This window comes from Rutidosis leptorrhynchoides, chromosome 3 (assembly GCF_046630445.1).
Source record: "Rutidosis leptorrhynchoides isolate AG116_Rl617_1_P2 chromosome 3, CSIRO_AGI_Rlap_v1, whole genome shotgun sequence".
Classification (NCBI taxonomy): domain Eukaryota; kingdom Viridiplantae; phylum Streptophyta; class Magnoliopsida; order Asterales; family Asteraceae; genus Rutidosis; species Rutidosis leptorrhynchoides.
In genome coordinates this window covers 677,739,580-677,811,668 of record NC_092335.1, presented here as the reverse complement: position 1 = coordinate 677,811,668, position 72,089 = coordinate 677,739,580, and the positions used below count along the sequence as shown (strand labels likewise).

The 72,089-nt window shown below is 33.0% G+C and overlaps 1 pseudogene; it reads right to left on the bottom strand.

Moving 5' to 3' along the window:
- Window positions 1-55,233: 55,233 nt before the first annotated feature.
- On the bottom strand, window positions 55,234-61,985 carry LOC139899419 (DUF724 domain-containing protein 6-like; annotated as a pseudogene).
- Window positions 61,986-72,089: the final 10,104 nt, after the last annotated feature.

The window sequence follows — 72,089 nt, the reverse complement described above, 5'->3', positions numbered from 1 at the left end:
CTAAAGCAGCTAGAGCCGATTCTAGCCATGACTTAGATTCCATTTCTGCAAAGATAGATGCTGTGGAGAGACGAATGGAAAAGATGACTAAGGATATTCACTCAATACGAATTAGTTGTGAGCAGTGTGGAGGACCACATTTGACAAAAGATTGTCTCAGTATTGAATTAACAATGGAACAAAGAGAGAATATTTCATACATAAACCAAAGGCCTGGAAATAATTATCAGAATAATTATCAACCGCCAAGACCGATTTACAATCAAAACCAAAATTATAACCGAAATATTCCATACAACAACCAACAAGGTCCTAGCAATCAACAAGTATCCAATAATACTTATAATCAACAAAGACCTAATTTTCAAAACAAACCACCACAACAAACCGATGATAAAAAGCCGAATTTAGAAGATATGATGACGAAGCTAGTTGAAACTCAAACGCAGTTTTTCACATCTCAGAAACAAACTAATGAACAAAATGCTCAAGCATTTAGAAATCAACAAGCTTCTATTCAAAATCTGGAACAAGAAGTAAGTAACCTAGCAAGGTTAATAGGTGAAAGAAAACCGGGAAGTCTACCTAGTGATACAAATGCTAACCCCCGGAATGAAACAGGTAAAGCCATTACCACAAGAAGTGGTACAACACTTAAACCACCTGAAATACCTGTAACTTCTGATGAAGCTATTCCTACTCCACAAGAACCACAACCTGATCAAGATAAGGAAAAAGAATCGGTAGTTGAAAAGGTTAATGAAGATAACACAGTTAAGGCTAAACCTTATGTTAAACCATACCAACCACCACTTCCTTACCCGAGTAAAATGAAGAAAGAGAAACTTGAAGTCGAGCAATCCAAATTCTTGGATATGTTTAAACAGATAAATGTAAATCTTCCTTTCATTGATGTGATTTCAGGAATGCCTAGATATGCTAAATTCTTGAAAGATCTAATCTCAAATAGAAAGAAAATGGAAGAACTCTCGGCTGTTACTATGAATGCTAATTGTTCAGCAGTGCTGTTGAATAAGATGCCAGAAAAATTATCTGATCCAGGAAGTTTCACAATTCCATGTTTTCTGGGTAGTCTTAGTTCAATAGAAGCATTGGCAGACTTAGGTGCTAGTATAAATCTAATGCCGTATTCACTATACGCTAAACTAGACCTTGGAGAATTGAAACCAACCAGAATAAGCATACAACTAGCCGATAGATCAATAAAATATCCTAGAGGGATAATGGAGAACATGCTAGTTAAAGTTGGTACTTTAGTATTTCCAGTAGATTTTGTTGTTTTAGACATGGAAGAAGATTCTCAAGTTCCTCTCATATTAGGAAGACCATTCTTAAACACGGCTAAAGCAATGATAGACGTGTTCGGTAAGAAATTGACCTAAGTATAGAGGATGAGAGTGTTACCTTTTCAGTTGATAGAGCAATGCAACAACCGCAATCTGCAGATGATACATGTTATTATATTCAAACTATAGATGCACATGCAGAATTATTAGAAGAATTTCCAGAATTACAAGGAACAGGAGAATGTTCTTTAGGAGAAGGTAATGAACCAATTGATGAAGCTGAAATGTTAGCTACACTTATAGCTAATGGATATGAACCCACAACAGAAGAAATTCAAATGCTAAAAGAAGAAGACAAATATCGATATAAATCATCGATAGAAGAACCTCCGAAATTAGAGTTAAAGCCACTTCCAAACCATTTGGAATACGCTTATTTACATGGTGAATCTGAATTACCTGTAATAATATCGTCTTCTCTTACTGAAAATGAGAAATCACAACTCATTTCTGTGTTGAAAGCTCATAAACCAGCCATTGCATGGAAGATTCATCTTAAACGTTTTAGTTCACTTATCTAAATACCAATCGAATTAACAAATGAATGTTACTATCGTTTACTAAATAACTTGAAATTATATATATATATATATATATATATATATATATATATATATATATATATATATATATATATATATATATATATATATATATATATATATATATATATATATATATGTATATATCTTTATTTGATATACATAAATCAGTTTTTAAATACACATTGGAAGTTATTTATAATTAATTTTAATAATAAATATTTCAACTTATCATATATATTCAAATAGATATTTAAACCAATAAGTTTAATGTACGGTATCAAACAATTAATACATTGTTACTTTTTCAAGTTATAGTATATATGTATCTATTTACATATAATTGTTCGCGAATCGTCGAAAACAACTGAAGGATATTTAAATATATAAAAGTAGTTCAAAAAAATTTTGAGATTCAGTTTTACAGACTTTGCTTATCGTGTCGGAAATGTTAATCATACAAAGATTAAGTTTAAATTTGGTCAGAAATTTCCGGGTCATCACAGGTTATAAAATATTCAAAGGGGTTTAAATCAGAAAAGTAACAGCAGTGTGATGGTTAGTGTGGGTGTCGGGTGAGCGAGTGGTCACGGGTTCGAGTCCCGTCTTAGGCATTTTTTTAAGAAAGCTTCCTAAGGTAGTTTCATTCTTATTATTATTATTATTATTATTATTATTATTATTATTATTATTATTATTATTATTATTATTATTATTATTATTATTATTATTATTATTATTATTATTATTATTATTATTAGTATTATTATTATTATTATTATTATTATTATTATAATTATTATTATTATTATTATTATTATTATTATTATTATTATTATTATTATTATTATTATTATTATTATTATTATTATTATTATTATTATTATTATTATTTTTATTTTTATTATTGTTATTATAATTATTGTTACTAGTATTTAAAAAGTATTACTAGTATTATTATTATAATTATTAGTATTATGATTATTAATATTATTATTGACAAAATTGCTGAAATGGTCCCTGTGGTTTGTACCAAAATGCTGGTTTCGTCCCTGTGCTTTTTTTGATGGATTTGGTCCCGGTGGTTTGTAAAAGTTGCTGATTTAGTCCCTCTGATCGACGGTCATCAAAAAAGGCCGTTAAGTCCAGTCATGTGCCAGACATGTGAGGGTATTTTCGTCAGTTTCTTTCATTTATTAGCAAAATTGCTGAAATGGTCCCTGTAGTTTGTACCAAAATTGCTGGAATAGTCCCTTTGGTTTGTAAAAAAATTGCTGAAATCAATTTACCTTATCTCCTTCCTCACCTTCATCTTTATCCTAAAAAAAAGATGAACAAACCCTAATTTATTAATTTTCTTCAAACACTCCAAACTATTAAAATTAATCTCAAAACTAAATCCAACCTCAAACTAAAACTAAATCCAATTTACAAAATCAAATTTACAAAATCAAATTACAAAACCTAACTTCATCCTACAAAATTAATTTCACAATGAACATTAGCATTATTTTTCTTTTTAAAATCCTTTTATTTCATCTTATGCAGAACCATCTTCCATCTTCAACCCTTTTATTCAACCACCCATTTTATTCAACCACCTAAACATATGAGCACATCATCTTCCATCTTCAACCCTTTTCTTTCATCTCCTCTAAATCCACCACCACCAAACTCAATCTTCAATTAAAATAATCGATTGAAAACTCTTCACCTACCAAATCCAAATCTAAATTTATCTCACCATGATACCTAAATCAAATCAAACTTTAGAATCTCAAACCAAATCTAAATTAAAATTCTAGATTTAATTCATCATCATACCTGATGAATAAGTGCACCTTCAAATCGAAGAATAGCAGAAGAAAATGGTGCAACCAGATCTAAAAATTGGATTTAAAAATAGTATGGTGATGATGATAATATAACAATTGGAATTAGCAGTACCTTCAGATCTCACCTCTTCAGATCGATGAACAGCAGCAAGTTAAGATCGATGAAAAACTTGGACCACGATAAACAACAACAAACAACGAAGGGTATCTGATTCCGGTTGATTCTGATAGTTTCACTTCACCGGTTTTAGTACAGGTAACTCATCGCCAGAACTAATGTAAATCCATTGCTGCTGCTATTTTGTGACTCCCCGTACAAAACCATCGTGTACGGATCACCAACAACAGGATCATTACAAGGTCAAACACTATATGCTATTTGAAAATCGATTTGCATTCATAGAAGATAACGTTTTACAAAAGATAAATAGGAAACATTAACATGAGTACATTATACTAAGGTCATTACAAAGCTATCGTTTTGAAAATAACATAAGTTGCGAATGCAAAGTAAAGTTCCATGCTTGAGACATCTCTAAGTAATGCAGCGGAAGTCTAACACAGCAGGTCTGTAACAGCAAGTCTAACACCAAGACTAGAACAGCAAGTTTAACACCAAGACTAGAACAGCAAGTTTAACAGCAAGACTAGAACAGCAAGTTTAACAGCGGAAGCAACATCGTCTAAGCACCTGAGAAATACATGCTTAAAAAGTCAACACGGATGTTGGTGAGCTATAGTTTGTTTGTATCAGTAATGTAACGTAGGCCACGAGATTTCAGTGCTGCAAACAGTGTATCAAATAGTATGTTCAAATCAGTATGAATAAGTATATGTATAACCGTGGGCACCCGGTAACTAGACTTAACGTTTATAACCCCCTGAAAGTGCACTTGGCAAGTGCGTATGACTTACGAAGTATTAAACACCCGTTAAATGCTAGCGCGACTAGCCCAAGTGGGGATGTAAAACCCTATGGATCCATATCTAAGATTCGCGTTCACCGGTTCAAAAACCAATGACTAAACGTTACCGTGCTAAAGGGAATGTTTATGCCGTTATATAACCCACACACATATAAAGTTTAAGTACTCGTGCCTAACATGTAAAATGTAAAAAAGCGCATGTATTCTCAGTCCCAAAATAGTTAAAGTAAAAAGGGATGCTATAACTCACAGTGATAAAAGTGGTAAAGTCGGTAATGAAAGTACGCAAGTAGTAAGTCGGTCCGAAAGGTCGTCAACCTAAATCAAAGGTTACTAGGTCAGTAGGTTGTCTTAATAAGTTCTAATAGTGCATAAAATAAGTTTAAGTGTCATCATCATCATCATTCATCATCATAAAAGCTAAGTGAGTTTGACAAGAATAGAGATCGAAACAATAGGCTGACTTTGGTCAGCTGCTACGACCTCTACGTAAATCGAAAAGACGCATGGTCAGTGGCTATGGCTCCATATATGAGTCCCCTAACAGCTGACCAATTTTCAGGACCTAACTCGTCTTTGTTTGACTGTGGCGACGGTTTAAGTGCGAGTAGGTCAGAAATTTCAGCACAACGTTAATAGGGTGTAGTGACTCTCGGAGGGCCATAAATCCTAAACCGTAACTCGGATTAAGACGAGGCCTAAACGGAAAATCATCTTCTCGAACCGAACTAACTGAAAATAAAATTTCCAGTAGCCCAGGTGGTCTGATCAGATACGAAAATCAGTGGACAAGTGCTCCGGTGGGGTTCTTGGTGCTCGATGCTCATCACGGTTCTCATCCTTGATGCTTGTAGCTTCAAGTGTACAATTCGTTGATGGTTTAGCATCACTTTTGACCAAGATTCACCATCAATACACAATATGTTAAGACCAAGTAAGAATACATCTCATTCATGAGTCTTAAATGGATGATGAACCAAGGTTACATCATATCCTTAGTCTTAACACTAATACAAGTCACAATAACAACTAAAGTTACAAACTTTACATCAATTTAACAAGTATGAACACAATATAAGTCAAAAGAGGTGATGGAACCCTAAGCTAGAGAGCTTGGATCCATTTCACACAAGTTACAAGGTTACAAAGCTAGAAAGCTTGAACCTTTAAGTGTTCTTGAAGATCTTGAAGCATAAAGCTTGGATCTTTAAGATATATGAAGATAACAAACACAAGTTTGAATCTTTTTCACAAAACAACATGATCAAAGCAAAAAGAACTTAGATCTAACAAAAAGATATGAAGATTCGAGCTAGAAAGCTTGCATCTTGATTGTTCTTGAAGATCTTGAAGCATAAAGCTTGGATCTTGAAGATGCATGAAGATTACAAACAAAAGTTTGAATCTTTATCATAAAATAGAAAGATTAAAGTATAAAAGAAGTAGATCTACAAAAGTTATGAAGATTCAAGCTAAAAGCTTGAATCTTCCATGTTCTTGAAAGATTCATGCTTGAATTAACAAGATATAAGTAAGATCAAAGCTAAAAGGAACTTTGATCTCCATAAAATGATGATGATGATCATGAATTTGAAAAGGAAAAGAAGAAGGAAAAGAAGACTTACAAGTAATGCTAGAAAGGAAAGAAAGAGAGAAAGAACAAGTGTGTGAAAAACCAAAATGATCAAGTGTGGAAATGAGAGGTTAAAGGCTAGTATTTATAAGCAAAGAGTGATCACATGGATTGATGACATGGCAAGATCTAGGGTGGTGGTGGTGGAAGGTTTATGGAGGGGGAGGGGAAGGACAAAAAGTTTACTTTTTTGGCTAATGGTGTCTAAAGTGTGTCCTTTTGCTAGAATCTTATGTAACAAAGTTAATTATCCTTATCCATAATGCTAGCATGACTCACTAATTATTTATTTATTTATTTATTTATTATTATGGGCCATTAGTAAATATATTTGGGCTAATTAATTGGGTCACTAGCTAGAGTAGGGTGGGCTTGAGCCCAACAAGGTAAAAAGTCCAAAAAGGCTAACTATTGGGCTTTAGCAATTAAATAAATAAAATTAAGCATCCAAAGGCCCAAGTAATTATTATTATAAAATAATAATTAATATTTCGCTGTCCAAAAGTTCCGGTTCCGACAAAAGTCAAACGTACGCGCAGTTCGCGTTTTAATCGTAACGGCAAGTAACGCTAACGGTTATAAAGCATCCAATGGACAAGTTAAGCATTTTAATCATACCAAGGCACATTTTAAAGTATATATGAATATAAAACACGTGTGCCAAGGTTCCAGAGTAATAAAGTAACGCAGTACGCACAAATACGCAGTTTCGCAAAAATACAAGGCACAAAAGCAAGTCGAAAAAGCCGGGTCGTTACATTACCCACCTGTTAATGGAAATTTCGTCCCGAAATTTGAGGAGTGACCAAAAATGGTACAGTATTTAAATAAGAAGTAGCGTATCAAAGTTCCGTGAGACTCGTGGGCTCAGAAGTGAGTTATTTGCCTCGAAGGGTACTTGGGCGTATAAAAGTAAGGATAGGTATATGCCATTAATTAAGTCTCTTATCCTAAGAGATCAATAAATTGATTTCGTCTCTGGTTAACATGAGTATGTCATTCGAATATATGTATCCACAGAGGGAAATATGATGTTTTTAGCCTTACAGGCATCTTCAGTAAGCTGGATGCGTAAAATGCATCATGAATGTTACTAAACTCATCTAAAACATTGAGCGCTTATGTCGCAATACAAGGCTGACAGGTAGAACGGAAAACATGGTGATCACAACCATGTGATTTGATGTCTGGATAGTGTTAGCCATGGATTTTACTAACCCCTTGATTTCGGAAGGAGACCATAGGCATAATGAACCCGATATTTAAGAACGTTTCATTTGACTAAATGAATTGAAATGTTAGCTGGAAGTGACTAATCGGACTTATATACAATGCAAGCCATAATTATTTATAGTGTCTCCAGGGCGGTCTGAACGAACAATGAAGGATATCACCCAGTTTACCATACTGCAGGTGAACTTATCCTTAGATGAAATGAAAACACAGTTCTATAACGTAACTTTATCCTTTCAGTTACATGTTGAAGTTAGGGTTAACATTAACTAGAACAACATATAGTTGCAACCAACAAAGGAAGGAATGTGTAGAGTAACCATATCCGTGTTACAGACATTTTAAGCAGTCCCTTCCAAGAGGATAACAAGATTCATAGATTCTTAAAGTATTTTATACTATATTTCCGAAAGAAATCGCACGAAGGGTGTAATCTTGGAACGTGAGTGAACTCTTCGAGCGGGTTGTTATGAATTTATCCTTATACTTAAAGGGGATGCGCAGATGAGAAGATACGGGAACTCTTGGTCATAAAGAATGGTTTTCTCTTAGTGAAAAGAATCTCAAAAAAATGATTCTTGTACCTCAACATACTGATTGATAGAGATGATGTTTACGAGGGTGTTGCGATTAGTCGTGAAACATTGAGAGTAGAAACCCGCCTAATGCCTTTCCTACGATAGGGTGACCACTGGGTGGGTCCCAGAGAACTGATTTATCGACCCGCGTTTGCCAAGTCTAACCTTAAGAGGAACATTTTACGAGCACAAAGACTTACTAATAAATTTATAAATATGCCATCCAAAGTGGCTCAAGAGTTTTTAATAAAGATCTTAATAGTAAGCTTTTATCCCTAACGGGGGGCGAGAAGAAGTGTGATCCATACATGGTGTAGTTTAATACGAAAACCTTTAATAAAATCAACCGAGAAAGTTTTGAAAAGCTTTTAAACGTTTGATGCGACAACATAAATGGAACGAAGTTCTTGGTAAATTTAGAAGTATGTACAACGTGTATCATTTGCTCAAAACCATTTGACTTCAACTTAATAAAGGAGCGATTTTTAAATAATTTGGAGGTATAGCTTGGAATGTACTAACCAAAATAAGTAAGGGTAAGTTTATACATATATGCTTTTATAAATTGCATAAGTGACAGAAAAGTTTTTAGTACTTTCATTTGTCCATAAATCTCGTGAGGACCGCACAAATAAACAATGTGTAAAAATCAACGTGTGAAAATTTTTGATAAACATAGTTTTTCGCATTTCAAAGGTTACGAGTTGAAAAAGATTGAGTGGAAAATCTTTGAATAATCGGTTGACATGTTACTAGGTAACGAAAACTAATGAATTAAATGTAGTTTTGATAACATAAGTCTTTGGGGCAAAAATGTTTACGTGTGAAGCCGTTAAAAAGTGAGGTACGAAGGGTAAAGCGTGAGGATGAGAAGTTAATCGTTTCTTGACTTTGCAGAAAGCCAAACAGGTTATGACTAATATTAAAGTCGGAATACTGACGGTGTTAATATCGCTAGATGGGAATCTCTTGAAATAAGTCAGGACTTCGAGTTATGTAAGAAAGAGCATCGTTCCAACAGGCGTGGCAAATAAGATCCTTGGGGTAACGCAATAGCTTTGAATGGTTTAAGTGTTAGTGGATGCCCTAAGGCTCTGTATGGCATGGTAGTAAGTGCCTTCATCACTTACACACACATAAATCACTCAATTTCGACGGTTGTAAAGTCTTCATAATGACTTGGATACGAATAAGCAACGAAAAATTTTGTATAATAAGCAACGAAAGTTTTATAGAAATCGTTTTAGGTGACAATGTAAGAAAAGAAATGAAGTTCTTTGTAATCTAGGGTTATGTACAACTTGTACCATTCAAGGTAAAATATCTTTTGAACAAAAGATTTGATTTGTAAAAGTAAAATTTCATATGTATCTGTCAAAATAAGTAATTATTTACTCTATTGTATATAACGTATATGATTTCAAAAATTCGCACGAACGACAAATAAAATAAATTTACTTTCATAAAACTTTGAGAGGATCGCACAGTAAAATAGTGTAAGTAAAAATTTTTAGCAAACTAAATTTTCATATTTCGGAGGTTACAAGTTGGAAAAAGATCGAGTAAAAGATTTTTTTGAAAATTTCGGATGACATTTGAGCAAAAATGTTACGAGGTAATGAAAACTGTTGGATCTAAATGTGGTTGATGACTATTAGTAGTGCATAAGTCCTTCGACCAAAAATATTTAAGTGTAAAGTTGTTGCTTATAAGTGTGATACGAAAGGGAGAGTATGAGGATGGGAATTAACTACCCATTGATTTTGGAAATCTCGAACTGATATGACTAATATCGAGGTAAGAATGATGTTGGTGTGATTACCATCGAATAAGAATTCTTTCAGGATAAGTTAGGATTCAGAGTCGCGTAAGAATGAGCATCGAATAAGATTCTTGGGTAGTCCTTAAGATAGAATTTGAATTGCCGAAGTGACGGAATACAATTTCCTTTATGTATCGTTGTCCATAGTATCGGTTTCTTTCGTAGTTAGAAAGTGAGCAGATTTGGTGAGACGATCACCAATAACCCAGGTAGTGTCATAACTGCCTATTATTTTCTACAGCTTCGGGATGAAATCCATTGTCATCCCTTCCCATTTCCATTGTGGGATCTCGGGTTGTTGAAGTAACCCAGATGGATTTTGGCTCACTATCCTCTCGAGGTACGCGAATAATCTTGTCACTATCAATATCTTTCGCTTTCATCCTTGAAAGCCAGTCCATTTCAACTATTTCATCAAAGCTTCCCAACTCGATGAGTATTAGGTTAATCCTAAAGTCCATTCCAACTTTTATATCAAGCTTCCTGACTTGATGAGTATTAGGTTAATCTTAAAGTCCATTCCAACTAAATCTTATTATACTACCGCGAAAAATTCTATCAACCTTCTCAAATAACATCTGATTGTGCGTAGATGACTAATCCTTTAAAACTTCTAACTACTACTTTAAAACTTTCCAAGTTTTGTTGACATGAGGTCATTTCCAATGACCCACCTGTTAATTTCAAGGTACTACCTTAAATTATTCCTCTATCTCTGTCAGATTACCATTAACTTGTCTTAGAGAATACTTAACCCTCATGGTTGTTAATGGCTTACTAGTCATAACACTAAGGTTCTTAGATGTAAGGTTTCTATCACTCTAGTATTAAACAACTTCGAGACAATAAACGTTGTGAAGAAATGTACCCTAACTAAAATTAGGATCCATACGAGTCTCCATAACTGAGGTAACGATTGCTCTACCGCAAGTAAGTCCAATTTTTTTCCTGTTTAAGAACTTTTTCCTTAAGTATTCAGGGTGTCTATATCTATAACAAATTTTTGGGTTACAGTATCTAGGCTACGTGGTTATTCTTTCCCTACCTCTAACGGACCATAATGCGTATACTCAAGCGGTTCCTACCAAAATTTCCTTTGAATCACTTCATATTCCTCATGTAGTAACGTTGGGACTTCGGTATGATTTACTTCAATATAATCACGCTGGCCTGACGTCATTATATTGTACTAAATCGCACGTTCATTCCAATATCGCTCCATATGGTCAATGTAACATGATCACTTCAAGTTCTACTCAGTTTCATATAACGTTGCTTTATCTATGCTATCTCAAAACATAATCTACATAGTTAATCTCACGGTTCCTCGGTGTGGGTGCGTATGTCCCGCAGATCATGCATCAATGCCTAAATGTCCCGAAATTTCTTCAAAATGTTCGGGTTCAGGTAGTGTCGTTAGGTTCCTTTCTAGAAATTCCATTGGGGTCTCGTGTCGAGTTGTACGTGTAGCAAGTAGTAATACGATACGTCTTGAGGCGACTCCCAAGTCTTTGGGTATGGCTGAGCATCAGTAAAAGGCACTCTGACCTTGTGAAAGGAGATGTCCTCCCGACTTCTCCACTGCCTAAGAGTGTTAGGGACCTAAGTCCGGAAGTGTCATTAGATCGTCGAGTAGTGGTGAAGAATGAAAGAGAAAAGTGACGGTCATGAAATCGTACGGGATACGGGTCAACTTGCGGGTACTGAACAACCTTATGTTGTTCATACGTTGTACGTGGCTAATTAGGGTGAGTTCGAGGTGCGGTTACTCCGACAAATCCTCCTAGATTGCGTGAAGTAATGTTCCGATTTCTGGAATGGTGGAACGGTAGTAACAGGTGGATTACATTACTAGTACTTAGAGTTAGAAGAGTGGGGAAAAGGGTTCAGAAAACATCTGAATTAGGAAAGATAAGTTCTCCAAGTCGGTATAGCGAAAAGCAGACTGGTAGCAAGCACGTAATCAGGCATAATAACTACAGCAGCCTAGATCGTCTACAACAGTACATAGCATGGCAATGAAAACAGTACTAAACAGAAGTAACAAGCGAAAGCAGATAGTAGCATGCAGCAGCGTAAAATAAGCATACAGTAAGTTCGCATGGCAGTAAAGGTAAGTAGTAGCATGCAGTAAGATTATACAGCAGTAGAAATAAGCAGTGGCATGAAGTAGTAGTAAGCAGTAACATGCAGTAATATAACATAGTAGCATGCAGTGGTCCGCAGAAACAAGTAAACTAGAAAGTTGTAGATTAGTCCTATTAGTGAATCCTACTTGGTCCGGTCTAGACTCACTAATGCAACCTAATTCCCTACAACCAATGCTCTGATACCAAATGTGACGCCCCGTACAAAACCATCATGTACGGATCACCAACAACAGGATCATTACAAGGTCAAACACTATATGCTATTTGAAAATCGATTTGCATTCATAGAAGATAATGTTTTACAAAAGATAAATAGGAAACATTAACATGAGTACATGATACTAAGGTCATTACAAAGCTATCGTTTTGAAAATAACATAAGTTGCGAATGCAAAGTAAAGTTCCATGCTTGAGACATCTCTAAGTAATGCAGCGGAAGTCTAACACAGCAGGTCTGTAACAGCAAGTCTAACACCAAGACTAGAACAGCAAGTTTAACACCAAGACTAGAACAGCAAGTTTAACAGCAAGACTAGAACAGCAAGTTTAACAGTGGAAGTGATAATGCTAAAAACGAACATATATTTCATAGCATTATTCCTCAAGAAAGACAAGCTTTTAGTTGCAATTGTTCTATTTACAAGTGATATTCGTTTAAATAATAAAAGGTGAAGACAGAAGACAGATTCGACGATTTGAAGACGCAAACGACCAAAAAGCTCAAAAGAACAAAAGACAATCAAAAAGGTTCCAATTATTGATAAGAAACGTCTCGAAATTACAAGAGTACAAGATTCAAAACGCAAAGTACAAGATATTAAATTGTACGCGAGGACGTTCGAAAATCCGGAACCGGGACCAGAGTCAACTCTTAACGCTCGACGCAACGGACTAAAAATTACAAGTTAACTATGTATATAAATATAATATAATATATAATTAATTATATTAATTATATATATATTATATATATATATTAAAAACCGTCGGCAGCAAGAAACTTCAAGGGTGTGAGCTGTAAATACATCTCCGCGACTCGCGGAGTTTTAAGGGCATTTTGCCGCGAGTCGCGGAGCCCCAATTTTCAACTCTGGCTATAAAGCCAACCGAATTCTGATCAAATTTCATATCTTATTTTCATCTCTCTCTCAATATATACGTAATATATATATATAATTTATAATTTAATTTTAATTTTAATTTTAAATCCTAATAATAAGGGTATGTTAGCGAATGTTGTAAGGGTGTAAGTCGAAATTCTGTCCGTGTAACGCTACGCTATTTTTAATCATTGTAAGTTATGTTCAACCTTTTTATATTAATGTCTCGTAGCTAAGTTATTATTATGCTTATTTAAAACGAAGTAATCATGATGTTGGGCTAATTACTAAAATTGGGTAATTGGGCTTTGTACCATAATTGGGGTTTGGACAAAAGAACGACACTTGTGGAAATTAGACTATGGGCTATTAATGGGCTTTATATTTGTTTAACTAAATGAAAGTTTGTTAATGTTAATATAAAGATTTACAATTGGGCGTCCCTATAAATTACCATATACACTCGATCGGACACGATGGGCGGGGTATTTATATGTACGAATAATCGTTCATTTAACCGGACACGGGAATGGATTAATAGCCACTAGAATAATTAAAACAGGGGTGAAATTACATTCAAGGGTAATTGGTGTAATTGTTAACAAAGTAGTAAAACCTTGGTTTACACGCAGTCGATAACCTGGTGTATTCATTAAACAAAGTATTAAAACCTTGTTACAATTCGAATCCCCAATTAGTTGGAATATTTATCTTCGGGTATAATAATAATTTGACAAGGACACTTGCAATTTATATTTATGACTGATGGACTGTTATGGACAAAAACCAGACGGACATATTAAATAATCCAGGACAAAGGACAATTAACCCATGGGCATAAAACTAAAATCAACACGTCAAACATCATGATTACGGAAGTTTAAATAAGCATAATTCTTTTATTTCATATTTAATTTCCTTTATTTTATATTTAATTGCACTTCTAATTATCGCACTTTTATTTATTTTATTTTATCGCACTTTTAATTATCGTACTTTTTAATTATCGCAAGTTTATTTTATCGCACTTTTATTATTCGCAATTTCATTATCATTATTTACTTTACGCTTTAATTTAAGTCTTGTATTTATTTTATATTTTACATTAGGTTTTAACTGCGACTAAAGTCTTAAAATCGACAAACCGGTCATTAAACGGTAAAAACCCCCCTTTATAATAATAATATTACTTATATATATATTTGTATTTTTATAAAAGTAAACTAATATAGCGTTGAGCTTTGTTTAAAGATTTCCCTGTGGAACGAACCGGACTTACTAAAAACTACACTACTATACGATTAGGTACACTGCCTATAAGTGTTGTAGCAAGGTTTAAGTATATCCATTCTATAAATAAATAAATATCTTGTGTAAAATTGTATCGTATTTAATAGTGTTTTCCTAGTAAAATAATAACTATTTTATATACACCTCGCTTTGACATCAAGTTATTTTTGGCGCCGCTGCCGGGGAATTATCTTAAACGCCGGAAGCGCAACGCTAATATAAAAAAAAAAAGATTTTTAGTTACTTTTATTAAAAGTCGTTTTTTTTAAAAATACGTTTTAATTATTCGAAAAATAAAAAAAGAAAAAAAACAAAAATATAAACATTTTTAAGATTTTGTTAAATATTTAAGTTTTATAAGTTTCTTTATTTCTATTTTAGTTTATAAAAATATAAGTTTTATTTTAAAATCTTTTATTTATTTAAGAAAACAGAAAACATAAAATAAAAAAAAAAAATAAATAAAGAAAAACGCGTAAAAAGTGAAACCTGTCAACAGAATTTCTGAACCCCGCGACTCGCGGGGTTTTCTTCTTTATTTGCCGCGACTCGCGGAGGGCATCTGACACACGGACAAAAACCCTAATCAAGCATTGATTACGGGTTATTTTTAATTATTATTATTAAAACCTAATTATTATTATTATTATTATTAGTTTTAATTTTACTTTTACTTTTTATTTATATATTTTAGTTAAATTAGTTTTATTAAAATTGTAAAATTAGTAGTTTTATTAAATAAATAATATAAAAATAATATTTTTATAAAAATTGTACTTTTTACAACTTTTTGTATATTTTTATATTTTGTACCTTTTTAATCGTTGTAGCGTAATATTTGTATTTTTTTAGCTCATATTTAATTTTAAACTTAGTTTTTGCTATAGTTATTTTTACTCCTATATTTTTAGGCTTTGCCGTAGAATTCCTTAAGTGCTTTTTCTTTAGACTAAGATTTAGGTGCTTTAGAATTTTGCGACGCCTTTTTAAGTTTTAGTTTCTTTTTAAGTTATTTCCATTTGGGATTTAGTTTTTCTTGTAAGCTTTAATATTTTTAGACACCTTTTACTATGTACCAATTATCATTCCAATTAGTAATTTCAATTTGCGATTATAATTTTAAGTTAGTTGTAGTAATAAGGTTAAATTAGTTAAGTATTTTTAAGTTTTTATAAGTTTTTTTATTTTTCCGTCACCTTTTATTTTTCAACCATTTTTTTTCTTTTTCGACCTTTTGCGACGAACTCTTTTTCTTTCTTATTTCTCGACATTCTAGTTTTTAGGACTTAGAATTTTTTCTACTTCTTATCTAAATTTCTTAAAATTACGAAAATTTATTTTAAGTGGTTAAATTGATAGACATCAAAATTTTCTGGTTCGTAGTAATAGTTGGATTTGTACGTGGACCGGGTTATTGGAGCCAAACAGTCCTCAATTATATTGAGACCAAACGAATCCTGCCCCTCTGCTGCATCTTTTGGCTATTCGAAACGTGGGCAAAATCAGAAAAGTCTATTGATTGGATAACTTATTATAATTTTTCTTTCCTTTTTAAAACTAATAGGATATTCAGTGAATGCACCGAGCAAGACGTTCGCCACCTTTTGTACGTTCACCACCTGTAACTAGATCAAGACATCGTTTAACAAATATAACCGCCGTTGATTTTTCTTTAGAATCGTCATCTAGTCAACCAAGTACTTCAGTTCAAATTTCCGATAATCCATTTTTTGAACCCAACCTCACAATTGAGAATCCGGAAAATATTCAGGAACGGTTCGTAGATCCTGAACCATTAAACTTTCCTCCGGAACCACCAATCATTCAAACAGAGATTGTTGAGGATCGAACCATTAAATCAGAATCATCTAGTGATTCCGATTCAACAAATTCAATTATGGAGAATCTGGAACCTTTAAGTATGGAAGACCGAATGAGAGCTAAACGCACTGGCCAAGGTCACGCAATTACTCATCCAGACATTAATGCGCCAGATTATGAAATCAAAGGACAAATTCTACACATGGTGACTAATCAATGCCAATTTAGTGGTGCGCCGAAGGAAGATCCAAATGAACATCTACGTACCTTTAATAGGATCTGCACACTATTTAAAATCCGAGAAGTGGAGGATGAACAGATATATCTCATGTTATTTCCCTGGACTTTAAAGGGAGAAGCCAAAGATTGGTTGGAATTGTTACCTGAAGGGGCGATCGATACATGGGACGTTTTAATTGACAAATTTCTTAAACAATTCTTTCCTGCATCTAAAGCCGTAAGACTTCAAGCAGAAATTGTTACGTTCACACAGAAGCCAAATGAAACTCTATATGAGGCGTGGACAAGATATGGAAAGTTATTAAGAGGATGTCCGCAACATGGTTTAGACACCTGTCAAATAGTACAAATATTCTACCAAGGATGCGACATCACTACAAGGAAAGATATAGATATAGCAGCTGGTGGTTCTATTATGAAGAAAACCGAAACTGATGCTTACAAAATTATTGATAACACTGCTTCCCACTCACATGAGTGGCACCAAGAAAAAGACATCATTAGATCATCTAAAGCAGCTAGAGCCGATTCTAGCCATGACTTAGATTCCATTTCCGCAAAGATAGATGCTGTGGAGAGACGAATGGAAAAGATGACTAAGGATATTCACTCAATACGAATTAGTTGTGAGCAGTGTGGAGGACCACATTTGACAAAAGATTGTCTCAGTATTGAATTAACAATGGAACAAAGAGAGAATATTTCATACATAAACCAAAGGCCTGGAAATAATTATCAGAATAATTATCAACCGCCAAGACCGATTTACAATCAAAACCAGAATTATAACCGAAATATTCCATACAACAACCAACAAGGTCCTAGCAATCAACAAGTATCCAATAATACTTACAATCAGCAAAGACCAAATTTTCAAAACAAACCACCACAACAAACCGATGATAAAAAGCCGAATTTAGAAGATATGATGACGAAGCTAGTTGAAACTCAAACGCAGTTTTTCACATCTCAAAAACAAACTAATGAACAAAATGCTCAAGCATTTAGAAATCAACAAGCTTCTATTCAAAATCTGGAACAAGAAGTAAGTAACCTAGCAAGGTTAATAGGTGAAAGAAAACCGGGAAGTCTACCGAGTGATACAAATGCTAACCCCCGGAATGAAACAGCTAAAGCTATTACCACAAGAAGTGGTACAACACTTAAATCACCTGAAATACCTGTAACTTCTGATGAAACTATTCCTACTCCACAAGAACCACAACCTGATCAAGATAAGGAAAAAGAACCGGTAGTTGAAAAGGTTAATGAAGATAACACAGTTAAGGATAAACCTTATGTTAAACCATACCAACCACCACTTCCTTACCCGAGTAAAATGAAGAAAGAAAAACTTGAAGCCGAGCAATCCAAATTCTTGGATATGTTTAAACAGATAAATGTAAATCTTCCTTTCATTGATGTGATTTCAGGAATGCCTAGATATGCTAAATTCTTGAAAGATCTAATCACAAATAGAAAGAAAATGGAAGAACTCTCGGCTGTTACTATGAATGCTAATTGTTCAGCAGTGCTGTTGAATAAGATACCAGAAAAACTATCTGATCCAGGAAGTTTCACAATTCCATGTTTTCTGGGTAGTCTTAGTTCAATAGAAGCATTGGCAGACTTAGGTGCTAGTATAAATCTAATGCCGTATTCATTATACGCTAAACTAGACCTTGGAGAATTGAAACCAACCAGAATAAGCATACAACTAGCCGATAGATCAATAAAATATCCTAGAGGGATAATGGAGAACATGCTAGTTAAAGTTGGTACTTTAGTATTTCCAGTAGATTTTGTTGTTTTGGACATGGAAGAAGATTCTCAAGTTCCTCTCATATTAGGAAGACCATTCTTAAACACGGCTAAAGCAATGATAGACGTGTTCGGTAAGAAACTGACCCTAAGTATAGAGGATGAGAGTGTTACCTTTTCAGTTGATAGAGCAATGCAACAACCGCAATCTGCAGATGATACATGTTATTATATTCAAACTATAGATGCACATGCAGAATTGTTAGAAGAATTTCCAGAATTACAAGGAACAGGAGAATGTTCTTTAGGAGAAGGTAATGAACCAATTGATGAAGCTGAAATGTTAGCTACACTTATAGCTAATGGATATGAACCAACAACAGAAGAAATTCAAATGCTAAAAGAAGAAGACAGATATCGATATAAATCATCGATAGAAGAACCTCCGAAATTAGAGTTAAAGCCACTTCCAAACCATTTGGAATACGCTTATTTACATGGTGAATCTGAATTACCTGTAATAATATCGTCTTCTCTTACTGAAAATGAGAAATCACAACTCATTTCTGTGTTGAAAGCTCATAAACCAGCCATTGCATGGAAGATTCATGATATTAAAGGAATAAGTCCTTCGTATTGCACACATAAAATCCTTATGGAAGAAGGTCATAAAACGTATGTGCAACGCCAACGAAGACTAAATCCTAATATGCAAGATGTAGTTAAGAAAGAGATTATTAAACTGCTAGATGCAGGTTTAATTTATCCAATTTCTGATAGTCCATGGGTAAGCCCAGTTCAATGCGTACCTAAGAAGGGTGGCATGACTGTCATCACAAATGAGAAAAATGAGCTTATTCCTACTAGGACTGTAACAGGATGGCGTGTATGTATTGATTATAGAAAATTAAATGACGCCACCAGAAAAGATCACTTTCCCTTACCTTTCATTGATCAAATGTTGGAAAGATTAGCCGGAAATAGTTACTATTGTTTTCTAGATGGATTTTCCGGATATTTTCAAATTCCAATAGCACCCGAGGACCAAGAGAAAACCACATTCACGTGCCCTTATGGTACTTTTGCTTACAAAAGAATGCCATTTGGACTTTGTAACGCCCCTGCAACCTTTCAAAGGTGTATGATGGCGATTTTTCATGACATGATAGAAGAATGCATGGAAGTATTCATGGATGACTTTTCAGTCTTCGGTGATACATTTAAATCATGTCTAGTAAATCTGGAACGAATGCTAATTAGATGCGAAAAATCAAATCTAGTACTTAATTGGGAGAAATGCCATTTCATGGTTAAAGAAGGCATCGTTCTTGGACATAAAATTTCAAAAGAAGGAATTGAAGTGGATAGAGCTAAAGTAGATGTAATTGCTAAACTTCCACATCCCACCAATGTTAGAGGAGTTAGGAGTTTTCTAGGGCATGCCGGTTTTTACCGACGTTTCATAAAAGATTTTTCTAAAATTGCCACTCCTATGAATAAACTCCTAGAAAAGGATGCGCCATTCATCTTTTCAGATGAGTGTATCAAATCTTTTAATATTCTTAAAGAAAAACTCACTAATGCGCCGATCATGATAACACCAAATTGGAATCTACCATTTGAACTAATGTGCGATTCAAGTGATTTTGCAATGGGAGCCGTTTTAGGACAAAGGATTGAAAAACGATTTCAACCTATATATTATGCTAGTAAGACATTACAAGGAGCACAAACGAACTATACAACTACTGAAAAAGAACTCCTTGCTATTGTCTTTGCTTTTGACAAATTTCGATCATATCTCGTTCTAGCAAAAACGGTGGTCTATACTGACCATTCTGCTCTTAGATACCTATTTTCAAAACAAGATGCTAAACCAAGATTAATCCGTTGGATCTTACTCTTACAAGAGTTTGATATTGAAATCCGAGATAAAAGAGGAGCAGAAAATCTCGCCGCTGATCATCTTTCTCGTCTTGAAAATCCCGAATTAGAAGTTCTAAATGAATCAGCCATACAAGACAACTTTCCTGATGAATATCTATTGAAGATAGATTATAAAGAAATCCCATGGTTTGCAGACTATGCAAACTACTTAGTTTGTGGATTCCTTGAAAAAGGATTATCGTACCAAAGACGAAAGAAATTCTTCAGTGATATAAAACACTATTTCTGGGAAGATCCACATCTGTTTAAAAGTTGTCCCGATGGAATAATACGCCGATGTGTATTTGGAGATGAAGCTAGTAAAATTTTAAACCATTGTCACACAGGACCAACAGGAGGGCATTATGGGCCTCAACTAACAGCAAGAAAAATTTATGAAGCTGGATTCTATTGGCCTACAATTTACAAAGACGCACACCTTCTTTGCAAATCCTGTGATGCATGTCAAAGGGCCGGAAGAATAAGTCAACGTGATGAAATGCCACAAAATGTCATCCAAGTATGTGAAGTATTTGACATTTGGGGTATTGACTTTATGGGTCCATTTCCAAAATCTCATAATAATCTATATATACTCGTAGCCATTGATTATGTATCTAAATGGGCGGAAGCACAAGCTCTCCCAACTAACGATGCACGAGTTGTAGTCAACTTTTTAAAACGTCTTTTTGCAAGGTTTGGAACACCGAAAGCTTTAATAAGTGATCGGGGTACTCATTTCTGTAATAATCAACTTGAGAAAGTTCTTAAAAGATATGGAGTAACTCATAAAATCTCCACCGCATATCATCCACAAACAAGTGGACAAGTTGAAAATACCAACCGAGCTTTAAAACGTATTCTAGAGAAAACCGTAGGATCAAATTCGAAGGAATGGTCCATTAAATTGGAGGATGCACTCTGGGCTTTTAGAACAGCCTACAAAACTCCAATTGGAACCACACCTTTTAGACTTGTTTATGGAAAAGCATGTCATCTTCCAGTATAAATTGAACACAAAGCATTTTGGGCTTTGAAAACATGTAATCTTGATTTACATGAAGCCGGACGTCTACGATTAAGTCAACTAAACGAATTAGAAGAATTAAGACATGAAGCATACGAAAATTCGTTAATCTATAAAGAAAGAACGAAGAAATGGCATGATAAAAGAATCAGAAGTTCAAAAGAATTCAAAGAAGGAGACAGAGTTCTTCTTTTCAATTCACGATTCAAGCTATTTCCTGGAAAATTGAAATCAAGATGGTCTGGACCATTCATAGTCAAAAGAGTTTTCCCATACGGAACGATAGAATTGATAAATTCAAATGGGATTGAATTTAAAGTTAATGGTCACAGAGTTAAACATTACATACATGGTCCGATGGAAGTCGACAACGAAGTTAATCACAATTTCGACACCACAGCTAACTAAGTGTGGGGAGAATCAAGTCTTTAAAGGATAATATATATTTCTGTTAGAGTTAAATTGTCTGTTTTCGTGTAGTTCTCGAAAATGGAACACGTATGGTCTTTCCCTAGCAGACCCTAAAGAACTAGTCTTCTCCCCCCATTCTGAATTTTTATTTTTTTTAGGTTTTTACGAAATGAAGACTGCCTGTGAACTAAACCATGGTCTAATGCTACACGCTTTGATCACTAAACGTAATAATGACATACTACCGAGTGAATTAGTATCAGTAATCAGAGAAAGAATGGACGGAGTTAGAAAAGGATCCAGATGCGAAGATAATAAGTTACAATTTGGTAAAGGAAAATCAAAATCCGCAGCGAAAAGAAGAGCACGACACCTAGAACGATGTCACAAATGCGGAAAATGGTCACATGGAGGTAAATGTTCAAATAATCAAACCTATTCAAATACCGAATTTGTTACTTTATGCAGAGACGGACCGTTCATATGTTTAGAAGAAAAGACAATGAATGCTCGAGGTTACGCCTATGCAGCCATGGAAAACCAATTAAACCGACTATCTTATGAATATAATAGATCATATAACTAAGAAATCTATTTCACAGGTATGTCTGTACAGTTTTTATTTTTATTTTTATTTTTAACCTTTTGATAATAAACGCTAATTTGTTCGCTAAAAAGTATTAAATTGGTATTAAATAAAATTAGGTTTGGCGACCGAAATTATTGATATCATTCAAAAATTTATTACATCACTGCGAAATTTAACGTTTATTCTTAAGGTATAAATATCTTTAATCAATCAACCCAAAATATTTCAAAAATTCGTCATGAGTTAAATTAGGTCTTGGAACCGAAATTACTTTACCGAAAAGAGGGGCGCATATTTTTGATAATATTTGATTGATTAAAGTGGGATAAAAAGACAAAAAGATTTTTAATTTTATTTTTACCATGTTTTTAAAATTAATATTTAAATCTTAAATTAATATTGTAAACTTTGTAAAAACAATATATTTAAAATTGTAAATATTTGAAAGATTAATATAAGTTTGATATGAATTTATAAATTTTTAAATTAAGTTTGGTGTGAATTTTTAATTTTAAAAAAAAAAAATATATGAAATTTTAATTTTATGCATTTCAATTTTTGAGTTTGGTGTGAATTTTTAATATTAATTTTGAATTTTATATTTAAGTTGTGTGAATTTAAAAACAAAAAAATTTACTTTATCTCATTAAGTTAAAAAATATGATTTTTAAAATTCGTCGTAAGTTGAAGACTAGGTCTTTGAACCGAAATTGCTTTACCCGAGGAAGGGACGAGAACTTTTATTATCATTATTTTTAATCTTACTGAATTAGAGTATGCCAAAAACATTGAAAAAACCCAAAAATCTTAGCTTTTAAAACAATCGCTACAAAAAGACAAATTTTAAAATTTTGTCGAGGGATGGACTAGGACATCGATCCGAAACGACCTCGTCCTAAATAACAAGGGAAACAAAATTTTAAAATTAATTTCTTAATTGTTTTATAAGTTAAAGATTATAAAAAAAAAAAAAAAAAAAAAAAAAAAAAAAGTAAACTCCGCGACTCGCGGAGTTTGAAGTGCAAACCTCCGCGACTCGCGGAGGGACCAAAACCCAGAAAAAAAAATAAAAATAGCTGAACGATCAGTATACTCCCACACACAAAAACAACTCGAATTCTGCTGCGAAAACCCACGAAAATACACCCAAAAACACCCCAAAAATCTCAATTTTTAACCGTTAATCACCAAATTTTTTGCTAAAATCATGTTAAGAAGGATGCTATCTAAGAATTTCTCAAGAAAAACGGTAAATTTCTACACCTAAACACCATTTAATTCGAATTTTAGTGTTCTTGAGCTATTTTTTCCCCAATTTGATTTTGATGCTTTTTAGTGTAATTAGACTTAAATTGATTATGTATTATGCTTGTATAACCTAGATTGATGCTGTTTAACATGATTAGAAGCCTTAAACTTCAAATTTTGAATAATCTAGGGTTTGTGTTCTTGAGCAATTTGGGGCTTTTTGATATAAACAGGTTATGGCCGATTTTTGTCATGAATTGTTGCTAAATTGAGTAGTGTAACATGTCTAGGTAGTTAAATGATCCAAACTTTGAGCCTAAACATGATTTTGAGAATTAAAGTGGACTTTTTCAAGTCTAAAATTCATGAACTTGATTTTTGAAAGATAATGCCATTTGAGACTTGTTTATTTGCTAGTAATGATTATTTTGACATGTTATTTGAGTTGAATGCTTATGAACTTGGCGAAAATTTTCGTATATGCTTATTTGAAAAAGTGTAGATTTGATAAAAATATGAAAATAAGCTTAAGTTTGATATAAATTGATAATGTCATTGTAATTATTTTGATTGATGATTTTGCTGACACTAATGCATATTTGGATGCACAAAATTTGTGTTTGATGTGTTTTGCAGAATGAAAGGGGTGAATCTTCATCCCAAGCCCGCCATGCTCCTGCTGAGAACTTGGAACAACAGGAGGTAGATAACTACTACAAGCAGGATGTACCTCATCCAGTCATGACCTTTTCCGATATGCATTTGGAAGAGTTGCACCCGAACCTGAGATTTGACAGACTTTGGATAGATTATCCAAAATATCAACGGGGTTTGCATACTCTTCATTCCAAGGTTGTTGAGGTACCGAGGGTCATAGAATGGGGACCCTTAGAAGCTGTAGAATTGGCCGGGCCAATTAGGGAATTACTTGTACAGAGGTATGGTAATTCTTCTTTTAATGACTGGATATGTTTATTCACCATACGCAGACCTGTATATAAAGTATGGTGTGAAGAGTTGTTATGTAGTATAGAGTTGAATGATCGGGTAGCTAGTTTAACCGATCGTTCTTTTATTAGATTTTTGTTAGGCGGTTCGATGCGCCACATGTCTTTACTGGACATGGCTCAGGCTTTACGTATATATACGCCTGAGGAGTTAGCGTCTGCCGATTGTAGAGGATTGATACTAAACGGTAGAAGGATAGATGAGAATTTTGATACACACGGTGTGTGGAGTCAAATGACAAGCCATCACCGTTTCAAAGGGGGAAACTACTCTTATTTGGATATAGATAGAGCCGAATTAAGAGTAATACATAGGTTTTTAGCTAATTCGATTACACAAAGGGGTAAAAACAAAGAAAAGGTAAATGAACAAGATTTGTTTTACCATATGTGTATTCGAGACCCACAGAGCGCTGTAAGTATACCATATTGTGTGGGTTATTATTTATCAGCTATGGTTCGGGGGATGCGACCACATAGCATAATAGGAGGTGGTATTTTTATTACTTTGATTGGTGAATATCTCGGTGTGGATATAAGTCGGGGGGGATTATTACTAGAAGAGCCGGAACCCCGCGACACTATAGGTTTAAATGTATACCATGGTGCGAAAGTTTTGAAGCGGCGAAATAACGCCGCAGTACGATACCATGGTAGACATCCACAGGTGGAGAGAAACCAGGAACAAGGTAATGTAGGAGGGGGGAATGAGATGCAAGAAATGCATAGGTTTATAGCTTCTCAGGAATACGAAAATGCTAGACAGAGAGCATTTGAAGATTGGCAAGTTCATCAGAACCAGATCATAGCGCATTGCCAACATATAGGTAGAAACTATATTCCTACACCGAAACCCGTCTTCCCTCCTTGGTCGATAGAGATGCAGCCACCATATCCTACGTATGACCCTGCCGAAGCATTCTATAGCACTTATGGTTATGCGTGGAACCCCTATTGGTACCAATATCATCCTTAGTTTACTTTTTATTTTTTTTTATTTTGTAATTTGTAATTATTGATACGTTTAATACTTTTGTTAATATTGTAATCATTTTTATAATTATCTAACTTTTATTCTTAGATTTTAATAATTTTTGAATGTGGGGTAATAAACCAAACTTCAAAAATATGTATATATGTTTGCAGTTTATCTTATGTACAAAACAGGGTAAAACAACGCATTTTCAAAGACTGGCATTAAGTTCAGCAAAAGCAACTAATTTTGACGACAAGATGCAAAATACATGTGAAATAACAACAAGACGGAATGAACAAATGATGTGCACCATTTATCATTCAGCAAACAAACGCCAATATATTTGGAAACTTTGGTAAAAATTTAATCATTTTCACACAAATCACCCTCAATAATTTAAATTGTTACTGATTTCTTGCAAATGAGGGCATTGCAAGATCTTAAGTGTGGGAAGGGGTTAAATTCTTTCGGATTTTAAAATTTTTATATTAAACACTTGGTTACCATTAAAAATACTAGTAAAGCAGTAGTTGTATTAGAATCTAGTGCTCTCTGATAAAAAAGAACAGCCCTAGTCTTATATACTGACTACCCAATTCTAGTAAAATTTTTCAAAATTTTCAATTAAATGAATTCAAAATCATGTTTATACATATTTATGAACGATAAAACTAGGTTTTAACACCGAAATTATTGTTACCTCGGAAAGGACATAAATTGAGAAACAAACTAAAATGTTAAAATTCATTTAAAATGGAATAGAGGACGATAAAAAGAAAAATAAAAAGCCAAGTGTGGGAAAATTTACCAAGTATTTTAAACATATGTCACATATATTTGTAACAAATAACTGAAAATACTTTTGCTTTGGACTAAACTAAACTGTTTTACCCAATGAAAGAAAAGAAGAGATGGATCTACACGATGAATCAATTCCATCATTAAAAGGAAGTAAAGTCTTCCGAAAAAGAAACGCGCTTCTTGATTTAGGTCATGAAGTTGTCATTCAGACCAGCTGTAGGTTGACGAAAAATCTAGAAAAGTCATCACTAAAATCAGCAGGAAATCCACGGACCTCAGCATTAAACAGGGTCGCCAAGTGGTCAGATTTATCCTAACCATGAGAAGGATTTATCTCGTACAATGGGGGGCACCATGCAAATTAGCTGGATAAGACTAATGAATCAGATCCCCAGAAAGGATAATCTCCTTAAAGATCAAAAATCAGCTTTTAAGACTGATAATACTCAATCCTAGAGATTGACCTTAAAGATTGAGAATTCAAACTCATGGAATTCAATGATATCTAAACTCGAGCTTGAACGAGAAAATATTTTGATCAAAAATACAAACCGATTTGTTTTCTGAAAACCCATTTTCAATGCGTTCATTACCATTGAACGTAAAATCCTGAGAATTCATCAGAATTCATTAGGTCACCTGAACTAAATCGGGTGTCAACCGTAAGAACGGTGGTTGCATAGCATGGTCAAAGACAGGACCTTGTGCCAGACCGAAAAAAATTATAAGGGTGAGCTTTACTATTGCTCCTACCAAGGATAGTAATTGCGTCCGACACGTTATAGATCATAATCAAAAGCATGTCACGGGACATTGCCTTAACAGTTGCTTGTTCAACGCTTTCCTTTACAACCGGACGGTAGTTTGCCGAAAGGTAATATACGGAACAAGTAAACTGGACGTGTTGCTTTCCTAATACAAGGTTAGCAAGTGGGTGACACAAAACCGCAAGTTTTGAGCTAAAATTTTCAAATCTGAAACCCACCAAACCCACAAAAATATTTTGCAAACACCGGTAAAGGGTTATTCCGGAAAACTTATCTAGGGTAAAAACTAGATTTCAAAAGATCAAATGTTTTCATAAAGATCCAATTTCCTTAATGGATCTAAATTTTTATAGTCATGTGGGACTGTAAACCATATCGTTACTACCATTGTTTATACCGCCGTATAGAAATCACTGATGTACAAAGTGTGAAGAATAAAGAAGTGATTCTAGTATTTCAAGACGATATTGCTTGAGGACAAGCAACACTCAAGTGTGGGAATATTTGATAATGCTAAAAACGAACATATATTTCATAGCATTATTCCTCAAGAAAGACAAGCTTTTAGTTGCAATTGTTCTATTTACAAGTGATATTCGTTTAAATAATAAAAGGTGAAGACAGAAGACAGATTCGACGATTTGAAGACGCAAACGACCAAAAAGCTCAAAAGAACAAAAGACAATCAAAAAGGTTCCAATTATTGATAAGAAACGTCTCGAAATTACAAGAGTACAAGATTCAAAACGCAAAGTACAAGATATTAAATTGTACGCGAGGACGTTCGAAAATCCGGAACCGGGACCAGAGTCAACTCTTAACGCTCGACGCAACGGACTAAAAATTACAAGTTAACTATGTATATAAATATAATATAATATATAATTAATTATATTAATTATATATATATTATATATATATATTAAAAACCGTCGGCAGCAAGAAACTTCAAGGGTGTGAGCTGTAAATACATCTCCGCGACTCGCGGAGTTTTAAGGGCATTTTGCCGCGAGTCGCGGAGCCCCAATTTTCAACTCTGGCTATAAAGCCAACCGAATTCTGATCAAATTTCATATCTTATTTTCATCTCTCTCTCAATATATACGTAATATATATATATATAATTTATAATTTAATTTTAATTTTAATTTTAAATCCTAATAATAAGGGTATGTTAGCGAATGTTGTAAGGGTGTAAGTCGAAATTCTGTCCGTGTAATGCTACGCTATTTTTAATCATTGTAAGTTATGTTCAACCTTTTTATATTAATGTCTCGTAGCTAAGTTATTATTATGCTTATTTAAAACGAAGTAATCATGATGTTGGGCTAATTACTAAAATTGGGTAATTGGGCTTTGTACCATAATTGGGGTTTGGACAAAAGAACGACACTTGTGGAAATTAGACTATGGGCTATTAATGGGCTTTATATTTGTTTAACTAAATGAAAGTTTGTTAATGTTAATATAAAGATTTACAATTGGGCGTCCCTATAAATTACCATATACACTCGATCGGACACGATGGGCGGGGTATTTATATGTACGAATAATCGTTCATTTAACCGGACACGGGAATGGATTAATAGCCACTAGAATAATTAAAACAGGGGTGAAATTACATTCAAGGGTAATTGGTGTAATTGTTAACAAAGTAGTAAAACCTTGGTTTACACGCAGTCGATAACCTGGTGTATTCATTAAACAAAGTATTAAAACCTTGTTACAATTCGAATCCCCAATTAGTTGGAATATTTATCTTCGGGTATAATAATAATTTGACAAGGACACTTGCAATTTATATTTATGACTGATGGACTGTTATGGACAAAAACCAGACGGACATATTAAATAATCCAGGACAAAGGACAATTAACCCATGGGCATAAAACTAAAATCAACACGTCAAACATCATGATTACGGAAGTTTAAATAAGCATAATTCTTTTATTTCATATTTAATTTCCTTTATTTTATATTTAATTGCACTTCTAATTATCGCACTTTTATTTATTTTATTTTATCGCACTTTTAATTATCGTACTTTTTAATTATCGCAAGTTTATTTTATTGCACTTTTATTATTCGCAATTTCATTATCATTATTTACTTTACGCTTTAATTTAAGTCTTGTATTTATTTTATATTTTACATTAGGTTTTAACTGCGACTAAAGTCTTAAAATCGACAAACCGGTCATTAAACGGTAAAAACCCCCCTTTATAATAATAATATTACTTATATATATATTTGTATTTTTATAAAAGTAAACTAATATAGCGTTGAGCTTTGTTTAAAGATTTCCCTGTGGAACGAACCGGACTTACTAAAAACTACACTACTATACGATTAGGTACACTGCCTATAAGTGTTGTAGCAAGGTTTAAGTATATCCATTCTATAAATAAATAAATATCTTGTGTAAAATTGTATCGTATTTAATAGTGTTTTCCTAGTAAAATAATAACTATTTTATATACACCTCGCTTTGACATTAAGTTATTTTTGGGAAAATTTACCAAGTATTTTAAACATATGTCACATATATTTGTAACAAATAACTGAAAATACTTTTGCTTTGGACTAAACTAAACTGTTTTACCCAATGAAAGAAAAGAAGAGATGGATCTACACGATGAATCAATTCCATCATTAAAAGGAAGTAAAGTCTTCCGAAAAAGAAACGCGCTTCTTGATTTAGGTCATGAAGTTGTCGTTCAGACCAGCTGTAGGTTGACGAAAAATCTAGAAAAGTCATCACTAAAATCAGCAGGAAATCCACGGACCTCAGCATTAAACAGGGTCGCCAAGTGGTCAGATTTATCCTAACCATGAGAAGGATTTATCTCGTACAATGGGGGGCACCATGCAAATTAGCTGGATAAGACTAATGAATCAGATCCCCAGAAAGGATAATCTCCTTAAAGATCAAAAATCAGCTTTTAAGACTGATAATACTCAATCCTAGAGATTGACCTTAAAGATTGAGAATTCAAACTCATGGAATTCAATGATATCTAAACTCGAGCTTGAACGAGAAAATATTTTGATCAAAAATACAAACCGATTTGTTTTCTGAAAACCCATTTTCAATGCGTTCATTACCATTGAACGTAAAATCCTGAGAATTCATCAGAATTCATTAGGTCACCTGAACTAAATCGGGTGTCAACCGTAAGAACGGTGGTTGCATAGCATGGTCAAAGACAGGACCTTGTGCCAGACCGAAAAAAATTATAAGGGTGAGCTTTACTATTGCTCCTACCAAGGATAGTAATTGCGTCCGACACGTTATAGATCATAATCAAAAGCATGTCACGGGACATTGCCTTAACAGTTGCTTGTTCAACGCTTTCCTTTACAACCGGACGGTAGTTTGCCGAAAGGTAATATACGGAACAAGTAAACTGGACGTGTTGCTTTCCTAATACAAGGTTAGCAAGTGGGTGACACAAAACCGCAAGTTTTGAGCTAAAATTTTCAAATCTGAAACCCACCAAACCCACAAAAATATTTTGCAAACACCGGTAAAGGGTTATTCCGGAAAACTTATCTAGGGTAAAAACTAGATTTCAAAAGATCAAATGTTTTCATAAAGATCCAATTTCCTTAATGGATCTAAATTTTTATAGTCATGTGGGACTGTAAACCATATCGTTACTACCATTGTTTATACCGCCGTATAGAAATCACTGATGTACAAAGTGTGAAGAATAAAGAAGTGATTCTAGTATTTCAAGACGATATTGCTTGAGGACAAGCAACACTCAAGTGTGGGAATATTTGATAATGCTAAAAACGAACATATATTTCATAGCATTATTCCTCAAGAAAGACAAGCTTTTAGTTGCAATTGTTCTATTTACAAGTGATATTCGTTTAAATAATAAAAGGTGAAGACAGAAGACAGATTCGACGATTTGAAGACGCAAACGACCAAAAAGCTCAAAAGAACAAAAGACAATCAAAAAGGTTCCAATTATTGATAAGAAACGTCTCGAAATTACAAGAGTACAAGATTCAAAACGCAAAGTACAAGATATTAAATTGTACGCGAGGACGTTCGAAAATCCGGAACCGGGACCAGAGTCAACTCTTAACGCTCGACGCAACGGACTAAAAATTACAAGTTAACTATGTATATAAATATAATATAATATATAATTAATTATATTAATTATATATATATTATATATATATATTAAAAACCGTCGGCAGCAAGAAACTTCAAGGGTGTGAGCTGTAAATACATCTCCGCGACTCGCGGAGTTTTAAGGGCATTTTGCCGCGAGTCGCGGAGCCCCAATTTTCAACTCTGGCTATAAAGCCAACCGAATTCTGATCAAATTTCATATCTTATTTTCATCTCTCTCTCAATATATACGTAATATATATATATAATTTATAATTTAATTTTAATTTTAATTTTAAATCCTAATAATAAGGGTATGTTAGCGAATGTTGTAAGGGTGTAAGTCGAAATTCTGTCCGTGTAACGCTACGCTATTTTTAATCATTGTAAGTTATGTTCAACCTTTTTATATTAATGTCTCGTAGCTAAGTTATTATTATGCTTATTTAAAATGAAGTAATCATGATGTTGGGCTAATTACTAAAATTGGGTAATTGGGCTTTGTACCATAATTGGGGTTTGGACAAAAGAACGACACTTGTGGAAATTAGACTATGGGCTATTAATGGGCTTTATATTTGTTTAACTAAATGAAAGTTTGTTAATGTTAATATAAAGATTTACAATTGGGCGTCCCTATAAATTACCATATACACTCGATCGGACACGATGGGCGGGGTATTTATATGTACGAATAATCGTTCATTTAACCGGACACGGGAATGGATTAATAGCCACTAGAATAATTAAAACAGGGGTGAAATTACATTCAAGGGTAATTGGTGTAATTGTTAACAAAGTAGTAAAACCTTGGTTTACACGCAGTCGATAACCTGGTGTATTCATTAAACAAAGTATTAAAACCTTGTTACAATTCGAATCCCCAATTAGTTGGAATATTTATCTTCGGGTATAATAATAATTTGACAAGGACACTTGCAATTTATATTTATGACTGATGGACTGTTATGGACAAAAACCAGACGGACATATTAAATAATCCAGGACAAAGGACAATTAACCCATGGGCATAAAACTAAAATCAACACGTCAAACATCATGATTACGGAAGTTTAAATAAGCATAATTCTTTTATTTCATATTTAATTTCCTTTATTTTATATTTAATTGCACTTCTAATTATCGCACTTTTATTTATTTTATTTTATCGCACTTTTAATTATCGTACTTTTTAATTATCGCAAGTTTATTTTATCGCACTTTTATTATTCGCAATTTCATTATCATTATTTACTTTACGCTTTAATTTAAGTCTTGTATTTATTTTATATTTTACATTAGGTTTTAACTGCGACTAAAGTTTTAAAATCGACAAACCGGTCATTAAACGGTAAAAACCCCCCTTTATAATAATAATATTACTTATATATATATTTGTATTTTTATAAAAGTAAACTAATATAGCGTTGAGCTTTGTTTAAAGATTTCCCTGTGGAACGAACCGGACTTACTAAAAACTACACTACTGTACGATTAGGTACACTGCCTATAAGTGTTGTAGCAAGGTTTAAGTATATCCATTCTATAAATAAATAAATATCTTGTGTAAAATTGTATCGTATTTAATAGTGTTTTCCTAGTAAAATAATAACTATTTTATATACACCTCGCTTTGACATCAGGAAGCAACATCGTCTAAGCACCTGAGAAATACATGCTTAAAAAGTCAACACGGATGTTGGTGAGCTATAGTTTGTTTGTATCAGTAATGTAACGTAGGCCACGAGATTTCAGTGCTGCAAACAGTGTATCAAACAGTATGTTCAAATTAGTATGAATAAGTATATGTATAACCGTGGGCACCCGGTAACTAGACTTAACGTTTATAACCCCCTGAAAGTGCACTTGGCAAGTGCGTATGACTTACGAATTATTAAACACCCATTAAATGCTAGCGTGACTAGCCCAAGTGGGGATGTCAAACCCTATGGATCCATATCTAAAATTCGCGTTCACCGGTTCAAAAACCAATGACTAAACATTACCGTGCTAAAGGGAATGTTTATGCCGTTATATAACCCACACACATATAAAGTTTAAGTACTCGTGCCTAACATGTAGAATGTAAAAAAGCGCATGTATTCTCAGTCCCAAAATAGTTAAAGTAAAAAGGGATGCTATAACTCACAGTGATAAAAGTGGTAAAGTCGGTAATGAAAGTACGCAAGTAGTAAGTCGGTCCGAAAGGTCGTCAACATAAATCAAAGGTTATTAGGTCAGTAGGTTGTCTTAATAAGTTCTAATAGTGCATAAAATAAGTTTAAGTGTCATCATCATCATCATTCATCATCATAAAAGCTAAGTGAGTTTGACAAGAATAGAGATCGAAACAATAGGCTGACTTCGGTCAGCAGCTACGACCTCTACGTAAATCGAAAAGACGCATGGTCAGTGGATATGGCTCCATATATGAGTCCCCTAACAGCTGACCAATTTTCAGGACCTAACTCGTCTTCGTTTGACTGTGGCGACGGTTTAAGTGCGAGTAGGTCAGAAATTTCAGCACAACGTTAATAGGGTGTAGTGACTCTCGGAGGGCCATAAATCCTAAACCGTAACTCGGATTAAGACGAGGCCTAAACGGAAAATCATCTACTCGAACCGAACTGAAAATCAAATTTCCAGTAGCCCAGGTGGTCTGATCAGATACGAAAATCAGTGGACAAGTGCTCCGGTGGGGTTCTTGGTGCTCGATGCTCATCACGGTTCTCATCCTTGATGCTTGTAGCTTTAAGTGTACAATTCGTTGATGGTTTAGCATCACTTTTGACCAAGATTCACCATCAATACACAATATGTTAAGACCAAGTAAGAATACATCTCATTCATGAGTCTTAAATGGATGATGAACCAAGGTTACATCATATCCTTAGTCTTAACACTAATACAAGTCACAATAACAACTAAAGTTACAAACTTTACATCAATTTAACAAGTATGAACACAATATAAGTCAAAAGAGGTGATGGAACCCTAAGCTAGAGAGCTTGGATCTATTTCACACAAGTTACAAGGTTATAAAGCTAGAAAGCTTGAACCTTTAAGTGTTCTTGAAGATCTTGAAGCATAAAGCTTGGATCTTTAAGATATATGAAGATAACAAACACAAGTTTGAATCTTTTTCACAAAACAACATGATCAAAGCAAAAAGAACTTAGATCTAACAAAAAGATATGAAGATTCGAGCTAGAAAGCTTGCATCTTGATTGTTCTTGAAGATCTTGAAGCATAAAGCTTGGATCTTGAAGATGCATGAAGATTACAAACAAAAGTTTGAATCTTTATCATAAAATAGAAAGATTAAAGTATAAAAGAAGTAGATCTACAAAAGTTATGAAGATTCAAGCTAAAAGCTTGAATCTTCCATGTTCTTGAAAGATTCATGCTTGAATTAACAAGATATAAGTAAGATCAAAGCTAAAAGGAACTTTGATCTCCATAAAATGATGATGATGATCATGAATTTGAAAAGGAAAAGAAGAAGGAAAAGAATACTTACAAGTAATGCTAGAAAGGAAAGAAAGAGAGAAAGAACAAGTGTGTGAAAAACCAAAATGATCAAGTGTGGAAATGAGAGGTTAAAGGCTAGTATTTATAAGCAAAGAGTGATCACATGGATTGATGACATGGCAAGATCTAAGGTGGTGGTGGTGGAAGGTTTATGGAGGGGGAGGGGAAGGACAAAAAGTTTACTTTTTTGGCTAATGGTGTCTAAAGTGTGTCCTTTTGCTAGAATCTTATGTAAGAAAGTTAATTATCCTTATCCATAATGCTAGCATGACTCACTAATTATTTATTTATTTATTTATTTATTATTATGGGCAATTAGTAAATATATTTGGGCTAATTAATTGGGTCACTAGCTAGAGTAGGGTGGGCTTGAGCCCAACAAGGTAAAAAGTCCAAAAAGGCTAACTATTGGGCTTTAGCAATTAAATAAATAAAATTAAGCATCCAAAGGCCCAAGTAATTATTATTATAAAATAATAATTAATATTTCGCTGTCCAAAAGTTCCGGTTCCGACAAAAGTCAAACGTACGCGCAGTCCGCGTTTTAATCGTAACGGCAAGTGACGCTAACGGTTATAAAGCATCCAATGGACAAGTTAAGCATTTTAATCATACCAAGGCACGTTTTAAAGTATATATGAATATAAAACACGTGTTCCAAGGTTCCAGAGTAATAAAGTAACGCAGTACGCACAAATACGCAGTTTCGCAAAAATACAAGGCACAAAAGCAAGTCGAAAAAGCCGGGTCGTTACATATTTTTTTTTAGTTCTAGTATGATATAGGCTTTAATTTTGTGTGGTTATGGTTGAAGAAGATGTGGGAACAGATTATGTAATCGACGGATCTTGTTTCTCAATTTCGTAGTGTGTTTTTTTTTCTTTAAATGTACGTAATTGATGAATCTGTTTACCTTAATATTTGATTTTAATATTGGATTATTTTTCAAATGTGTTAATGAATGTGTATTTTTTTAAAAAAAATTTTGATTAGATATAGATATGATGTGGTGTAATCTGGGTTTAATTATGTTTTGTGATGAATTTGGGTGGAGACTTTCATGGTTGATTTCAGCAATTTTTTTACAAACCAAAGGGACTATTCCAGCAATTTTGGTATAAACCACAGGGACCATTTCAGCAATTTTGCTAAAAAATGAAAGAAACTGACGAAAATACCCTCACATGTCTGGCACATGACTGGACTTAACGGCCTTTTTTAACGGCCGTCGGTCAGAGGGACTAAATCAGTAACTTTTACAAACCACCGGGACCAAATCCATCAAAAAATGCACAGGGATGAAACCAGCATTTTGGTATAAACCACAGGGACCATTTCAGCGATTTAGTCTTATTATTGTATTACTAGTATTATTACTAGTAAAAGTATTAGTTACCACTTTAGAATTACTATTATTATTATTTTGAAAACAAAACAACTTATTATTATAAATATTAGTATTAGTATCACTTCCTAAATATTAAGATTATTTTTATCATAAATACTATTATTAATATTATCACTATTATTATTATTAAAAAGTATTATCATTATTATCATTTTTACAAAAGTTATCATTTTTGCTATCATTGAAACTATAGTATTATTTTTACTACTAGTATTGTTATTATTAAAATTATTATCGTTTTTACAAAAATTAACATTTTTGCTATCATCAAAACTATATTATTATTATTATTATTTTCTTTAAAACCTTATTATAATTATTATCATTTTTACTACTAGTATTATTATTGTTATTACAAAATAATACAACCCTTTATTCATTATCATTATTAAAATCATTTTATCAAACAAATACTTATATATAGAATATATATATATATATATATATATATATATATATATATATATATATATATATATATATATATATATAACAAGTGAAATAATATATAAAAACTTATTCGATTACAAGTATATGTGTTAATATATATACTTGATATAGGTTCGTGAATCCGAGGACAACTCTACACTTGTCCAGTGCCATCAAACACATATTTACTACAAACTATCGTATCGTATCGTGAGTTTTCATAGCTCCCTTTTTATATATATTTTTGGGCTGAGAATACATGCGCAACTTTTATAACTGTTTTACGTTTAGACACAAGTACTCAAACTTTTATGCTATATACATGCTTTGTCATGCTAAATCCCTGCCATAATATCGTTAATTGCTGAGGTATAAGATGCAAGCTTAGTTATTGTGAGTAGCGCTACTGAGAGTGACGTCTCTAGTCAGTTGACCGTTGGTCTTTGACTACATAATAATGATTCAACGACATGAATAACAAGTGTCACGGGGTAACTTTTGTTTAGTCGCGATATTACAAACTCAGCAATACTTTTATATTGATATTTCTATATCAATCAACTCTTATTAAATCTTGTGGTCTAACACTATTATTGAAATCATTATTTATGATAAACCTATGAACTCACCAACCTTTTCGTTGACACTATTTAGCATGTTTATTCTCAGGTCCTACATAATGCTTCCACTGTGTATTTGCTAATTGAAAGCAACATTTCAACAAGTCATTCATGGATAATTTGAAGGACTTGCATTTGCTAATTTAATGATGATTGCTTGCTATGCTTGGAGTCTTCATTACATATCATATCAATTAAAGATATTTAATGCGTTGTTTATTAAATACAATGTAATCTATTTATCTTCCGCTGCAAAACTCAATAAAACGTCTCATATAGAGTCGTTCTCGTTTATACAACTGTGATTTGATATAATTAGTCACAAATACCCCAGGCCCTATTTGGGGGTGTGACAGATTGGTATCAGAGCAGTGTTGTTGTAGAAAACCAGGATTGCATTTTATGTGTGCCTTATACAATTAGGTACCTTAGCAATGCAGGACTACAACATTCATTGACCATAGTGCATTTAATTGTTGCCTTTAATTGTTAAATGTTACACTATACTTTAGAAACTTTACTTATCTTAGAATGCCAAGCCAATCTAAGAACTCTGTTCACTTTCCTAAGTACTATCCAATTTCACCACCGCATTTAAATGCAACACCATGATTTCAGAAATTCTTGACATTCCTATGTCATTTATCATGGTTTTGTGTATTACATATGTATTACATGAAATATTATTCATGATTTTTGAAACTCCTATAATTGTTACTATTCATTCTCAAACGTATATAACTCCCTGTTATATCACGTACCTATATGCCTTATGCCTATATGCATCAGTTTGCGAACCGAAAAATGTCATTGGGTTATCACAGTATATGAATTGAAAGTCTTTAATCGAAAGATTATTAGATTACATACTTATCATTTTATGATCTTGACACGTCATACAGCCATTATTGGAGTATAGACAAATCATATATTATCATATCTTATCATATCTATCCCAATAGACTTGTCTAAACACTCTTCCTAAATTTCCTCCGTAAATTACGAAAATCTTTTGCTATATATACATATTCAAGGAGACAAATATATCATTCAATATTCAACACTCATCTTATATCGAAACCCTTATCCGATCACATAATATGGATTCTTCGAACTCCTCGAGCTCCAATGGCAGCGTAACCGGAACAAATGAACCAATCAGCCATCATCTATTCTGGATGATTTGGGGATGGGTTCGTAGTCGACTTAATCAATGGAGAAGTGAAGAAGGAGATCCTTTCCACTCATCAAATTGCCCTATTGGCGAAGAACCTGAAGCACTTACCGGCGAACCAATCCGAAACACCATTTTCACCCTCATTTCCAGGATATCCCATCACGAATATATAATATCTAGAATTCTAGATCTTATTCATCCTCTAGTCCGAACCGCCAATCATCCCGGAGTAAGAGAAGAAGTCAACGAACTTCGCGCTCGAGTGGTGGCTCTGGAGAATATGGTGCGAATTCTATAAGCATCAGCAGCACCAGCAGCATAACCAGCACCGACAGCACCACCAGTATCACCAACAACACCAGCTTCATCAACAACAACATCCGCATCCCACGCCTCAACATCACACTCAGTACCTCGGATATCAACATCGTACGCCCCATAGATGCCAAGGAATATTAGTAATAATGAGTTAAAATGTATTGACTCATTCTTCCTGAAGAATTATATATGTATACTTTATATATATATATATATATATATATATATATATATATATATGGTTTAATAAATCATTTCGTACTAAGCTATTACGTGCGAATCTTAACTAGTATGTACTACTTGGTTAATTCATATCACTAATATGCTATGATGTACATCCTTCGTTAATGACTTACCAATCGTTAATCACTGCTTCAACACAATAAACTCCATTTCATAATAAACCAAGTGTATTATTCAAATACATGTTTGATTTTACACTTTCATTTTCGATGTACTCGAAACTTTCTGGAAAACATTATTCGTGCCTTGCAAAGATCACAAGGATTCCACGAGCACCAACATTATATACTGAGGTATATCAATAACAATGAACGATGAAGTATTGATTCATAACTTCATTAGCACGACAATTATGAAATCTCTAAAGTTTTGGAGATTAATTAATCTCGTTTCAACCGTAAATCAAATGAGTTTAATATTATATTAACTCATTAAATCTATATTATATCTGAAGAATACATATATGAACGTATATCTTCATAAAGATTGTAATTAAAAATTCTTTTGTACAAACTGTTAACTGTGAAAATATTTTAACGGGTAGGTAATACCCGAGAAATATTTATAGCTCACATTAATATGTTACATTGTACATTCTTCAAATTCTGATTCAATAATCAGTAACTATACTACTTACATCCACATATGTATCCGTTCACTAAAGAATAACCATTCGCATACAAATTCAATTATATATTCTGATTTTGACATATCAGAATCCAAGTAAAAGCTTTAGCAAGTGTTATCTTCCTAAAGATCACTACATTCATGAATTATACTCATTCGTATTCTATGATGAATTATCACATCAAACCACTGAAATTATCATTCATTACTTTTGAAATCAACAACGCCTATTCGTCAACCATTAGATCCGTTGACGATCACAATCAGGGTTTAATCATTTAAAATGAAATTTCTTGAAAACACCTCGGATTGGTAATCAATGATTCAGATTCGTTAACCTTGAGAATGCTGACGAAGCAGCTAAAGCTATAGATGGTCTTAATGGCCAAAAGTTTGATGATAAAGAATGACGTATTGAAAAAGCTCAGATTTGGAACTGAAAAACGGATTGAGCTAACCATGGAGGAGACCAAGGACAAATACAATGACCAAATCCTATATTCAAAGAATCCAGGTAATTCTGGATCCGATGAAATCTTTAGAGAATATCTTGCTCCGAAGTCATGTTAAAAGCTTGCGGAAAACTTTTCTTCATCAACTTTCGAACTTAGAAATTCCAAAATATCATCATAAATATCTTCGATATTTCTGAAGATATTTTCATAAATATTCTCGTCCGAAATTATATACCTCTTCGTGCTATCTGTATTACATTATATTGAAAACTTCTGTAAAACCTAAGTATAAATTATGAATGGATTCTGGAGAAGTGTTGGGAATTGAAGCATGAGTTAGTATAATATAATGACGTCAGGCCAACGTGGTTATATTACAGTAAGTCATGCTAAATTTTAATGGAAGATGATAATTCATAGACTTTATAATCATCATTTGTCATGTTACACGACTCTTACATTCTACCTAATCTCTAAACATATCAAGAACATATATTTTTGATAGTTCTATCCTTAGTAATTCTGGTAATTTAACAAGTCAAATCATGCTATTACATCTCTTTATGCTTAGTATATTTTGATCATTCGAAACTTCATGCCTACAAATTCTGGACCATTATTCGCTTTACTTAGAGTCGAGAAGAGAATAAAAAGGCAAAGAGCTCCGACATATAAGGGAAAATATAAAGCCCGATAACGACACCAAAATTACAAACCGTATATATCAATACGTATTGCAACGTAAAGACACGGGAGAATTAAAAACACTATAACCCCAAGGTAATAGTAGAAGTAAATAAATTCCTCCGGTGGTAAATAAAAAAGAAGAATGACAGAAACGATAGTCAGAAAAATATCCAGGATAAGAACTGGATGGAGTATTTTCACAATATTTGGAAGTATGAATTAGAAAGTATAGAAGTGGTGAAGATAATAAAACGGAAGAAGCTAATTTATAGCGAAATTCCAGACACAGCAATCGAGGCAATTCACCGCATTTAATCCCAAAATTCCTTAATTACCGGAGAATCAAATCTTATGAAGATTATAAAGATTTTCTTTAAATCCTTGAATTCTGAAAATCAATCATGACTACGTCAAAAGTTAAGGCGAACATTTAATTTCCTCATTTCAATCTTTTACGATAGCTTCGTTTATACTTATCCTATAATCGAATTATTTTATCCAATAGTGATAAAACTCTATTTTTCAACTCATATTTATCATTAAAACGTTCTTGTTGTCAACAATGACGATCTCTATCAAATTTCATAACCGTGATTTTCACGAACTCCTCTCTATTTTGTCCACCCTAATATTGTGGCATAAACGCTCAAGGTTTTGAATGAGCTCAATACTATTCATAACACATTTCATGTGTTCAATTTACTGAAATGCTTGTATAGCACCATCATCCCTTTTGAGGATAACCTAGTCAAATGACACTCTTGTAAATCCTTTAGATAACCTCCACATTAATGATAAAATGCACTTCATAGAAGAACCTGTAGAAATTATGGTTCGTATGATTTAAACTCTTGAAACAAAACAATATTCTATCCGTTGGAATTCACGTAAGGCCCCGAGTATACCTGGGAAAGTGAAGACCAAATAAAACGAAAATATCCTCACCTGTTTACAAACAACACTGACTGATGGCAACAACTAAATTTCAGGACGAAATTTCTTTTAACGGGTGGGTACTATGACAACCCAGAAATTTTCGACTAAATTTAAACTTAATCCTTATGTGATTCTGACACGATAATCAAAGTCAGTTAAACTGAGCCTCAAAATTTTGAACTATTCAATTACCTTTTGACTAATTCCGATGATTCACGAACCATTAATTGTAAATAATTATGTATTAATATTAATTATTATATTAATATTATCATTTATCATCATTCACAAGTATTATTGCTCTCAATATTATTAATAATATTATTATTAATAATTATTATTATCATTATTAGTATTATCATTTTTACTAAAAGTGATAAGATTGTTATAAATATCATCATTATTAATACAACTTATTATTAATAAAATTATTATTATTATTAATAGTATTATTAACATTATATAATGAGTATTATCATTATTATCATTGTATTAAAATTATTATTATAATTATTATTATTATCTGTATTATCATTATTATCAATTATAATTAAAGTTATCATTTTTATTATTAATATTATCATATTAATATTATTATCATTATTTTTATTATTATCATTAATAATATTATTATTTGTTATTATTATTAGGATTATTATTAGTAATATAATTATTATTATTAATAAAATTGTTTAATCAGTAATAAAAAAAAATTCAATACGACATATACCTAATTAGGTTTAAGCTGCTTTTAATATTATTTTTTTAGTAATTGAGATTTCCAAATCTGCTTTGTATATTTAATTCCAGTGTGATTTCTACTTTTAATTTTTTATTTATAGTGATATATTTTTTTATGCTTCTACTGGTAATGATTTTATATCTATCGATCAATCATTGCTACAAAACAATTTAAATCGAATCTGGTTGCTGTATCAATCACTCGCAAGCACGCTATATATTATCAATTGCTATTAATTGTTGAAGGAAAACAGAAATATTTATTTATTTATTTTTTTAACAGCTCGATACCTCTGTTTCTTTTATTTTTTCCATGAACACGAATTCGTAATCCATTTCAAAAACCTTAAATGCAGTTATGTTAGAAATCCTTTACTCAATCTATCTGAAAAATCTCAAATCCCAATTCCTTCTATCAAACACGAATTTTTTAGTCAAAGGTTTCGGTTTTAAAAGTCAAACAAAGTGTTCATTGAGAAATTCGAATTCGTTTTTGAGTTTATGGATTAATTGACGATTCAGAAAGTTTCTATAAAAGATTTGCAAACTATTTCATGAAGGATTCATGAGCTAAAATAATCTGTAAATCAAAATCAATTTTTTGTTTTGTTTTGTAAACCGCGAACAGCAGCACAGGCATTTTTTTTATTTTTATTTATTTTCTGTTGATCACAATCACACAACACAAAACGTTTAAATTACAATTAAAAGTCCTAAATTAATGGTTGTAAGAATGGATTATGGCGTTTGGTCGATTTATATGATAAGGAAGAAGAAAGGAACCAGTTTTTGTTTCGGGTTATAAAATATTCAAAGGGGTTTAAATCAGAAAAGTAACAGCCGCGTGATGGTTAGTGTGGGTGTCGGGTGAGCGAGTGGTCACGGGTTCGAGTCCCGTCTTGGGCATTTTTTTAAGAAAGCTTCCTAAGGTAGTTTCATTCTTATTATTATTATTATTATTATTATTATTATTATTATTATTATTATTATTATTATTATTATTATTATTATTATTATAATTATTGTTACTAGCATTTGAAAAGTATTACTAGTATTAATATTATAATTATTAGTAATATCATTATTAGTATTATTATTATTGTATTACTAGTATTATTACTAGTAAAAGTATTAGTTACCACTTTAGAATTACTATTATTATTATTTTAAAAACAAAACAACTTATTATTATAAATATTAGTATTAGTATCACTTCCTAAATATTAAGATTATTTTTATCATAAATACTATTATTAATATTATCACTATTATTATTATTAAAAAGTATTATCATTATTATCATTTTTACAAAAGTTATCATTTTTGCTATCATTAAAACTATAGTATTATTTTTACTACTAGTATTGTTATTATTAAAATTATTATCGTTTTTACAAAAATTAACATTTTTGCTATCATCAAAACTATATTATTATTATTATTATTATTTTCTTTAAAACCTTATTATAATTATTATCATTTTTACTACTAGTATTATTATTGTTATTACAAAATAATACAACCCTTTATCATTATCATTATTAAAATCATTTTATCAAACAAATACTTATATATATATATATATATATATATATATATATATATATATATATATATATATATATAACAAGTGAAATAATATATAAAAACTTATTCGATTACAAGTATATGTGTTAATATATTTACTTGATATAGGTTCGTGAATCCGAGGACAACTCTAGACTTGTTCAGTGCCATCAAACACATATTTACTACAAACTATCGTATCGTATCGTGAGTTTTCATAGCTCTCTTTTTATATATATTTTTGAGCTGAGAATACATGCGCAACTTTTATAACTGTTTTACGTTTAGACACAAGTACTCAAACTTTTATGCTATATACATGCTTTGTCATGCTAAATCCCTGTCGTAATATCGTTAATTGCTGATGTATAAGATGCAAGCTTAGTTATTGTGAGTAGCGCTACTGAGAGTGACGACTCTAGTCAGTTGACCGTTGGTCTTTGACTACATAATAATGATTCAACGACATGAATAACAAGTGTCACGGGGTAACTTTTGTTTAGTCGCGATATTACAAACTCATCAATACTTTTAGATTGATATTTCTATATCAATCAACTCTTATTAAATCTTGTGGTCTAACACTATTATTGAAATCATTATTTATGATAAACCTATGAACTCTCCAACCTTTTGGTTGACACTATTTAGCATGTTTATTCTCAGGTCCTACATAATGCTTCCGCTGTGTATTTGCTAATTGAAAGCAACATTTCAACGAGTCATTCATGGATAATTTGAAGGACTTGCATTTGCTAATTTAATGATGATTGCTTGCTATTCTTGGAGTTTTCATTACATATCATATCAATTAAAGATATTTAATGCGTTGTTTATTAAATACAATGTAATCTATTTATCTTCCGCTGCAAAACTCAATAAAACGTCTCATATAGAGTCGTTCTCGTTTATACAACTGTGATTTGATATAATTAGTCACAAATACCCCATGCCTTATTTGTGGGTGTGATAATTCACTTGTTTGTTCATGGTATCAGAGCGATTGCTCGATTCGAGTGGGTTCGATTGTTTTGTTTTAGGGTTTCGTGAAATTGGTAATTTTCGATCAAATTAGGGTTTATTTGGGATCTCTAATCTCAAGTGAATTGGTGTGTTTGGTTTGTCTTATCGGGCTAGATCTGAGGACGTGATTCTTGTAAATTAGGGTTTGTTGTTCAAAACCCTAATCGGTGATTCTAGTTTGTTCTTGAATATTATTCAAGAAGTTGCTTCCGCTGGCGTCTTAAAAGAAGATTACGGAGGAGAACTCTGTAAGGATATTTCTTCCTACCTGTGATTTGTAGCAAGTTCCTACACGTAGGAGTTTCTGTGCTTACAGGAATCAACTGCCCCTACGTGTTATACTTGGCCTATAGCCAGGACAATCTTCTTTTATTTGCTATTTGTTATCTATTCGTTTGTATTTCCTATTTGTTATCTGTTCATTATCTGTTATCTGTTTACTATCTGGTATCTGTTTGTTTGTTTTTCTGTCAAGATGAGTGATAGTGGTGATTCTGTAACCATGATAAGTAAATTGGATTTTGGAGATCCACTTTACCTTCATGCTAGTGACATCAGCAGTACACCTTTAATAAATTTCAAACTTAAAGGAACAGAGAATTATAAATCTTGGGCTTGTGCAATGGAATTAGCTTTACAAACTAAAAACAAGATTGGTTTTATAAAAGGTACAATTGAAAAAGATGATCAAGATGAAGTATTAGCAGGTCAATGGGAAAGGTGTAATGTTGTTGTCCTTTCTTGGATTTTAGGTTGTGTTTCTGATGAATTGTATTATGGTCAAATATATTCTAAATTTGCTTCTGTTGTTTGGGATGAGTTGAAAGAAACGTATGACAAAGTTGATGGCTCTGTGATGTTTAATTTGGAACAAAAAATTGCACAGTTAACACAAAATGGTACTCCTGTATCAGATTATTATCACAAACTTAACTCACTTTGGAAACAATATGATATTCTGTGTAAATTGCCATCTTATGATTGTGCTGCTGATAAGGAAAGGAAAGAACATTATAATCAGAGAAAATTAATGAAATTCTTGATGGGACTGGATGATTCCTATCAGCCAGTAAGGACCACTATATTAACTAGTGATCCTTTACCATCTGTTAAAACAGCATTTTCTATTGTCTCTAGAGAAGAGTCACATAGAGGTGTGCAATATAAGAAATCTGTTAATGAGTCATCTGCTTTCTTTGCTAATACTGGTAAACCAAGAATTGGAAATACTAATTCTAATTCTAAAATTGAGTGTAATAAATGTGGTAGAATTAGTCATACAATTGAAAAATGTTATGAAATTGTTGGATATCCTCCAAGAAATAATAATTTAAAGTGTACCAAGTGTGGTATGACTAATCACACTGTGGATAGATGCTTTGAGGATGTTGGATATCCACCAAATTTTAAATGGAAAAATTTCAATAATTCATCTTGTGTGTCTAATTCTAATTCTAGTAACAATGTTACTAATAATGGTGATAACAAGTCTGGGTCTACTTCTCTCACTTTGTCTAATAAGCAGATTGCTAAGCTTGTTAGCTTTCTTGATGGAAAAAGTGCACCTGCACATTCATTTCCAACATGACAGGTGAGTTTATGAATTTAAATGTGTTCTTTAATGAAAATTTTAATAAATTCTTCGTCTCACATAATTTGAATGATAAAACCAATGTTAACTTTGACTGGGTAATAGACTCAGGTGCTAATCATCACATGACTAATTCTGATAAAGGATTTGAGTCTGTTTGTGATGTTTCCAGTCTAAACTTAACTGTTGGTCATCCCAATGGGACTAGAGCTAAGGTTGAAATGATTGGAAACTTAAGAATATCTGATAAATTGATTCTCTATGATGTGCTTGTTGTTCCTGAATATTGTGTGAATCTGTTGTCTGTATATTGTTTAGTCAGAGATAACAAATTGTTTGTTGGGTTTGATCAAAATGCTTGTTATATTCAGGAACTGGTCTCAAGGAAGACCATTGTGACTGGTAGTTTGTGTGAAGGTCTTTATATCTTCAAAAATGATTGTATTGGTGAGTGTAGTAAAACAAATCATAATTTCAGTATGTTGTCTAAATCTATTTGGCATTGTAGACTTGGTCACCCTGCAGATCAAGTCTTAGGTGTTTTAAGTAATGATTTACAATTTACTAGTGATAAAAATAATGATCCTTGTGATGTTTGCCATAAGGCAAAACAAACAAGAAAACCATTCCCTCTTAGTGATCATAAAACCACATATTTAGGTGAACTAGTTCACTTAGATGTGTGGGGTCCATACGGGGTCACTAGCAGAGATGGTTTTAGGTCTTTTCTAACTGTTGTTGATGACTGCACAAGGGCTGTTTGGATTTTTTTGTTAAAATCAAAAGATGAAGTCAGTTGGTATGTTGAATTGTTTTGTAAACAACTTGAAAATCAATTCAATAAAAAAGTTAAAGTTTTGAGAAGTGATAATGGTACTGAGTTTGTAAATGCTAAGATGAATTTGTTTACTTCAAACAATGGTATAATACACCAAACAAGTTGTGTACACACTCCACAACAGAATGGAATTGTAGAAAGAAAACATAGACACTTGTTAAATGTGGCTAGGTCTTTAATGTTTCAAGGGAGAGTTCCTCTTAAGTTTTGGTCTGATTGCATATTAACTGCTACATATTTGATTGACAGGCTGCCATCATCTATTCTGAATGGAAAATGTCCTTTTGAGCTGGTGTATCATAAAAAACCTAGTCTTTCCCATTTAAGGGTGTTTGGTTGTCTTGCTTTTGCTAATGTTTTAAATAATCATGATAAGTTTTCTTCAAGATCTGAAAAATGTGCTTTGATAGGGTACTCAACTGTAAAGAAGGGGCACAAGTTATACAGTTTTGATAGTAAAGTGGTGTTGTTTTCAAGAGATGTAAAATTTTATGAAAATGTTTTTCCATTTAAAACAATAGAAACTGTTGTTGCTGATAAAGAGTTAAATGATTTGAATAAAATAATTTTTTTTGATATGTATGGAAATGATAGCCTAAATACCCAAAGACCCAATGATGAAGGGGAAGATAACTTAAGTAGTGATGGCTCAGGAAGTAGTCTGCCAGGTAATTCTGGTTCTGCAGAGCAAACTGGTAGTAAACAACCTGATGCAACATTACATGCTGAAGGAAATCACCCTGAGGGCAAGTTAAAAAACATTTTAAATACTGATGAAACACCAGAACCTTCTTCAACCTTGAGAAGGTCTCAAAGGAACATTATTCAGCCTAAGAGATTTGATGATTTTGTTATTGAAGGAAAAGTTAAGTATGGCATTGAGAAAACTGTCAATTATAGCAGTTTAAGTCTTTATAATCTGTGTTTTGTTGTTTCTTTGAATAAAAGTGTTGAACCTTCTACTTACTGGGAGGCCTGTAAGTCACAGCATTGGATTGATGCTATGAACTTAGAAATGGTAGCATTATATAGAAATGATACTTGGGAACTTACAGTTTTACCTCAAGATAGAAAATCAATTGGATGCAAGTGGGTATATAAAATCAAATATAAATCTAATGGTAAAATTGATAGGTATAAAGCAAGATTAGTTGTTAAGGGTTATAATCAAAGAGAGGGCATAGACTTTGATGAAACTTTTTCTCCAGTGGTTAAAATGACCACTGTTAAATGCTTATTAAATCTTGCTGTTGTTAATAATTGGGATTTATATCAACTTGATGTAAATAATGCTTTTCTCTATGGTGACTTAGATGAAGATGTGTATATGTCATTGCCTTTAGGGTATTTTAATGAATCTGAAAAAAGGGTTTGCAAGTTGAAAAAAAGCTTATATGGTTTAAAGCAAGCCCCAAGGAAGTGGAATGAAAAATTATCCTCTGCCTTGGTTGAGCATGGCTTTAAACAAAGTAAAAATGATTATTCCTTATATGTTAAATCTGAAAGTGGTGTTTTTGTTGCTTTACTTGTCTATGTGGATGACATTGTTGTTACAGGAAATAATGTGGAAGAAATGACAAGTTTAAATTGTTTTTAAGTTCAAAATTCTTAATAAAAGATTTAGGAATTTTGAAATATTTTTTGGGAATAGAAGTGTTAAGAACACAATCTGGTATTTTTGCTTGTCACAAAGGAAGTATTGTTTAGAGTTGTTGGCTGAATTTGGTGTTTTGGGTTGTAAGCCTGCACAAACACCATTGGAAGCAAGATTTGTTTTAAACACAGAATGTACTCAAACTGATAAGGTTCTTGAAAATATTAATAAATATCAAAAGTTGATTGGTAAACTTATATATCTTACATTGACAAGGCCTGACATATCATATTATGTTCACTTGTTGAGTCAATTCATACATTCACCTCTACAGTCACATTTGAAATGTGCTTTAAGGTTATTAAGGTATCTAAAAAGTGCTCCTGGGTTGGGTGTATATATTTCAAAAACTTTTGATGTTGAATTAAAGGCATATGTTGATTCTGATTGGGGTAAAGCTGGTATGTTCAGAAAGTCTGTCACAGGTTATTGTGTATTTTTAAATGGCTCATTGGTTTCTTGGAAGAGCAAAAAACAGGCTATCATATCTAGATCCTCGGCTGAAGCTGAGTATAGAGCTCTTGCTGATGTCACTTGTGAGATTGTTTGGATTTTGAAATTGCTTGTTGAGTTGGAATATAAAGTTGTGCTACCGGTGGATGTATTTGTTGATAACAATGCTACAATTAAAATTGCTTCTAGTCCTGTTTTCCATGAAAAGACTAAACATTTTGAAATAGATCTTCATTTTGTAAGAGATAAGTTGTCTGCAGGTGTTATAGATGTGAAGAAAATAGAGTCTGCAAATAATGTTGTTGACTTATTCACAAAAGGTTTAAGTGGTCCACAACATAGGGTGTTGTGTGATTATTTGTATTTGTTAAATCTCTTCAAATGATTAGATTGGGGGGGGGGGGGGGGGGGGGGTTGTGTTAAAGTGACAATCTAAACATTTGATTGTTTGTTTTATCACTTTCTAATACTTGTTTGGTTGAGTAACAGGTATGTAGATGGTTTGGTGATGGTTGCAGTCTTGGATCATGAGAGCAGACTTGGTTGCTGTCAAGATTCAGAATGTAGCTGGTACTTGTTGTTGTTTATGAAGGCTCAAACACTTTGCGAATCATGTACAGTCCATTATTGGATAATGCACCTGGTGTGGGGTCCAAGGTAGATAGTACACAGATGGGACGTAGTTGTGTTTGAGTATCCATTCCAATAATACAGAAAGAAACTACATGGACCATTTATGTTATTTATTCAAAGTTTTAATAGTCCAGAGGTCTGTTTGTAGTTTATGATTCTTGTCTTTCTGATTGTATAAAAGGCAGGCTAGGGTTAGCTACTGTAGACGGTTCATTCAGTTTTCATTGTATTCATTTTTGGTAAAAAGAGATAAACTCTTCGTTTTGTGATTTCTTTGGTTTTAATCTGTAAAGTGTAGTGGTTTGTGGTGATTTTCTAGATCATTCACTTGTTTGTTCAGATTTGCTTAACAAGGTTTTTTTGGCAACGAGTTGCATAACATTGTGGAACATTTGGTATTGGAGAAACAAGATCGTTCATAGCACAACAGAGAAAAGAGATTCGGGTTTAAAAGAATATATTTTGTTTCGCATAAAGGCGTTGTCTCATCAATGGATTGCAAATAGGTGAAAGAAGGTGCAGATTGATATCAAGGAATGGTCGAAGGATCCAGAGAGTATTCTGTTAACGTCATAAAATTTGGTGGTCATTTTGTAGCTCAAGGAGAAACTTGATGATATTGTATTTGATTATTTCATATATTATTTATCCGTTCTTGGGTTATTGTATAGTTTGTATTTGGGTTCGGTCCATGTGTACCATGATGTCTATGTGTCATCTTTGATGTTTTGGTGATTGAATAAAACTAGGCTTTCAAAAAAAACACATCATCAAAACCAGATCTTGATCAACATTAGGTCTTGTCACATTAACAAAAACGTGAATTGCTAAACAGTTTGTAACATCTTGTAAAAAACGTGATAAAAAAAAAGATGTCAATTTGTTGCCACGTAGGCAAGTACCATTGTTGCCAACAAAAGATTTGGATAATATGTCTAAGACCCGGTGTTACCAGCACCGAGTTTACTTTACAAATATCCTTGAAAAATACGTTTTTTTACAACTATCATTTAAATACGCTAGTCATCCACTAAATGATGATATAATCACGTTAATTCATTGTGTTCTTTTTATTATCCTGATTTTGACTGCATGTTAATTGTTTATCTTTTGCATGTTGATTGTTTATCTTTGATGCTGATTTTTTATTTCCATTTATATGCGTATTGTTTCATCAGTTGCTAAATTTGAAGTTTGAAGATTTTGTCATGGTGACAAACGAACAGGGGCGGATTTGAGGGTGTGCAACACGTGCACTCGCACAGTGCCCATAGTCCAAAGGGGCCTATAGTTTTGCTACTTAACCAAATTTTTTAGTATTTACTGAACTTATTTGTACATATATTTAAAAGTTTTGTATACAAAAGAGCCCATTTTTTGATAATTGAACAGGGCTCATATGAAAATTTAGAATTGACGGAAATTTAGAATTGACGGGACGGCCCTGCAAACGAAGGTAAGATCAAGTTCTTTATGTCAAATAGCTACGATATTATATTCTTCGGAATAATTAATATTTACCGTTGTCATTAATGGATCCGGCCTTAGACACTTGCTATAGTTAGTTTCTGGTCAAGAATGTCACCTACATACAATAATATGGCAAAAAATTGTGAAGTGATCGATGCACTATCCGTGTGTATGAAAAAGTGTACGGTCTTTGATTATTTTAAAACGGCCAAATATATTAAGAAACGTATATTTCTAAGAAGAAGTTAAATAGAAATCCACAACGATTTAATATGCCAAGAGTTCTAACATTTTACAGACGACTTCTACAATTAAGTCAAGACTCAAGAAATAGAAATTAAACGAACAAATTCAAATAAATAATTTTTATTCACTTGGTGATCGATAAAAACCATTTCCTGAACCGCCATAGAACTCAAAGACCCGCCATACAACAGTTTATTAAGGCGTGATTTAACATTAGCCTACATGCTCTGAGCATCAAGCCAAACATCAAATCATTCCACGAAGTAAAAACTAGTAAATTAGATGTTTGATTGTTTAAACAAAATTAAATACTGATTATTGATTGTTTAATTAGTTTTCAATGTTAATGTTAATTTTAATTTTAATTTAGATAAGATGCGTTTCACATATCCTTTGGGGTAAAGGGAGGGGGTTTTACTCAAGGTTTCCTCCCAGACAGCGATGGAGGCAGGGTTATTATCGCTGCATCGGTATAGTCGAAACGGGAGATGATCGCAACGGGTGGTTTAGTCCCCCTCGGATGATCCCAATCGCTGTTCAAAAAAAAAAAAAAAAAAAAAAAAGATAAGATGCGTGAAACTGTTTTCCGATAGTATAATAGGATAGTTAATTAAGATAAGATACTATACGATCCTAATAATTCCACGAGCTATTTTTTTACAAAAAAAGCTTATCTTTAATTTATTTTTTCACTATTTAATTCGAAATCATACGCGGATACACTTAAACTACACCTTAGATCGAAGAAGCGAGAGTAGTGAATAATAAGTCTTTAACTGTATTAAAAGTTCTTTTAATTTATTTTTTTGTTTTACAAATAAAACTGCTTTTGCTTGTGTTTTTGTTATTTTAAAAAACTCTGGAATAATAGGAAAATGGTAGGTATATTTCTTTAATGCTCGTTATTGCAATTGCTATATTTTAATGTCACGAGAGAGGTACCCAAACCTATATGACTTCTACGTTTACTTGTTTTTAGTGGTGGCTTGAGTGACCACAAAAAGGTGGTACTCGACCATTATACTATTTTTCATACATCAATCACTATATGTTTCTGTGATCTTACCAATCATATATAGATTTGTTGTTTGCAAACATAAAATTATATGAGTGGTCAGTCTTTTACTCCATATATCACTAGAGTTTTTTAAACTTTTTTTTTTTTACATGAGAGATTCCGTATTTTACACTTATTTGTCGAGGGGTTCCTATGACAAACTACCGTCACCTTTTTATCGTCTTTTCTTGAAAAAGGGACATTAAAATGGGAAGGTGGATTCAATTATCAAACTATTATTTGATGAGCTGTTACCTGTACTTAAATTTTTGGGTACCGTATTTAAGTGTAAAGCTCGTCAAAGTTGGCAAAAATTTAATTAACTCATACATAAGTAAAGTGACACACATGCCATTTTAAATGTGCATATTTAAAACACACTGCTCATCTTCATTACACACATTTAAGATCATTGTACTTTATATTTTCAAGATCTTTATAAGTTTTTACATTTACTAAACAATTCACTAAGTTAACCACTTGGTCAAGTCCGGATCTTGGTAACGCCCTAGATCGAATTAAAAATGTGCTCTTGACCGGTAAGGCGTCAATGTGCGCAATTCACCCGCCTACGGGTCTCGTCGCTCAGGGGCTCGTCACCCAGAGGTTTTACTCGCTAGTGGGGACACATGTGGTTATCGCCAGAGAGGTTTCCTCTGCGAACCCAAAACAATTCACTAAGTTTTACGCTCACCTATCGACAAACTAAACCAACACAGTAGAACGATCAAATAAAGACCACATTAAGAGAGAAATTTGATCGACAACCCATCTGGGCAAAATATTTGCACATGGTGTTGTAGAACATTTTATGATAGAACATTAATAATGAAATCGATGTGCTAAGACATTAACATATACATGATGGATCACAAAATATAGCTACATGACATGTATATGGAGTCTATCTATGCCTTTAGGCATTCAGTGTTAGATCAAGAACCTACTCATGATTGCTTCCGTATTCAAAAGATTAGGAATGAAAGCTCAGATTAGGATCTTATAATCCCACTATCAAACAAAGTTTGGTTGGAAGAATTTTTTTGGAAGGAATGGAATCGGTCAAAGGAATTGGAATCCGAAGGAATTGGAATTGATAAATTCCATGGAATGTGAAAAAAAAAAAATGTACTTTTATTGACACAGAATGGAATTGAATTCCTTTTTATAAAATAACTAATAAGTTATACAAAAGATTTTACGTTTTCAAGTTAGGTTTCATTTTCAGACTTACGTTTCGGCTTTCAGTTAACATATTCGCGAATCGAAAATGCGAGCGAAAACGCGAAGCGAAATGAGCAGAGAAAACGCGCGGCGAAAGCCCACGTCGAAAACACAAGTCGACATGTACGTAAAATATAAACGTAAACCGAACGCGTGAGTCGAAATGCGGCGCGCTTTCAGTTAACATATTCGCGAATCGAAAATGCGAGCGAAAACGCGAAGCGAAATGAGCAGAGAAAACGCGCGGCGAAAGCCCACGTCGAAAACACGAGTCGACATGTACGTAAAATATAAACGTAAACCGAACGCGTGAGTCGAAATGCGGCGCGTAGAATTGAATTCCTTTTTATAAAATAACTAATAAGTTATACAAAAGATTTTACGTTTTCAAGTTAGGTTTCATTTTCAGACTTACGTTTCGGCTTTCAGTTAACATATTCGCGAATCGAAAATACGAAACGAAAATGCGAGCCGAAAACGTGAAGCGAAATGAGCAGAGAAAACGCGCGGCGAAAGCCCACGTCGAAAACACGAGTCGACATGTACGTAAAATATAAACGTAAACCGAACGCGTGAGTCGAAATGCGGCGCGTCAAAAACAGGCGTCGAAAGTGCAAGCCGAAAGCGCGCGTCAAAAGCTCGAGTCGAAAGCGTGTGTCCAAAACGTGCGTCCAAACGCGAGTCGAAATGTATGTAAAATATAAACGTAAACCAAAAACGCAAGTCAAAACGTGCACCCAAAACGCAAGCCAAAAGCTCGCGGCGAAAACGCACGTTGAAAACGCAAATCGAAATGTACGTAAAATATAACGTAAGTATTTGAAGATGCTTTTATTTTTTCAAGGATACAATGTTGGAAGGAATTCAAATCCATCAACATCTTGAAGGAATGAACATTCCGCGGATGAAATAATCTCAAAATTCCAAAAAATTAGTTCCTTCCAAAATACGTCAACCAAACGAAGCAGTCTAAAATTTAATTCTAATTCCATCAAATTCGGGATTCCGTGAACCAAACGGGGCCTAATTAGGGGATTTTCTAAACCCAGCCCTTTAAACGGGTGCAAAGGATTGACATATTAATAGGTATCAACCCATACCTAAATGTTATCAAACTCATGTCCTTAAACTAAACATGCCAATACATCATTTAGCTACCAAGTATTCCATTTTAGGTCTGCAAATGTTAAACTAGAAATAAAGTCTAAAAAAGGTTGATGCTTGGCCAAATGGACCGTCCAACGCACTCCGGCCCAAGTGTATTCAAGTCTAAATTGTGGCCACGATTGAATATTTAGAGAAACTTGTGGGCCCTAACCATAGATACATAATAAAGAACACCAGAAACTATCACATAACTTAAAACCAAATTACTCATAAAACGCACCTACAGAGATGCAGAAGCTAACTGATCAAATCTGCTACGGGCCCCACGCATACTTTCGTTGATTCCTTCAAATTCGGCCTCCAAACTCGCAAGTTCCGATTCCTTCTCTTTCTTTTTTAAACAATGGTCACGTTTTGCGAGCAGCTCGTTAATCTGCTTATCGATCAACTCGATCTCTTGTTCGTTTTCTTGATCTTCGACACTTTTTGCCTGCAATTTATCAAGAACTTCTTTCGATAATGTATCCAGCTTTATCTGCTTATCTTTAATTTGAAGTAACTCAATCAAACGATTCCTTATACGATCGACATCAAAACCGTGACTTTCGAGTTCAGAAAGCATCTCCAAAAGATCTTCAATATCGGATTTTGAACGGTCACTACGTAAACGAAACATATCCTCGAAAACACTTGAAAACGTGACCATATAACTGATAGCTTGCCGTTCACGCGCACTCTCTTTAAGACTATTCAACGGATGAAAATGCGGTTTTTGTGGAATTAAACGGAACGCTTCCATCGATTCTAATGTTCCCCAAAGTTGACTACGTTTTTCAAAAGTTGACTTTTGACCATCACCATTGGCCGTAACGACGGGACTTTTAGAACTATCCGATGGTTTCTTCACTGCAAACAATTACAAAGATCAACCAATTTTAACCATTATAAAACATTTCAAAACTTGATAAAAAAAAAAACACTATATATAGGGGCTAATCAAGAGGGAAACGAATTTTAGGAGGGAAGGGGGAGGTACATTTTTTTTTATTATAATTATTTTTTTAAAGTTAGTTATGAATGTTGGTGAAAATATGAACATTTAAAAATGATATTTTGTGATGAATGTTATCATTTTGACCAAAAAACGCTCGAAGAATAATATTTATCACGAATAACATTCATCGTGATGAATGTTATTATTTGAGCGTTTTCTGGTCAAAATAATAATATTCATCACAAAATGTCTTTTTTAAACGTTCATATTTTCACCTCATCTTAGTGGTTGTGAAAAAAATAAAAAAAAAATAAAAAAAAATATTTACTTCCACTTCCCTCCTAAATCTACTTCTTGATTATATATATATATATATATATATATATGTGTGTGTGTGTGTGTGTGTGTGTGTGTGTGTGTGTGTGTGTGAGAGAGAATTTTCTTGCCTGATGACGAGTGCTTTCCTCCAAACCACCTTGAGAGAGGTTGATCATCGGACATTGTGACCAATGAATTTTCGGAATTTCCATTAGCGGTTTGGTTCAATGGACCTTGAATATCTACACAAAATGCAAAACTAGAATATAATATGTCTACGTTAATATAATAATCCCTGGATCATTAAAAGGAAGTCATTATGCACCTTTTAGTGAAGACTCGTCCCTCATGCTACTTAATTTACGTCGTTTTCCTCGTTTTCCTTTTGCGGCTTTATCCTTGTGTTGTTGCAAAGTCTCCATTCCTGAACTTGTATTGGGCACCTTGTCTACATTAACTAACGAAATCGCATCTCCATTCTGTTTATTTGCTGCATTTTTTTCAAAAAAAAAAAAGATTAAGAAATATGTGCCATCTTTAATTCTTTTTTATCAAATTCTTATATTTTTTTCAATTCAGATTTTATATAAACCATAAATATAAATACGTACAATTTGAAACAAAATTAAATTATACCTGCCAACGATGTCTCCGGGATTTTGGGCCGTACTTTGAACGACCTTCCCTTCTTCTTTGAATGGCTTTCACTATAATCGGTCTTATCCTTATGCTGTTGCAAAGTTAACTCCATTCCTGAACTTGTATTTGGCACCTCGTCTACATCGAGTAACGGAATCACGTCTCCATTATCATTATTTGCTGCATTTTTAAAAAAAAAAAAAAAGTGTTAAGAAATACGTGCAGATATTCATTTCTCTTTTCTGAAATTCTTTTCTTTTTTTAAAATCAGATTTATATAAATACGTATAATTTGGGAAACAGAAAACTTCTGCTGCAATCTTTAGAGAAGTACGAGATTACTTTCATTAAAAGAAATTAAATTTACAGTTTTCATTTGATGGCATTATTAAAATAAAATGCCATGAATCATAATCATTATTAATTATTAATTAGAATTTAAACCATTGAAATGAAATGCATTAAATAAACATTTTTAATCCCAACAAAATACTATCGAGCAAATGGACCAGGCCCTATCAAGCTCAAGATTATAAAATCGCTAGGTGGGGACTTATCGTATTGTACCAGACTAGAAAAAATTTTGTCAATAAATTGTACTATATTACTTTGGCATATATCAACTCACATTTTTGATTTTGTTTGATATAATATTTATCTTTTTATCCTACAAAAAATTAAGTCGGATAAAATATTTAATCAAATAATCCAACCTTGACCTGTTGACCGACTTTTAAGTCGGATTGAGGCCATTCAAGTCGGAGTAAAGCAATCCAGATTTTACAACGGTAACCAAGCTTTCACTATAAATCAGTCCTAAATGTACACAAAATCTGGGTCATTAACCAGAAATAACTGGATCAGATAAGAAAGGGACCATACCTGGTCCAACGCTCAGTTAGGTCTGGTTTGGTACAAGTAGATAACGTCATGTAAACTGTAAAAGATAAAAATAAATAATAAAAAAACATAAATTATACCTGGCAAGGATGTTTCCGGGATTTTGGGTTTTTTCTTGGATGGCCTTCCCCTCTTACTTTTTACTACTGTAACACCATCTGCTACTTCATTCTGCTTGCATACGAACAATAGGAACAACACTCATAACCATCTCTTCGTGAAATATAATAACTTACAAACTAACAACTTTATGAAATCTAAAGATTGGAATTTTGAATATTTACTTTTAAAAGGGTCGAGTCAAATTATAAGATTTAAAAATTGGAGAGAACTGGGTCAAATATGTCAAATATCAGCCCAGAGTCCACTCTTCATACATACAACCTCATAAATTGTTCTATTAAAGATATATATACATATATAGGGAGATAATCCAGGGGGAAGCTGATTTTGGGTGGTGGGGGGGGGGGGGGGGGGGGGGGGGGGGGGGGAAGTAAACATTCTTTAAAAGTATGTTATTATTTCACCATTCATTTATATATTTAACGTTGTATTTAGATACAATTTCATGATATACGTGAAAAACAATAATTTTTACCAACAAGAACATTTTTTTAATCAAAATTCAAAATCTATAATAAAAATAGCATTACTCATGATGAATGTTTTCGAACAAAAAAATCCTAACTGGTGAATGGTACATATTGTTTTCCCAGAAAACATTACATATAATGAATGTTATTGATTTTGTCGAAAACGTTGACATCTTTACTGTAAAATGATATTCTTTTTTATGAAAGGTTGATATTATTTTTCTGATGAACTTTCACAAATTTTTGCTTAGAGAAAAACGTTATGTGCACGTAATCTTTTACTTCCCCCATCCCCCAAAAATTCACTTCGATCTTGATTAGCCCTATGTGTGTGTGTGTATATATATATATATATATTGGTAGGATCAAGAGGGAAGTAACCAATCGGGGGGAAGCGGGGGAAGCAAAAACTTTATTTTTTTTTTTCGTTTTTTGAAAAAACTTTGTTCACGAACATTATAGATGGGATGAAAATATGAACATTTAGTAGAGACACTTTGTGATAAATGTTTTTATTTTGGCGGGAAAACGCTCAAAGAAGTAATATATAACAATTATCGTGTTTTTCGAGCGTATGTTGAGGTTTTAGCTATTGGGGTTTAGATATTAAGGTTTATAGGGTTTATATATACACTATTGCTTTGTATTCATTATTAACCTTAACCTTTTATAAGAGGTCGTTTTTAGTCAGCTCCGTAGAGCCTGTTTCAACCTGGACCCATTTTGACCTATTACCCAACCCACCTGACTCACCCATATTACCACCTTTTACAAAAGTAAACGTTTATATCAACAACTGTAGACCTCATACCAGATTGCCTGTTAACTTTGGTGACAATGGAGCAACTGATTGAGGTGTCTGAGCTTCTTCTGCACCCTTTAGAAGATTTTCAACGGACACCGTTAAATGTTTCTTGCCACGTGTCACAGTCATTGCATTACATTGCAAACCCATTACGATAGGAACAAAAGGAAACTTTTTTGTATCATTATTTTCCTTCACAACGTCCAGATTCGTTATTGGGGTCGTACAGTTTGTATCTCCTGCGCAATGCAGTCATTAAAACTTAATATCTATGACAATAAGAAATAAACAAGCAAAACAACATATAAGATTATAAAATTGAGTAGTTTTACATGTCTGAAGTATGTCAAACTTTACCTAAATTCTATTGTATGTATTATGTTAATTGTATGCTATTATTAGGTGTTGCAGAACTCGGGAGTACTCGGCAAATAAAGTCTCCCAAATACTCGGTCAAATTACTCGGATTACGACGTCAAAGTCAGTTAAACTCGATCAAAAATCATTCAAACTTGGTCAAAACTTGTAAAATAGGTCAAAGTCAAACTTGGTCAACATCCGAAGCTGAGTACTTCCTAAAAATTCCCGACCGAGTACTTTCCGAGTAGCGATTTTTGAACATTGCTATTGTATGTATATGGCCACTTAGAACTTGTACAATAGTAACGTTGCAGCAATTTTAATTACGTGGCAACTCATATAGTTGCCATGTCATCATAACATCAATTACCTGATGATGAAAGTCATCGGAGACATACAATAACAATACAAAGAATTGAAGGTTTGATACATACAATAAATACCTAAAGTTTAATAATTACTGTGAATAGTTTTTTAAAAAGTTTGATGCATTTTTAGACATTTAACACGGTGAATATTACATACCTTCAGGTATATCTTCCGGCCCTTTATCAATAACTGACAATTTCTTCTTTTTCAGAGAAGTAATCATACTACCCTTCGAAGATGCAAGTCTTCTTCGCTTAAAAGGCTGCACCAGTAAATTATCAATTATCAAAAACTAAAAATTACCCTATTCTTTTTCAAATAGTTTATAAATTATTTATTGATTATTATTAATATACTGAATGCTGAACCCACCTTTTTCTTTCCATTATCAAGAGTCTTAATTATAGAAATAGTTTGATCACCGTTGACGGATTCTTGAACGTGTCCAGATTGACCCACGAGTGGGTCACTTACGTCGCCTTTACTTTGACCCGTATTTGATTGACTTTGATCATCAGAAGCAATACTAGACTTCAGTTTCTTAAGAGGCTTCATATTTTTTTTCTTCATACCAAAACGAAACTTCGATTTCTTCATTGTTGTTGTTACAACAGAAGAGCTACTTACACAATTTGTGACATCACTATTGACATCATCAGAAATGGGAACCTGAAAAAATTTGAGACACCGTTAACATATTTATCTTCAAAATTATAAAGACTACAATCTACATCAATAATAATCAATCAAAAGGATGAACGCAAAAGACGAGTGTGATTAGAGCATTGGATTAAAACATTATCCCTTTTTGCCCTAAAAATAATCTATTAATACCTGATAAGGAGTGAACCATTGCTCGTCTTTCCATTCAATATGCGGTCTTAGGTCGAAATGATTAAATTCTTCGGCTCTATTTGTGTGTTTAAAATACACAATATACTTATTATCTGCAAGTTTTTTAGTAACTACACCACTCCACCACCCAAAATTATAAAAAGCATCAACCTTTTCTAACAAAGCAAAACTTGAAACCTTAATTTAAGGAGTCGAGGGGCGAACATGATGATGATCTACAGTAACCCTAGCGGTAACCCCTGAACATTTATATTCAACCAAGAACAACCCGTTTTCTAAATCTTCAACGATAGTTGCAGGGAACCAAATGTCATGCAGACCGTCTTTTTCAAAGAAGACTTCCACCTTTAAGCCTATCCTGAATATCGACCTGGCTGTTTTCTTTCAAAATTATTTTTACCCGAAAAGAAACAAAATCATAACCATTTAATCAGCAATCCATCATACCATAGTAACAAACTTCAAAGATTATTTACAGATATAACAATTTAAAGCATGTAACAGTGAAAATAAGCGTACAAAATAGCAGAATCTTGCAATCAAGAATAAGATGCATAAAGTTTCAATCTTGCATATGGATATATAAAGTAAAAGAAACTGAATCACTCACACAATCCAAAATTTAACTCAAAAGTTTCAAATTTCTTTACAGAGATCGCACCAAAAGCATGCAAAGATGAAAATAAACAAACAGAATAACAGACTTTCAACAGAGCATAAAAGCATAGGGTTTCAATCTTTCAACAAATACAAATATTACAGTATATATCACATGAATATATGAAATTAGGGCAATTTAACACTCACCCGTGTTTTTAAAGCAGACACAAGCCGATCAGAAGACTGCATAATTTACAAAAATGAAAGCTTTTTATATCAATTTGCAGTGAATACAAAATGGATAAACAAATCGTTTTTTTTTTTTTCAATGTAAATACATGCATGTACTTACTGTATTGTGTAGAAAACAAAACGTACACAAAAACCCCCAAATTCAATTAGGTCATTTAAACCCTAGAAATGATAAAGACTGTCTATACATAATAATAGTACAAAATGTGCATAAAACTTAAATAAAGGGTATAAAAGTGAAGTAACTAAAAATAGTAAACCTTTATTGTCGTGTCGTGTCGGGTCGGGTAAAATTGCCATTAACCTATTTCCATTGACCCAAATCAGACAACGGTGAATCACGGTGGCAATGGGGTTGATGGAAGGTGACGTTGATCCGACAACTTTTTGGTTAAGAGAACAAAAGACTTGTAAGTTGTGATTTTATCCCCAAATTCCAAAACCCTAATTTAGCAATTTGTTTGTTGTCACCATTTTACTTTTCTTTCTAGGAGTGAGAATGTATTACGGAGTATTTCATTTCCTTTTCCTTGATGGAACTAGTAATAAATAGGAGTAACTAGTCCGGACCGGCCCGCGCGTTGCGGCGGGGCTTTCGGCATGCGTATTGATAATGCTAAAAACGAACATATATTTCATAGCATTATTCCTCAAGAAAGACAAGCTTTTAGTTGCAATTGTCCTATTTACAAGTGATATTCGTTTAAATAATAAAAGGTGAAGACAAAAGACAGATTCGACGAATTGAAGACGCAAACGACCAAAAAGCTCAAAAGTACAAAATACAATCAAAGAGGTTCCAATTATTGATAAGAAACGTCTCAAAATTACAAGAGTACAAGATTCAAAACTAAAAGTACAAGATATTAAATTGTACGCAAGGACGTTCGAAAATCCGGAACCGGTACCAGAGTCAACTCTCAACGCTCGACGCAACGGACTAAAAATTACAAGTCAACTATGCACATAAATATAATATAATATATAATTAATTCTTAAAATTAATATATATATTATATTATATTATAAAACCGTCGGCAGAAGAAAACAACCAAATGTGAGCCTCCCCATCTGGCCATGCGATCGCATGGCCTGGAAGGCATAAATCCATGCGATCGCATGAGCCCCAGTTCCAGCCCACATGCCTATAAAAATCGAGCTTTGGTGCACCACAAAAACACATCTTTTTCTTCTTCACTCAAACGTAATATTTATATTTATAATTTATATTTTAATTTTAATTTTAATTTTAATTCTAATAATAAGGGTATGTTAGCGAATGTTGTAAGAGTGTAAGTCGAAATTCTGTCCGTGTAACGCTACGCTATTTTTAATCATTGTAAGTTATGTTCAACCTTTTTACATTAATGTCTCGTAGCTAAGTTATTATTATGCTTATTTAATCCGAAGTAATCATGATGTTGGGCTAATTACTAAAATTGGGTAATTGGGCTTTGTACCATAATTGGGGTTTGGACAAAAGAACGACACTTGTGGAAATTAGACTATGCGCTATTAATGGGCTTTATATTTGTTTAACTAAATGATAGTTTGTTAATGTTAATATAAAGATTTACAATTGGGCGTCCCTATAAATAACCATTTACACTCAATCGGACACGATGGGCGGGGTATTTATATGTACGAATAATCGTTCATTTAACCGGACACGGGAATGGATCAATAGCCACTAGAATTATTAAAACAGGGGTGAAATTATGTACAAGGACACTTGGCATAATTGATAACAAAGTATTAAAACCTTAGGTTACACTCAGTCGACATCCTGGTGTAATTATTAAACAAAGTATTAAAATCTTGTTACAGTTTAAGTCCCCAATTAGTTGGAATATTTGACTTCGGGTATAAGGATAATTTGACGAGGACACTCGCACTTTATATTTATGACTGATGGACTGTTATGGACAAAAACCAGACGGACATATTAAATAATCCAGGACAAAGGACAATTAACCCATGGGCATAAAACTAAAATCAACACGTCAAACATCATGATTACGGAAGTTTAAATAAGCATAATTCTTTTATTTCATATTTAATTTCTTTTATTTTATATTTAATTGCACTTCTAATTATAGCACTTTTATTTATTGTTATTGTATTTAATTGCACTTTTAATTATCGTACTTTTTAATTATCGCAAGTTTATTTTATCGCACTTTTATTTATCGCAATTTCATTATCGTTATTTACTTTACTCTTTAAATTAAGTCTTTTATTTATTTAATATTTTATATTTTGTTTTAACTGCGACTAAAGTTTTAAAATCGACAAACCGGTCATTAAACGGTAAAAACCCCCCTTTATAATAATAATATTACTTATATATATATATATATATATATATATATATATATATATATTGTATTTTTATAAATTTAAACTAATATAGCGTTAAGCTTTGTGAAAAAAATTCCCTGTGGAACGAACCGGACTTACTAAAAACTACACTACTGTACGATTAGGTACACTGCCTATAAGTGTTATAGCAAGGTTTAAGTATATCCATTCAATAAATAAATAAATATCTTGTGTAAAATTGTATCGTATTTAATAGTATTTCCTAGTAAAATTTAATAGTATTTTATACCCCTTAGCTCACACATCACGTATTCATATTTAACGTAGCGTTGTGTATTTACAGAGGTGAACACGGCCCATGTGTTAAGCGCCGTTTTAGATGTCGTTGTGTTAAGCGTTTTTTAAAAAGTATCCGTTTCGAACGTAGTTAGTTTTGTTTTGTTCGATAAAAATTTTCGAGTGTAACGGTATTGTCGGAAAAATTTAACTCCCGACGAACTGAAAGATACGGGCTGTCGTTGTGTTTAGCATTTTTTAAAAGTGTTCGTTTCGAACGTGGTTAGTTTCGTTTTGTTCATAACATTATTTCGAGTCTGACGCTGCCGTCGGAAAAATTTAACTCGTGGCGAGCGGGAAGATACGGGTTGTCGTTTTGTTTAGCGTTTTTTTGAGAAGTGTCCGTTTCGCGTATAGTTAGTCCCGTTGGGTTAATAAGATTTTTTCGAGTTGAACGGTGGTCTCTAAAAATTTAACTCGCACCGAGCGAGAAGATAGGGCTCGTTATAAATTCGGGTGGAATTAGTTTCTTTTATTTTAATAAAATTATATATTTACACTTTGTACTCCTGAAAAAAGTGTAAACTTGAGGGGCCGTTGTGTAAATATAGTCGCAGTTGAGGGGCCATTTGTAATGTGAACGCAAACTCAAAACGACAATCCCATATAACTGAAACTACATCAGCCACCGCTTTTAGTATATAAGAGTTAATAATTACTTAATTAAAGGGTTTTACTCTCTTTCAAACAATAGACTTTTCTCCCATTTTTGCCTGTACTACTGCCTCAGAAATTCTTGAATTTTACACACTATTTTTTGACTCATTTACATTTAATTACATACTATACCCTTAATTATATTTAGAATAATAATAATATAAGTTTAACTCTTATTATTTCTATTATTATTTCTATTATTATAATTATTATTATCATTGTAATAATAATAATTATTAGTATTATCATTAGTATTATTATAATATTTATTATTATTAGTATCATTATTATTAAAACTAATATTAGTATCATCTAATTATTATGACTAATATTATTATCATTATTATTAATGCGATATAAAAGAGGACTAAAAGCTATTAAACAAGTCGATTAGGAAATAATATGTATAAGTATCATGATTCGGTTAAAATATTGTTAAGATTGTGATTTAGATAAAAATATCCTTTTTATTATTTTTATCATTATTATTATTATTAAAAGTATCGTTAATATTAAAACTATCATTTGTTAAAATTATCATTTTAATGAAAATATCATTGTTATTCTAAAATATCATTATTATTATCATTTTAGTTTTATTATTATTAAAAATTATCATTTTGAATAGACTTATTATTTTTATATAAAATATTATTATTATTACAGTTAATATTAAAAAGTATCGTTATTATTAAATTATCATAATAAGAATTATCATTTTATTATAATTAATATCATCATTAGTAAATAAATATTGTTGTTATTATTATCAGTAGAATAATAATAATTATTATTATTACAAAATAATACAACTTTTACTTATTATTATTATTATCAATATTATTTTATCAAATAAATATGTGATACAAAGATATTTTTACCACACGTAATATAATTACATTAATAATACATACCACTATGTTTTTATGATATTAAGTGAACTTTATAAATTTTATTACTTAAGATATATAAAAGTATATTTTTATTATATATATATATATATATGTTAATATAAATTTTTATTTATTAATAAAGGACTTGTATTATTTACTCTAATAAAATCTGATAAATATATTTAAAACGACTATATTAAGTTATATAATAAACATGCATAGATTTTGAAAGTCATTTTGGGTCAAGTTGACTTTTGTTGACTTTTGCATATCGGTCTCAAGCATTAGGATTGTGATACACTACGACTTGACTTAAATTGTTAGACAGATATTGACCAACACATAAATATATATATATATGTATATATATATATATATATATATATATATATATATATATATATATATACTTAATATAGGTTCGTGAATCTGAGGCCAACCCTACACTTGTTCAATGTCGGCATATGTATTTTTACTACAAAATACAGTATTGTGAGTTTCATTTGCTCCCTTTTTAAATGCTTTTGAAATATATATTTTTGGGACTGAGAATACATGCACTGTTTTATAAATGTTTTACGAAATAGACACAAGTAATCGAAACTACATTCTATGGTTGGATTATCGAAATCGAATATCGCCCCTTTTAGCTTGGTAGCCTAAGAATTAGGGAACAGTACCCCTAATTGACGCGAATCATAAAGATATATCTATGGGCCTAACAAATCCCATTCTGGAATTTGGAATGCTTTAGTACTTCGAGTTATTATCATATCCGATGAGAGTCCCGGAATGATGGGGATATTCTATATGCATCCTTGTTAGTCGGTTACCAGGTGTTCACCATATGAATGATTTTTATCTCTATGCAGTTTGCGAAATGCCTGATATGAGATGTATATTTATGGGAAAAAAGTGAAATCTTGTGGTCTATTAAAATTATGGAAATGAATGATTATGATAAACTAATGAACTCACCAACCTTTTGGTTGACACTTTTAAGCATGTTTATTCTCAGGTTTGAAAGAAATCTTCCGCTGTGCATTTGCTCAATTTAAAGATATTACTTGGAGTCATCCATGGCATATTTCAAAAGACATTGCATTCGAGTCATACGAGTTCATAAAGATTGTTATTAAATAAATGACTATAACACCCCGCCACATTACCATCTGACGGCGCGTTAATCAAGGTCCCACAGTTAACAGTTACGCCCTCTATATGAGACGTTTAAAGCAATCGCATTTAATTTTATTAAAAGTTGACTTCAAAACATAAGTCAATAAATTCCAAAATAGAAACACTGTTGTGATCGTAACCACAAGCCAACAATATTTAAACAGTTACAAAAGTTTTAAATGCGAAAGTAAATAATGTTCTTTAAATAATATGCTGACTCCACGGCCAGACCATGCAGCAAACACAGCGGAAGTCTACCTCTTAAGGACCTGAGAATAAAACACGCAAAAACAGGTCAACAAATAATGTTGGTGAATCTACAGGTTTAAAGTATGTAACAATATCTGAAAGACAGTTATCAGAAAAATAGTTTAAGTTCCTTGCCTTTTACAAGTACAATTCCAAGTTGCGAAACGTTTGCATAGTCTATGAGCACCTGAATACTAGCAATGACCCGAGCATAGAATCCACTATACCCGCCTTTACCTCATAAAATGTTATACACAGGTTCAAATGTATTTAATGTTCAAAATAAATGCACCACTGTTTTTATAGTGGGTGAGGTTGTCAACCTAACGGATCCGTCCATCTAAATTGTGCTTACACCGATGGTATTAAAAGTATTCAAGCTAGAGGCTTTGTGAACAAACTCAATATGCATATATAGTACTCGTGTCAATACAAAAGCATTTGATAAAGTAAGTATAACAGCGTGTATTCTCTGTAACATCCCGCGTTTTTCCGTTAAATTTAATTTTAACACCGTCTTTTTTTTTTTAAAACATAATATTTCGTATTTAAATTAATAGTTTCCGTGAGTAACGTTCATTATATTCCCGCTATTTAATTTTGACATCACCCGTTTACTCGAGCGTTTTAAAATATTCGTTTGGTTAATTACCGCACCCGCTTTGAAACTTGAGGGACCAATCTCGTCACTTGGCCAAATTGGGGCAACTAGTCACCACCTCCCCACTTTCCTCACCATTCAACCATCTCCCCCTTTCTCTCTTTCTCTCTAGCAAGAACACACACACAAACCCCAACTTCATAAAATCATCATCTAAATCCGGATCGGGAAGCAAACTTCAAAACAAATTACATTTTCGTGATCCTCTCTTCATCCTCTACATTTTGATACCAATTTCATCAAGTTTGGGTAACTTTCTAAAAACTCTAGATTTCTATAAATTCGTGTTTTTGACTTGAAATTGTGTTAGTTAGTGTCTATGGCTCGTGTCTAGCATGAATATATGTTTTGTTTGCTCGATTTGTTGATTTGAGTAACTAGTTTGAACTTTTGAAGTGGGTTAGCTTAATCTTTGATTTTGGATGATTAAAAGTTGTTTAATTGTTAAAGTTCATGTTTTAATTGTGTTACTAGTATCACTAGCTTCGTTTTGATGCGTATGTTGATTAAGGAAACTTCAAAAACATGAATATTGATTTTTGCGGATTTTGGTTAGGGTGTGATAGCCTTAAAGCGAACTTTTGATGCGTTGAATGCTTGTTAATGTTATTGATAAGTGCTTGGTTGTATTACATGCTTCATTACCTTCAAAACGGCATATCATATGTGTGAATTGGATTCCCGAAACTTAAAATGCAATTGATGAACTTGAAACTTTGAAAATGGACTTTTAAATGATCACTTGACGAGAAATCGGTTATGGAAAATGTTGTTTTTGTTTGATGAAACATGTTTAGTTGTGTTCCTTGTCAAAAGAGCTTTCCAACGGTATAAGATACGCTTTCTAATTGTTTACGGTTTGAGTTTTGCGTTTGTTTGAAATTTTACCAAGCCTTGAACAAGTGAAACAGGCCAGGGACCAGGCCACGGCCATTGTCGCGGCGCGACAGGCCTGGCCGCGGCGCGACATAAGCCGCGTCCAGATTCTGTTTCCCTTGACCTTTTTACTAAAAATGTTTGACATGTTCTAGACCTCCAATTTACATGCAACTTGTTTTAACATGCTTATATATGAATAACTAGCATAGAAAAATAGTTCGGGACCCGACCCGAACGTGTTGACTTTGACCAAGTTTGACTTTTAGTCAAACTTAACCAAACTTTTATACAATCGTTCTAACATGCTTTTATACTTGATTCTTGCATGAAACTTGACAACGTGATTCACATGCTATACTATTCGAGTCGTAACGAGCCATAGGACTAATTGAACACATTTCACCCAACCATGTGTCGTAACCGGTTAATTGATACAATTTACTTGTTTAGGTCAAGACTAAGCAACTTTCATGCACACGTTTACTTTGTGAAGTACATTTATACTCGTGCACTCGAGGTGAGATCATAGTCCCATCTTTCAACAACTTTTATACTTTTAAATTATGGGATGAGAAACATATACAGTTTTATACTACATACTTTTATACTTTGAACACAAGTACAAGGAAACAAACATTCCACAGCGAGTTAGAACAAAAATCCTCAATTCGATTATCATTAGTTACACTTACAGGGTGTAAGCGAGAACTTATATTGTGTGGCCATACGGGTTTGACAAACCCTCATTACGGACGGTTCGCTACCGTCTACGGATGAAATATATTTTCGAGAAACAGTGTATGTTCTAACACTATTGTGATGGGGTTCTATGGAAGGAAACGTTAAGTCTTGATAATTGGGTGCTCGCGAACAATACTTTTGGAATGCAAACGATTTAGATAATCAACGTTATGGAAATACAAAATCTTGTGGTTCAAAAACAACGTTTACTAATACACCTATGATTTCACCAACGTTTTTCGTTGACAGTTTTCTATATGTTTCTCAGGTTCATACATGGCTATTTGATACATGCTTCCGCGTACATTCATACTTGCTTGGGGTCAAGCATACATGCATACACTCTGATTTCTTGCTTGGAGTCAAGCATACATACATGCATACGCTAGTGATAGCACCTTTGGATTCAAACATATTGTTTACATACTTACGCTATTTATAGCAACTGTGATTTTAAACTAATTATGTCGCAAGATATTTCATTTATACATTATACTTTTGTAAACTTAAACTTGTTGTCGATCCGTTTGGTAAACTAAACTTTGTAAGTCTTGTACTTTTCAAATGAATGCGACATAATTTTGGTCAAACGAGTCTCATATAGGGACTAAGACCACGTAACGAGACCTAAGTAGCGGCGCCGTCAATGACGATTTGGTCGGGTCGCTACAGATGGTATCAGAGCGTTGGTTGTAGGGATCTAGGATGTGCATTAGTGTGTCTGACAGAGTCGTTAGGACGCATTAGTGAATCTAGACTACAACCGGATAGTTAGCCATTGCATTCTGACATACATTTGCTATAGATAGCACTTACTTGACTACTTGTGCATTATACTTGAATCATTCTTAGGCAAACTTTTTAATGGTACCCAACCTTCATCATACGAACTCGTATTCCGCCACTTTTTGGTAACACACGTAAATTCATGATTCATACACGTATGGATGACGACGACTTCATTAGTCACACTTGTTCGGGAACTCTGTCTCCCGGATTGTTATTTGCCACCGTTTCAACTTACTATCGGTTTCCCACTGGTGTTTCTTACTATCTACTTTTTGGTGTTACTACCATCACTACTCTAGGTGAGTATCGTCATCAACATTTATCACTACGGTTGCGTGCTACTCGTTATCATGACTCGTTACTCTTTTCATACCTGAATACCTTATTGTCTGACTCGAACCACATTGACGTGAACAATCATTTATACACTTCCCTCGGGGAATGCTTCTTTATAGTTGCACTAATTCTTTCGATTCAATACGAGTCACGTTAGAGACGTCGTTACACTTTGTTTATTTTAAACTTCACGATTACACGAACTTGAATCTATAGAGTGATGTGGGAATGGAGGTATGAGTTAGCGTAATATAACGACACTCGATCAACGTGGTTATATTACGGTAAGACATACCAAAGTTCTAATGACTCGTGATGGTGATTGGACTCGATCAACCTAATCATCACCATGTGCCATGTACATGACTTCATCTATTCATGTTTGGACATCTGAAAACTCTGAAAGTACTGACAACAACCATACCGGGGACACACCTTCGAATGTTGTCGAACCATATTTATGATTCCGAATGAATGACGAATTCTTTCAACTTCAAACATACGTTATACATGAATACTATCTCGTCCTCGCACAGTTTTATCAACGAACTACAATATACCTGTTATGCTCACACCGAGGTGGAAACTTCTCTCGTATTACACTCGTACTTCCGTATAAGGAAATCTTTGATTCTAAATTTTCAATGGAGAGATAGACTCTTCACGTTATACTAGTACTCGCCTCGAGGGTGAATAGCCCCGACGAACGTTTTCAGAAACCGATGAGAACTTGCTCCGAAAAACGTTTTTGGAAACAGATAAATCTTCCGCGACGCGAATTTTTCTTGAGAAACTTGTCCTAACAAACTTGTTCAAATATACCTTACGGAATGTACTTTGTTTCGGATCGAGATTCTTGTTTCACTTCTAGATTTTGGAGTACCTTACAAAAAGCCTCGGGACCGCGTTTAGACATGAGTACCGCGTACCATCCACAACCCGACGGACCGAACAAACATACGATTTAGGTCTTGAAAACCATAATACGAATTTGTATTACCAACTTCAAATTTACTTGAGAAAAGTATTTTTCCTTTAACCGAATCCTCGTACTACAATGATTTTCATTCAAGTCTTAACGTCACACTTTTCGAGGACCCGTATAGCCGTAATCGTCGTTTTCTTAATTTGTTGAACCGAAGTAGG